General features: G+C 40.1%; 1 non-coding gene across 1 annotated transcript; it reads right to left on the minus strand.

Annotated features, from left to right (window-relative positions):
• Positions 1-16,782: 16,782 nt before the first annotated feature.
• On the minus strand, positions 16,783-16,926 carry LOC147822161 (U4 spliceosomal RNA). Its single transcript, XR_015446136.1, has one exon. It is a non-coding gene; the product is annotated as a U4 spliceosomal RNA (small nuclear RNA).
• Positions 16,927-72,089: the final 55,163 nt, after the last annotated feature.

Raw genomic sequence — 72,089 nt, forward strand, 5'->3', positions numbered from 1 at the left:
CAAAAATGGGTATCTGAAATGAAAAGATATTTCTCAGATGAAGAAGTAGAAACAGCAAATAAATATATGAAAACATGTTCAATATCACTGGTCACATGAGATTCCATCTCACTCCAGAAAAAGCAGCTGTTGTAAGAATCAGATAATAACAAGTGCTGACGGGGCTGTGGGGAAAAAGGAACCCTCTCTATTGCTGGTGGGAGTGCAGACTGGTGCAACCACTGTGGACGTCAGCATGTAGATTCCTCAGAAAACTAAATCTAGAGGTTCCATTTGACCCAGTTGTTTCCTTCCTGGGTATCTTCCTGAAAGAGTTAAAGGCATTATAACACAATGATGTGTGCATACCCATGTTTACAGCAACACAATTTATAAGAGCTAAATATTGGAAGCAGCCCATATGCCCATCAAAAGATCATTGGATACTTCCAAAACTGCTATATAGATTTAATGCAATTCCCATTGAGATCCCAGCAGCATACTTCATGGACCTTGAGAAAGCAATCCAAAAATTCATTTGGAACAAGAAGAGGCCCAGAATAGCAAAAGCAATTCTAGGTAACAGAGACATGGCAGTGGGTATCACAATCCCCAACCTGCAACTATACTATAAAGCCACTGTGATAAAAACAGCATGGTACTGGCAAAGAAACAGACCTGAGGACCAGTGGAACAGATTAGAAGATGCAGAAACAACGCCAGAAACACTCAGCCATCTCATCTTCGACAAAGGAGCCAAACACCCTCACTGGAGGAAAGATAGCCTCTTTAATAAATGGTGCTGGAAAAATTGGGTTTCAACTTGCCAAAGATTAAAACTAGACCTATATCTCTCACCATGCACTAAACTAAAATCAAAATGGATTAAAGATCTAAGTATTAAAATAGAAACTCTGAACCAGCTGGAAGAGAGGTTAGGTAGAACCCTTGAAGACATCGGTGTAGGAAAAGATTTTATGAACAAAACCTCAGTTGCCCATGAACTAGCACAAACAATCAACAAGTGGGAACTCTTCTTATTAAAAAGCTTCTGCACAGCAAGAGAAACCACCAGCAGTGTGAAGAGACAATCCACAATGTGGGAAAAAATCTTCACCTGCTTTTCCTCAGACGAAGGTCTACTATCTCAAATCTATAAAGAACTTAAAAAGATCAGAATTCCCAAATTTAAAGACCCAATCTGAAAATGGGCATCTGAAATGAACAGACATTTCTCAGACAAAGAAGTAGAAATAGCAAATAAATACATGAAAAAATGTTCAACATCACTGGTCATTCGAGAGATGCAAATGAAAACAATGCTGAGATTCCACATCACTCCAGAAAGAATGACTGCTATCATGAAATCAACCAATAACAAATGCTGCCGGGGCTGTGGGGAAAGAGAAACCCTGCTCCACTGCTGGTGGAAGTGTAGACTGGTGCAACCACTGTGGAAATCAGTATGGAGATACCTCAGAGAACTAGGACTGGAAGTCCCATTTGACCCCGCTATTCCACGGCTGGGGATCTTCCCCAAAGAATTAAAAGAATCCAACCACAGTGATATATGTGCACCCATGTTCATAGCAGCACAGTTTGTGATAGCTAAAACTTGGAAACAGCCCAAATGCCCATCAACTGGAGACTGGATAAAGAAAATGTGGGGTTTTTTATAAAATGGAGTACTACTCGGCCATAAAAAATGAGAAATTAGAGTCATTTATAGCTAAGTGGATGCACATTGAGGCTATACTCTTAAGTGAAATAAATAGGACACACATGTATAAATACCAAATAGCTTCTCTGGTATGAGAAACTGAAAGTGTAAATAAGGACTAAAGTGTATAATAGGTAATGGGAAATAGGAAGAAAAGGGGCAAAGGGGAAGGAAGTGGGAGGGCTAGGGGAAAAGATAGAAGGGAATGGGATTAATATGAGAAAATGGAAAAATAGGAACAAAATCTTTGTAAATAGGGAGGAATGGAGGGGTTGAAGGGAGGGCTGGGCAAGGGTGAAAAATAAGAACCAAGAGAGATTAAGTAAAGGTGCAAATTTCTAATGATGAATGTCATTATATTGTATACCTAAAATGTACCAATGATTAGAATGAATAATCGATAATGCAAAATAGGAAGAAAAGGTCCAAAGGAGTAGGAGTAATAGGAGGGGCAGGGGAAAGGAAAGAAGGGAAAGGAAAAATGATGAGAAATGGAAAAAATGGAAATAAAGTCTTTGTAAATAGGGAAGGGTGGAGAGGGTGAAGGGAGGGCTAGGAATGGGGAAAAAATAAGAACCAAGATGCATTATGTAAAGGTACAGTTCCCAATGAGAAATGTAAATATGTTGTATACCTACAATGTACCAATAAAAGAATTTAACAAAAAAAAAAGATGAATGGATAAAGAAAATGTGGTATTTGTATACAGCAGAGTACTACTCTGCCATAAACAAGGATGAACTTGAGGCATTTGTAGGAAAATGGATGCACCTCCAGACCATAATCTTAAGTGAAATAATTGGACACACAGGTTTAAATACTGCATTGTTTCTCCTGTGTCCTTTACTTCTTATGAAGCCTTATTGGCCTTCTCTGAGATGTTACTATAACAGGAATATCCTGGTAAATAGCTGAATACTGTTGCTCTGGAGTAGGAGAAGCAAATCCTGCATGCATGCATGTGTATGCACATGTGTGCATATATGTGTGTACATGTTTGTGTGTTTAGTGTTTGAGTATGTGTGTGTGTGTGTACTTGTGTGTGCATGTGGTGGAGGCAGGAGGGACCTGACCCAGTGAGTCCATTGGAGCATGAGGAAGAGTATGCTTCCAAAGCAAACACCCAGAGAGAAGCACAAATCAGGGCTCTGTGGCCCAGCATTGAAGCTCTTTGTTGTCACCAAGACTGTCCACATCCTCAACTGGTGGCTGCCCTGTGAGATCTGAGGAGGAACCGGGCAGTGATACAGGAGACAGAGACAGGGGTACTTGTTTGCTAAGGCTGATGAGTACCACACCCTGGGTGGCTTGAACAATAGGAATTTATTGTCTTGTGGCTCTTGAGGCTGGTTGTTAGAAATTCAGGTGTTGGCAGGACTGGTTCCTTCCAAGGTTTTGACAGATAACCTGCTCCAGGCCTCTCTCGTGTTCACACACATTCTCCCTCTACAGCTGTCTGTGTCCAAATTTCTCCCTTTTGTAAGGACACCAGCCATATGGAAGAGGGCCCTTCTTGTTCTATATGGCTGCAGCTTAACTGAGGACATCTGCAACGACCTAGTTTCCAAAGAAGGTGGCACTCTAAGGTATTCTGGTTAGGACTGCAATACAGGCTGTGCAGAACTCGATTCGGCTAACTTCTCTTGGAGAAGGAGCTGGCCTTTAGCATTCACCAGGCTCTGCCCATGTGCCAGAAGCTGAACCATGCCAAGCTCCCACCATCCCTTGTTTCTTGCAGAAAACCCACTGAGCCTAAGTAATTTTCCAAACATAGGTAATAAGCAGCATTTGAAATTCCCAACTTGCAGTCCTGGAAAGTCACCAGAGAGTTCCAAACCACACTGAATACAGAATACATTCTGGCATGAAACAAAGACTAGAATGTCCCTGGACGTCAACAGAGAGACTGTTTCTGGGGAGGGGAGGCAGAAAAGACTTCCCCAAGGGGCTGAGATCTGAACCAGCCTTGGAGCAAGGCAAACCAAACATCTTTATATGCCAGAATCAAATCAAGGAAATATGAAAACGAGCCATGCAGTGTTTTAAGTATAAAAATACTATTTTACCATTTTAAATTTTGCTTATAGAAATGGTCAAGGCCACACTAAGGTTGAGAAGACATTATAATAAACCCTCACATATCCACCAGCCAGCTTCAGTGATTTTCAATATTTTGCCCACCTGTTTTATCTACCTGCCTTTTGTTTCTGGACTATTTCAAAGCAAATCCCAGATCGTGTATTATTTTCTCCCTCAGTACTGCTAGATTATGTCTCTGTCATTGAAGATACTTATTATATAACCACAAGCTGCTTTTACCTAATGAAATTACCGAGAATATCATCTGACATCCAGCGAGGGGCATTTCCCTGATGGTCTCAAAAGCTTATTACTGTCCATATCCTTGAGCTGGGTTATGAGTAGTCCATATATCGCATTTAATTGATATGTCTCTGACATTTCTTTAAATCACGGAAAGTCCTCTTTGCCACCTTTTGCTTTTCTTCACTATCTATTAAACACGGCCATTTGAGAATGGTCTGTATTTTAGATTCAGCAAGCTGCTTCCTTCTGGTGCCATTTCCCTTGTTCCCCACCCCTCATACCCCTGAAGACTGGCCATAGAGGATGGCTTGGATTCATTTTTTTTCTAGCAAGAATACAGGTGGTGCTGCCATTTAGGCCTGCATCACACCAGGAGGTGCATGACACTGCCCCTTTCCATGATGCTCATGTCCAGTGGGTCACAGCTCTGTCGGCCTGGCTCTCCCCATGTGGAGCCCCGTTGTGCCGGGCCTTCACACTGAACCCCTTCCACAGGCTTGCAATCTTCCTGTCTCAGTCTCTCAGAGTGCTGGGGTTACAGACCTGTGCTGTCACTTGGGTCAGCTAATGCTTTTAACAGCACCAAAGACTGTTCCCAAAATGTATTATCCCACAGAGGGTGGCAAAATACCGATGCTTTAGTTCTACTATTTCTTCTTCTCTTATGAACTAAAGTTCTCCTGCAAATAACTTTCCTTCCTCAACCTTTTACTGCGCAATGCAGTGGGTATAAGAAATGCAGTATGAAGGTTCATTTCTTTTCCTTTGTTTATCTATCTTCAGAATAAGTTGGTGCCCTCTTAACTTCCGAGAGTCATCAGTGAGTTTTTCTTTTGTTGTTATCACTTTGACAGTCATCGATTTACGCCATCGGTCGCAGTTATTGTTCTGTTTTCCCAGTTGGCCTATCGTCAGCTGGAGGAAGCCCATTTGTGTTGGCTCCTGCCTCCTTTGATATGATCTTACTCATCTTTGTTTTCTTTCTGATTTGAGGACTGAACCCAGAGTCTTAGGCATGGTAGGTAAGCTCTCTACATCCCCAATCCTTTTATAATTTTTTTTTTCTTGAGATAGGGTCTCGCTAAGTTGTGAACCTCAACTTCCTGCTGTCTCCTTTATAACTTTCTTGCTTTCGGGGAGAACAAAAACTCTTGTATTCGATTTGTATATTTCTTGCCCTAGATCTGGGGACCTTGAGTTTATTCTGGTAGGAAATGTATTTAGAGACACAATCTAGATATACTTGCTCTGTGCTACTAGATTAGTTATTATTCCCGGCACTTTGCCATGGACAGTTAAGAAATATGACTTTTTTTTTATAAGGAAAAACAACTCATGAGTTCATATCACTATTTTTTATTCCAATTTTAAGATTATAGAGTTTTATTTAACTTTTTGGGTTTATATGTAGTAAATATATATAAAGTAAAGATATATAGACACATATATTTCATAAAATGAATATACATGTATATACACATATCTTTACTTTTATACTGAAAATTTTGGATCTTAAAGATGTTAATATAGTTTCCATTCCTTTTAGCCTACATTATCATATAATAGTTTCAAAAAGACAATATCATACTGAAAGACATTTGAATACAAGGTAAGATTTCTTTACATCTCCTTTGTCCTTAGAATATTTTTCCACTAGGGACAGAGCATCCAAATACTGCATTTGTAAATCATTTGAAACAATTCTGTGTGTGTATGCATGCAAGTATGTATGTGTACACACGTGTGTGTGTGTGTGTGTGTGTGTGTGTGTGTAGGTGTGGTTGGGCACCAATCTGACATTGTTTTAGATGTACTCTGGTATTACAGTGTTCAGGGGTTATCCTTTTATTTTTATTTTGAATTAATAAAATATGTGCAGTGTTCCAAAATCAAGTCTACAGAATAAGGCCTCTATTCCACTTCCACCCTATCCTCTCCCTCTTATCTAGTTGTCCATAATAAGTAGGGCTTCTCCTTAATCTTTCCATGTTTTTCTTTTTTTTACATGCACTTCCCTTTCTTACACTAAAAAGAATACTGTTACTCTGCTCCTTGTGTTTTTCTCCACTCAACGATATACATTGGACATCACTCTACATCAATATTTGAAGATATTCATCACTTTCTTCTACAACTGCATAGCATCTCCTATTTGAATTTAATCATAACTTATCAGCTTGTCCACTATGGAGAAATATTTTATCATTTCCTAGCCATCTTTCTCTTACAAATAATACATCAAAATTATTGTGTTGTCTACTGAAACAAATGCACTTTTTTATTTTTTTGATAGTACTGGGGACTGAACCCAGGGCCCTTGCCCTGAGCTACGTCCTCAGAATTTTTTATTTTTTATTTTGAGACAGGGTCTCCCTAAATTGCCAAGGCTAGGCTTGAATTTACAATTCTCCTGTCTCAACCCACCAGAGAGCTGAGATTATAGACATGTGCCACCACTCCTGGCTTAAAAATGCACATTTTTATAAAACTGGAGGATGTCAATGGCAACAACTATTAGAGTTTTTACCATAAGAATGTTACTATTGGGACAAATAAGAAAAGTAACAAAAGAGTACCAGCTGGGTTTTGAGAGGAAAGTGCTCAAATGTGTTATCAGCAAGACCTCAGTTTAGATCTTGACTCTGCCATGTCCCCGCTGCAGTGGCACCTGAGCAGGTGACCCATCCTCACAGCCCCAGGTACAGCACCTGTAAAACAGAGAGTGATAGGACCACCTGCCTCATTGTTATGTCGTATTTTCCACTGAGACTAAATGAGATATCCCACACATACCCCTTCCTGTATAGTCAGTTTTTGGTAAATTTATTTATTATTATCAGCATCATCTGTTTCTAACTTTCTGATCCTTTATCACTAAACAAGGAGAGTCCATATGAACTTTGTGGAAAGCTTCTCTATGTAAGGAAGGGCAAGCACCCCAGGGTGCAATCAGGACCCCCACCTCACTCCTCTGGCTGGCTGCAAAGATCCAAGTAGGGAAATTATAGGAGACTAACGGCAAGTGTTCCCTAAACATTGGTTTCTTCAGGTTCTTCATTCAGGTTTCTTCATTCCGTTCTGCTTTTGGAGGCAGAAACATTAACACTTTCTTTATTCCTGCAGCAATTGATCCAAATAAAGATTGTCTTTGCCCTGCGGTTTCTTGGCTTGCAAAAGTCACCCGTCACCTCCAGTCCTCCACACCTCCTTTTACTGACCAGTCAGAGCCCAAATCCTGGCTTAATGAGGGCAGCTGTCTGTCTCCTGAATTGCTTCCAGGCCAAACCAAATTCACTGAGACCTCAGAGGAGCCTGTTCACCCAGAGCCCTGACCTCAGACCAGCTGGCCAGCTCCTGCTCAGGAACATGTAACTTTCCAAGAAAGAAGGTGGGCTCCTGCCAAGAAAGGACATCAAGTCGTCCCCTGAGCTGACCTCCATGAGTGCTGGCATGGAGGAACGGTCATGAGGAGAGGCTGGCCCAAGCCAGAGGAAATGTGTTTCTCCTGGTTCTCGTGATCCTGCAGGATGCCTCGGGGGCTTTGAGCTGGGCTCGTGGAGCTTTCAAGGCCACACACAACACAGAGGCTGCTGTGGGCAAAGCAGCAAGACTGTACTCATTTATACAGAAAGGCTCTTGTTTCTTGAGTCTCCAACATCGCACAGCCCTTAAATGATTAGTCCAAGCCAGGCCTTGCCCAGATTGGCTGACAGAAAGCTCTGTGAGCCATCCTGACCCAGCAGGGGGAGCTTGGCAAGTCTGTCCTCTGGGAAACGCTTATCTGGAACAGAGGCGGCCCATCTTGCTCCTCACCCCAGACTGAAGCCAACACGGAGAGAAGTGTGTGAGCCACAGCACAGCCCTGACTTCCTGAGCACACACCACGTCTACCCACCTCTGCTCTTATTCCTATTGGCCAAGAAAATAAATTCCTTAACACTTTAGACAAGTTCAGAGTCCAGCTTCACTGTTACTTAAAAATGAGACGAAAGCAACATTCACTGAGCTTACCGTCAGAGGTTAGGGATGAGGAAGAGGACCAAAACAGAGTTGCCCCTCTGACCTGTTAGGAACCCAGAGGAGTAAATGAACTATTACAGTACTGAGGCTCTGCTGGGATGGTCAGGATGCTTTGAGGATTCAAAGAGGGACAGGAGTGTGGGTTTGAGGTCAGAGAAAGGCGGTTCAGCTGAAACCTGGGGGAGAGATAGCAAATTCTCTGACCAAAAGCCTTGGTCCCCCTATGTGGTTGGGTATCGTCACTCCAAAATTCCTGTGCTTCGGAGGACCTCAGAATGTGAACTTGCTTGGAACCAGAGTCACTGGAAGATGCAATTAGTTAAGACAAGATTGTATAGAAGTAGCGCAGGTCCCAGATTCCATACAATTGATCTTCTTATGAAAGAGACACACCAGGGAGAAGGATGTGACAAGGGGCACAGAGCTGGAAGGAGGCTCTCATAAACTGAGGGTCACCAAGGACGGTGGTAACCTGAGGCACTAGGAGACAGGCCTGGGACAGACCCTTCCCATAGCTTTCCAAGGGAAAGGGGCCCTGCCAACGCCTTGATTTCAGAGCTCAGAGAGAATACATTTCTATTGGCTTAAACCATCTAGTTTGTGGTAATCTGTCATGGCTGCCCTCAGAAACAAATGCAATTCATTCTTATTTAACAGAACCATATTGTCTGGCTTTTAAAAAACAACTATTTCCCACTTTCTCTGCTGAAAGAAGTAGCCACACATCACCGGGAGGTGTGAGTAGCACAGGCTGGATAATCTTGCAGGAAAACTCCTGAAGAGATGCAGCCAGTACCTGTACACAACACATCTTAATTCTCTTTACATCCCTTCCCCTCTCCTCCTTCCTCCTTCCTCCATCTCTTGGCCCCTTTCCCATTTGCAAAAGTTGGGTTATGCCCATGTACCAACCACCCTTACTGAATGCAATCATTATGTACTACAAACATGTACTAATAAAAATTTAAAAATTTTTTTTCAAAGATGCAGCTGGCCCTTCATATCAGGGGCTTTTGCATCTGTGGATTCAACCAACAGTGCAGGGAAAATACTTTTTTTGTAAAATATTGTGTCTGTACTAAACATGCACATTCTTTTCTTGTCATGATCCCTTAAACAAGCCAGCACAGCTATTTATATAGCACTTTAATTGTATTAGGTATTTTCAGTAATCTAGTGATGATTTAAAGTATATGGGAGGGGTGCATAGGGAATATACAAAAACGATGCCATTTTATACAGGGAACCTGGCACTCATGGATTTCAGGATTCACAGGAGTTGTGGGAAAACTCTCCCCACAGGTGACTGAGGGACGCTCACTCACGTGACCCCTGTGCCCTTGCCCTGCACCTTTCCCCTGCTTACTGCCTGAATCAATAACTCAACGACTGGGGCTGCAACAGGCATCTTGCAGCACAGTAGGAGGGAGAGGTCAGAAACGCTGTGAAGACCTCGGACTTGATGCCCTTGATGCCTTGGACTTGATGCCACTCTATCCTGAACTGTCTTCCCTCGGGCTTCGTGGTGCAGGGGGCGAAAGTCAACTCCCATCTTGTTGAAGCTGCTCCTATTTGGAGTTTCTGGTCCCTTTAGGCATCTCAATTCCTAACTGATGCACCTAGACAGGTAAGTGTGTATTGGGTCCGTGGCTGGAGATGGGAATGTATCTTGAGCAGAGTCCCAAACTAGAGAAGAGCTTGGTCTACTTGACCATGAGGTTGAAACGGTGAAATGGGGTGGAAAGGAGAGAAGGAGAGATGAGGGCAGAGAGGGCTGCAAAGTTCGGACTGCGGAAGACGGCACCTGTCCCCAGTAGGGCCCGCCTCTTCACTTAGAGGGCTTTCTTCACCCCCAGCGGGGGGGGGGGGTCCAGAACCGAGACTCCCTTCTTGTCCATCGTGGCTTTGACCTTTAACGGTAAGCATGGGAACCGTCAGAGCAGAGTTGGGTCCTTGTTTTGTGAGTTAAACTGGAATCTGGGGATGGTCAAGTGAGGGCCTAGGATATGGGTTGAGGAGTGTGTCCTCCTCTTCAGAGTCTGGGACGGGCATGGAATCTTATCTCCTCAGAAGGTAAATGAATTCAGCAGGACCTCCCTGGCCTCTAGATTAAAAATAGGCTGCACTTAGGGAAGTAGAGTCAGCAGCTGGTACACAGGAGAGCAGTGACCTACTGAGGTCACAACAAACATGCCCCGCCTTGAGATTCCAAAGCCACCGCTTAACTCCCAACCCTCTCTAAGCTTCAATAATATCATTAGCCAAAAGTGAAGGAAAAAGCAAGTGCAAACTGTAAAGAAGGTTTGTGATAAAACCCAGAGAGAAGCTGAGGCCAGGATAAAGCCAAATGACCCCTGACACGTCCTAAAACACCCCCTTGTCATGACCGTCGCAGAGCCCATGACCTTCCGCCAGGTCAGAGCCCTCAGCTCCACAGACCTAGTCTCTGCGTCAGACTTGGCCTGAAAGCCCTGAGTTGGGGTCAAAGGACATCTGCCCTCACCCAACTGGGATCACGAGGCTCTGTCAAGGAGGCCGGCCAAAGAGCTGGGCCTGGGGACAAGGCACAGGGCAGCCTGTGCCCTGGTGCTCTGGGGAGCATCATGGGGAAGAACTCACTTTCGACACATGCATGCCACCCACTGGGAGTGGTGGCCGGAGCAGGCACACAGTGAACCTCTCCTCCTCTGAGCATTTTCCAATGCACAGGCTCCCCAGCCTGCTGTTTTCCCAGTAAGCTTCACTGCCTTTTTATTTTATTATAATAGGCTGGGAAGAAAACACACACAAGCATAATGTTCTCCTTAAGGACTGAGTTAGACATTATCCTGCAGAACATTATAATAAAGGCAGGGATTATTATATATGAGAGAAAACTTCAAAAGGTTACATTCACAGCCCCTGGTACTTTCAGTAGGACATGATTGGCGGGCTGGTTTTCACTTTTAATCAAGACAGAATGGAAGCTACAGCAAAGAGGTGGCTGGTGCTGACTAACAGAGAGGCACAAGACTCCAGCAGGAAGGACTCTAGGGCTGTGTCTCCATCTTGACAACTTTGACATGGGTTACCAGTCATCTGGGCAATGCAGAGGGCTGAGGAGCATTCCTGGCCTCCATCACTAGATGCCCACGGTGCCCTTCCCAGGGCTGTGACAGCCCCAAATGCTCCTCAACATTCCCAGATGTCCCCAGAGGGTAGAGTCACCTAGTGATGAACTAGTGACTTAGAATCCAACACAGTTGCCTGCCAACAACCTGCGCTCTAGCGAACTGGTTTGCCCCACAGAATCTCACTCTCCTCCCTTGGAAAAGAGCCACATAGCTGCCCACTGCTCTAGACTTTTGAGGTCAAACAAGGTCACAATGGAACACCCCTTTTCAACTTCTGCAGGTCCACGTCCAGAGAGGCTATGGGAGATCTGTCACCTGCCGCTTGGAAAGTTAATATCTATAACTGTTCATTTTTGTCCTGCAAGCAGATGTGAGTTGCAAAGCAGAAATCAGAGTTATTGCTGTAATAACTGGGCCAAGCCCCTGTTCGCAGTGCCCACAGGGACGTCACCCTCCATGTAGTTTATACAGAGAGGCTACACTCTGATGGCCACACCCCAGCCTGAGAAAGAGGGACCCTTTTCCTCTGAAGAGGAAGAGGGAAGGCCCTGCCCAGAATGCAGGTGTCTGGCTCATCTGTTGAGCCACTAGCTTCTGAAGACTGTCCATCACCCAGGAGCGATTGCTCAGGCCTTCCTAACCATGCAGAAATGTGGACATGCTCATGTTCTTACAGTGCCCGTGCCAAACATCTGGATACCCTCCTTGGCTTCTCTTCCTCCCTAACCCTTCTCTCTAACGGATCCCACACCTTTCCATTCCACCCTAAACAAGTTTCATATCTGTCTGTCTCACTTTGTCCCCAGATACTTCCTTGTGTCCTTGGTATCATGCTGCTGTCCCTCCTCCCTTAAAAATATTGGCCACCAAAGATCATGTCACTCCCCTATTCAGCATTCTGTGACTCCCCATTGCCTTCAGCGATGTTGACCAAGCACAGGGGGAATGCACCAGCGGGATTACTCAGGATGGCCTTAGGTGGCCCACAGATGGACAATTTTTTTTTTTTAATTTTAACAGTCATCATTTATTTTTCAGTTGCGACTTTCATGGCAGGTAAATAGTCTCATTTGCAATTGTACCCTACCACTTCCTCCTGAAAATAAGTCCACTTGTTTTTAAATGCTAAAATGTATGTTTAAAAGTATTAAAATGTGCTATGTGCATGCACCAACTTCCCCACAAGGAATGTAATCCTTATGTACCAAAAACATGTAGTAATAAAAAAGTTAAGGGTATGTTTATTTAAATAGAAATTTTGAACAGGTAACTGCATGAGAGGTTTATAATCCCTGAAAATACTGCAAAACGTATGAAAGACTGAAGTTGGAGGATCACTGACCTAGAAAAAGTCTTTACCTGTGGAGGACCCTTCATGACATAGTGCCTTCCTCCCTCTCGAACTGTACACCTATCATTTTCCCCTCACACACTGCCACCTGTCACGCATACCTTCCACTCAGACAAGGAAACAGGAATTCATTTGGCCCTCCACTTCCTATTCTATTATAATGGGCTTCTGAAAGGAGCTTATGCAAACACTATGCATCACTAGCTAAAATTTTAAGGACCTGTATTTGTTTGTTTATATGCCCAGAACCACAAAGGTATTAAGTAATACAACCAGGATTTAACTTTAGAATCAGGTTCTAGTATCTACAAAGGTAATCAGTTTTCAATACTCCTGGTAATAGCCTATATTATTAGGCGTAAACCCTGGTTTACTTCTCTGGGTTCCCTTTATGAGAGTTAACCACCCTCTCCCAAGAGTTAAATAGCCTCCCATCACTCCATTCTGTAGCCTTACTGTCCAAGATAGGACCTGATACAGAGAAGGAGCTCAACTAATGTTTGTGAAATAATTGATCTTTATGTTGCTGACATCTCTTTGGGAGTTTTCATTATTATTTCTAAAAAAAAATCAATATTGAACCTCTTCTGCAATGTCAGGGCAGTCTGAAAAAAAGATACTGGTGTCTGTGCTGATGGGCCTCCCAACACTGAAGGCGGCAGTTTACCCTTTGGCCTCACTTTTTATGGATCTAAGTAGAACTGTCAGGTTTTTGTTTGTTCAGCTTTTCACTTGTTGTGAGGATGGAATAGCAACTTTCAAGTTCTTTGTATGCTGGATCAGAAACTCAAAATTCAATATTCATTTTTTGAAATGAAGAAAGAAGCCCCAAGGAGACATCAGCAATGTAAAAATCAATCATGCTACGAACATTATTGTGCACCTCCTGTGTACAAGGTCCTATCTTGGGCAATAAAGTTACAGAACGGAGAGGTATGAGGCTATGTATCTAACACTCCTGGAAAGAGTTTACTACCACATAGGGAACCCAAAAAAGTAAACCAGTGATTATGGCCAGAGGTATGGAAAACTGGTAACCTCTGTGAGTACCAGACACTGATCCTAATAAATTCAAATCCTGTTTGTATCACTTATTATTTATGTTTCTGGGCACATAATCTCACTTCTCTGAGCCTTAATTTCATCATTTGTAAAATAGTGATATTCATAGTTCCAATTACACTATGAGAATTGTAAATTGTGACCTGCTTAGACCAGTGCTAAGGCACAGAAAGATCACAACTTCTCAGAGCAAACACCCATGAGCAGAAGTCTCTACAGGAACCAGTGACAGTGTGGGAAATTTTGAATTATAATTTATGAATTGCTGGAGACTCGGTGTGAGCAAGTCTGAGAAAAACACTTCAGGGAGACCCAACCTTGGGGTCTCCCACTTGCAAGTTTTACCTCCAGTAGCTGGGTCATTTCTCATAATGGGAGAAAAATTCCATATACTTCCAGCAGGGGAAGTAACCATTTAAAGTGCTCTAGAACATTCTCTTCTTCTTCACAGTCTGCTCTTAAAAGAAAGTAGTTAACCAGGGTCTAAAATGCTGGTATTTTAACAGTGTAAGTGGCCTAAAGCAAGAGAAACACCCAATTTCAGTTGCCTCTAGTCATCCCTTTCCACATTAGAGAGGATAAGTTAGTTCCAAAGCTCCTGTGACATTCACAGTCCAGAATCACAGGATCAAGAAAAAACTAAGACCTAATCCAAGAACTATAGAAAGCCTACCCTCCCCATCCCTCTGTATTACCATAGGCCTGTTTACAACATTTCCTTTTACTCAGCTGTCAAGAAAGACAATTACTAGATATACTAAAAGGCAAAGCACACAGTCTGAAGAGGCAGAACAAACATCAGAACCAGTCTCAGATATGGCAGAGATGATGGAGTCATCAGACTGGGAACGTAAAACAATTATGAGTAACATACTAAGACTTTAAAAACTAAAGTATACAATATGTAAGATGGGCAATGTAAGTAGAGAAAAAGAAATTCTAAGAAGGATCAGAAGAAATGCTAAAGATCTGACTTTCAGGGTTTATTAGTAGACAGGACAAAGCTGAGGAAAGAATCTCTGAGCTTGAAAATATTGTTTCAAACTTGGAAAACTAAAAAAAAGCATCAGATTAAGTCCAAAATAAGCAAATGACAATAAATTTAAAAATTGGTTCCAAAATCAGTAAAAAGAGGTCTGGCGATTTAGCTCAGTGGTACCGCACCTCCCTTGCAAGCACAAGGTCCTGAGTTCAATTTCTGGTACAGGGGGAAAAAAATCAATGGAAAGAGGAAATCAGTAAAGAAAATCAACAAACCCAAAAACTAATTCTTGAACTAATTGATAAAATTAATAAGCCTCTAGCAAGGTTGTGCAAAAAGGGGGACACAAATTACTAATATCAGAAATGAAAGAGGGACACTACATTTCCATGGACATTAAAAGGATAATAAAGGAATCCTAGAAAAACTCTAAACCTACAATTTTGCTAGCATAGGTTAAAATGGACCAATTTCTTAAAAGATACACTCTGCCAACACTTCACACTAGAAGATATTATCTTTAGAGGCCTATATCTATTAGAGAAATTGAATCATTAATTAGTAACCTTCTAAAAACAGAAATCACCAAGACCAGAGGGTTCACTGCAAATCAAATTCAACAATGCATAAAAAGAATTTTACACCACTACCAAATGAGATTTATCCCAGGTATGCAAGGCTGGTTCAACATTCAAAAACCAGGTAATGCAATCCATTGCAATAAGTTAAAGAAGACTACATGTTCATATTAATAGAGTCAAGGAACGCATTTAACAAAATCCAACACCTATTCATAATTTTTTTAAAAGTTCTCAGTAAACTCAAAATGGAGGGGACATCCCTTACCATGGTAAGGAATCCCTATAAAAACCTACAATTAACACAGTATTTAATGGTGAGAAACAAGAAACTTTCCACTAAAATTAGGAACAAGGCAGACATGTTTCTTCTCATGACTGTTTCTCAACATCAAACCTGAAGCCTCAGCTAACACAAGACAATAAAAGAGAAGAACAACTGAAAAGAAAAGAAAATTTTCCTTTTTCTCACACATGATGTGACTGTCCGCATAGAAAATCAAAAAGTATTGAAAAATCTCCTAGAATTAATACATGATTATAGCAAGGTTGCAAGATACAAAATAAATATGTGAAAGTTATTTCCCTAAATACCAGCTATAAACAAAAAGAATTTGCAATTAAAAACACCATTTTTGGGTTGGTTTGTTTTTGAGACAGGGTCTTACAATGTAGTTCAGTCTGGCCTTGAAGTCATGGTGATCCTCCTGCCTCAGCCACCTGAATGCTGGGATTACAGGCATGCACCACCACACCATTTTTTTAGTGCTGGGTATGTAGCTCAGCTAGTAGAGCTCTTACCTATTATGCATGAGTCCCTGGATTCAATCCCCAACAACACAGGAAAAAAAACTTCAACTTATTAAGCAATTGGAAATTTGAACTCTGAGTAGATATTTGATTGTCTTAAGGCATTATTGTTAATTATCAATTATCATTAATTGTTAAAGATATCATGGAATTTGGGGAATTTTTTTTAAAAGATAGGATAAGATTGGATATAGAGTTACATAGTAAAATATGTATGGATGAAATTATATGACTGGGATTAGCTTCAAAATAATGCAGGTGGGCCAGGGATTTAGCTCAGTGGTTTCACCGCCTGCTGCACAAGTGCAAGGACCCGAGTTCGATCCCTGGTACTAAAAATAAAAATAAAAATAATAAAAAATAAAAAATAATTCAGGAAATTGATGTAGATGAATCTAGATGAAGCAGAATTGATCAGTGGGTGATGAATACATAAAGCTTATTTATTCTCTTTTGCTAAAAAAAATACACACACAATATCATTTACATTAGCACCCTCAAAAATGAAGTGATTGGATGTAAATGTAACCTAATACCTACAAGATATATGTGTGTGTGTATATATATATATACACACACACATATATGTCTGTAAAAGGAAAACTACAAAAGTTTGTTGAAAAACAGCAAAGAAGAACAAAGAATAAAATGAGAGATATTCTATGTTCAATATTAGCAGGATAAATGTAGCCAAGGAAGTGAAAGATATGTACAAAGAAAACTATAAAATGTTGATGAAAAAATTATAGTTGTACACAAATAAATGGAAGGATATCCTGTGTTCATGTTTTGAAAGAATTAATATTATTTTAAATGCTCATACTACCCAAAGCTATCTACAGATTCAAATGAAAGCTATCAAAATTCATCTGACTTCTAAAATAGAAAAAAGTTCTAAAATTCATATGGAACCACAAAGTTTCAATTAGCAATAATCATTCTGCGGATAAACCTCATTGGTTATGATACTGCCACTGTGCCAAGCTTGGAACTGCAAAGATTGTGAATGGCCACAGAAATCTAGAGCAAAAAGAACAAAGAGGCATCACAATACTTGATTTTGAAATCTACAAAGCTATCATAATCAAAACAGCATCATACTTGCACAAAAACATACATATAAACTAACAGGATAGAATAGTGTCCCCAGAAATAAATATGCATATTCATCATCAATTGATCTTTAATGCAAGTCCCAAGAATACACAGTGGAGAAAGGACAGGCTCTGCAATAAATGGTGTTGGGAAAATTGAATATCTACTACTGCAGGATGGAACTGTAGCCTATCTGACATCACACACAAACATCAACTCTAAATGGATTAAATACTTAAACATAAAACCCAAAGCAGTAAAACTATTAGAGGAAAACAATTCTTGGCATTGGCCTTTGCAAAGGCTTTTTTTAAATCTGAACCCCAAACTACAGATAACAAAAACAAAAATAGACAAACTAAAAAGTTTCTGTACCACAAAAAGCAATCAACAAAGCAAAAAGACAATGTATGGAACAGGAAAATATATTACAAACCATATATCTAATAATAGATTAATATCCAAAATATATAAGGTACACAACTCAATTAAAACCCGAGCAATGGACCTAAATATACATTTCCTAAACAAAGATAAACAAAGGGCCTATATGTATATGAAAAAATACCCAACATTACTAATCATCAGGGAAAAGCAAATTAAAAGCACAATAAGATATAACCTCATATCTTTTAGAACTACTATTATCAAAAAGATAAAAGATAGCAAGTGTTGGCAAGGATGCAGAGAAGAAGAAACCCTTACACACTGTAGGTGAGAATGTGAATTAATACAACCATTATGAAAAACAGTGCAGAGGTTCCTCGTGTCCCATCAATCCATCTTCTGGGTATATAACTAAAAGAAAAGAAATCAGTACATCAAAGAGACATCTGCACTTCTCCATTCATTGCAGTATTATTCACAATATCCATTAATGAATGAATGGATAAAGAAAGTACGTTATATATGTATACACGCACTCTACAAACACATGTGCATGGAATAGTATCCAGCTATAAGAAAGAATAAAATCCTGTGCTATGGTTTGTATATGGTTTAAGTGTGTCCGGTGAGGCCTTATGTTCTAGAAACATGTTTCTTGCCATGTTGGTTTTGGAAAGTGGTAGAACATTTATGAAGGGAGTCTCGTGGAAAGTGATCAGATTACTGGAGGTGTTGCCTTCAGAAGGGATTAGTGACGCACCCACGGAGTTGGTTGTTATAAAGTGAGGCTCCTACTGCATGAAACCAGTTCTTTCTCATTTTTCTACCATGTTGTGACCCAGCCGTGAGAGCCCTCACCATAGACTGAACAGACAGGGCAGCATAATCCTGGGTTGTCAGCCTCCAAAACCGTGAACTAAATGAACCTTTTTTCTCTATAAAGGATTCATCCTCAGGCATTTTGTTAAAACAAATAGAAAATGGACTAATACACCCTATTTTTCCCACAATGTAGATAAATCTGGAGGGTATTATATTTAAGGAAATAAGCTAGGCATAGAGGGGCAAATCCAACATGATCTTACTCACCTGTGAAATTTGAAAAAAGCTGAAATCATAGAAGTAGAGAGAAGAATGATGGCTATCAGAGTCTGAGGAATAAGGAAGGACTGAGGAGAAATTGTTCACATAATAGAAAACAACAATTAGGTGGAATAAGTTCAATAAGGTCTATTATATAATGCAGTGACAATAGTAAATAATAATACAATGTATAATTGAAAATTGCTGAGAACTTTAATGTTCTCACCATAAAATTGACAAGTATTGGGGTGATACTATGTAAATGATGTTGGTTTAATTACTGTGCAATGTATACATCCAGAAAATGTTACATTGTATATTATAACTACATACAATTTTTTTACTTGACAAGTAAACTTTATTAAACAACAAAAAATACAAAGAAGGACTTGAACTCAATAATATGGAAACAATCTGATTAAAAATGGGACAATGCCCTTACCAGATACCTCACTAAAGAAGACATACAGATAGTGAATAAGCACATGAAAAGATGCTCACACTAGAAGTCACCGGGAAAGTACAACAGTGAGATGTACACTGCACACCGACTGGAACAGCCAAAACCCAGAACACTGACAACTCCACAGGCTGGCGAGGGTGCAGTGTGCATCAGGACCTCTCGTTCACTGCTGGTGGGAAAACAGAATGGTCCAGCCACTTTGGAAGACAGTTTGGCAACTCCTTACAAAGCTAAACACACTACATGATCCAGCAATCACACTCCTTGGTGTTTATCCACTAGTTGAAAACTTATGTCTGCACAAAACCCTATGCATGAGTGTTTACAGTAGTACAATTATTCATAATTGCCAAAACTTAGAAGCAATCAAGACGTCCTTCTGTAAGTGAATCAATAAATAAACTGTGGTACATCCAGACACTGGCATGTTACTTAGTGCTAAAAAGAAATAAGCTATCAAGCCATGAAAAGACATGAAAGAAGCCAACGTGAAAAGGCTACATATTATATGATTCTAAATATAGGACATCTGGAAAAAGAAAAATAGGGGAGCAACAAAAAAACAACACTTTCCAGGTGTTAGGGAGGGGTAAATAGATGGTGCCTACGAATTATAGGGCACTGAAACAATCCCGTATGGTATTACAATGATGGATGTGTTTCATTAGAAGTATGTCGGAACCCATGGGTGTGCACAAAGAAGGGACCCTAATGTGAATGTTGGAATTGGGATGATAATGATGTGCCTGTTTTCCTCAACAGCAACAAAAGTATCACTCTGGTGGGGTACATCACTAATGGGGAGGCTGTGTGGCTGCAGGAACAAGAGGCAACGGAGAAGTCTCAACCTTCTGCTCAATTTTGCTGGAACCTAAAACTGCTCTAAAAAGTAAAGTTTATTTTAATTAAAACCAATATCATTTTATAAATGAACCAAAACCAAAAACATCCAACCGGCAACCATCTGTAACCCTATGAGCACAAAGTTCTCAAAAGTTGTTTGGCGTTTCTGATGTCATCCAAGTACGTCAAACACTGGGAATCTATAAGTCGGAGAGGACAGTTCACTGGACTGAGAATGACAAGCACGCGACAACAGCAAAGGTATAATCTGTCCCCAAGCGCAGCAGCCAGACAGGAAAGGATTAAGCTTCACAGTTGACTTACCTGCCCAAGCACCCAGCCCAGAGCTGAACAGGAAGAAGAAACTGGCCCATTTACTCCTAAATAGTTTTAAAGGCCAGATTTTCATCCTATGAAGTATGGCAAGAAAAGATAACAAGTTGATTTTCCACTGGGGTAACTGACTTTGGAAGGAAAGAAAAACTTGTTTTTATTGGTCTCTTACTTGCTCATTGTGGTGCTTTGGAAGCTGACGGTAGGAGCTTATAGATGCGCAGTCGTGAGACACAGGCGTCCCTAGCTGCCATCCAACACGAAGTGAACATTACAACTCTTCCATTCTGCAGAACTGATATCACATCTTGGGGTGGGGAGCTCTAGGCAGTATTCAAATTACATTTAAACACCAAATTAAAATTTTAACTATAAAAAATAAGGAGATAAACAAGAGAGAATTATAATATTATATTAGTAAAAATATGGCTGGGAGAAGGAAGTGGATTTTCCATATTGCCATTATGCTAAATACAGTATTATTTCCATTAGAGCTGCAGGAAGCACATGGCCCATTTAGCATCCAAATCCGTCAGTGCCTTGTCGCTCGCTAACATTTATTGAGGACCCGTGGATACCAGCCACTCTCCAAGTAGAGTCGCTGGAGAGTAAATTCCTGTACAAGTTTTCCTAACAGTGACTAATGCAGACCTATAATTTCTTACTTTCCAAAAGCCATTTTAAATGAGAATAGAAAAAGGCATCTGGCCAAGTTGAGAATAGGCCCACCATTGACTTCGCTCCTTGCTTTTCATCCAGATGTTCTGGCTCATGAGGCAAAAACCTTGTTGGACAGTTATGCTGGCCAAGGGTTTCCTTTTCCCTCCCAAGACCTCTCTCCCACGCCAAAGGCAGAGGCCATAGAACTGTTTCAAGCTACGGAGGATTTTAAAACAGTGCTGGAAAAGACTGAAGGGCACATTTAAAGGAGAATTTGGTCTCCGGACTGATTTATGTAAAATAATAAATGGTGACACTTGGCTGTTTATAGAGTTAGAGATAAAATTAGATTCTAGACAGTCCTTCCTTGTGCACATGGGGTAACTCTGATGGATTACTGCCTTCGTATGACTTAGGATAACAGCAGCTCATGGAAATTTACAAGGGGCTCCTTGAGAACACATTTTACAACCACATGCAATAATTTAGAAGGATATTTTTGGGTTCCCAAAATGACTCAAATTTAATTTGGGAATAATACTTGAAAAGAGTAAGCTGGTGAAAAGTAGCTAACAATTTTGAAAAGTTACTTCAGTCTCTATTTCAGCTAAACAGCAATTATTTTTACCCAATTTCTACCCATTCTCACCTTCATTGACACACTTCTTAGATCAGCGATGGCAAACCTTTTAAGAGAACGAGTGCCCAAACTGCAACACAAATCCTTATTTTTCGCAAAGTGCCAATACTTGACTGCTATCCGATGCTCTACTGCAGGGCAATGCTGGGAAGACTTCAGAAAGCTATTGCCCTTGACATCAGGGGTTTCATTCTTTTGTAAGAGATTGGAAATCAGATCTCAATGTCAACGTCTACCAAGATTTTAATGTCTTCTTGATTCGATAGAAGCTGCCCTCTGGCAACAGTAAGCTATGCTGAAGCCATAATTTACGTAACAAATACTTCGTGGATAAATACTGTGCATGTGGCCCTTTGCTAGTACAATGCAGCAGGAGCAATCTGTGTTCAAAATGAGTCTATAACACTGGGTGCCAAGCATTCTAACATGGAAAAGCAGAGGAAAAGGAAGCCCCTCCCAGGGTGACAGGGGGTAAACTGGGAACTAGAGGAAGAGGAAGCTGTCTTAGCAGAACCTTGGGGTGGGGAGAGCTGAGGGCTGGAGGTGGCATTAGGGGAAGGCTGCACTGTTGAATTTCAGGAGGAAAAAGGAAAAGACCCCGACGGCTAAAGTAGACAAGGGAGCGAGAGGTGAGAAATGAGACTGGAGAACTGAGGAAGAGCCATTTGATAAAAGGCCTGTGCCACTGCACTGTAAGAGTTGGGCTTTATGGCACTGCTGCCGTGTGCCAGCATGAGAGGTCCCTGGTGAGCACATCCACTAGAGAGCAGTTTGGGTGTGGGTGCAGGTCAGCCTGGAAACGTGAAGACCACTGGAGGAGCTCTTCTAGCTGCCCGAGTGAGAAATAACGGTTTGGCCTTGGGTAATGGAGAACTTCTGAGGCACAGAAGCGAAGAGGGTTCAGGAAACTTCCATGGAATCTGTTTCACAGTGATGGGTTCTGAGGTGTTTACAGGAAAGAGCCTGGTGTGGACCCATCACTACCCACCACCCTTCCTCTACGCTCGGCCCTGACAGAAGAGAAAACTGGTAGTCTGAAGCTATCAGACAAGCAGGCGACTTCCGAGGAGCTTAAAGCAACCCTGTTACCAGAAGCCTTTGCGAAGAACCACCAGAAACATCTCCACAGAGCAGTGGCTGTGGGTGCACGCGGGAGAGGGGAGGGAGGGCCCACTCTGCGCAGCGGGGCTCTCTGTGAGGTTGGATGAAGTCCCCCGGAAGAGAAGAGGAGCAGCATGGCGCCCCAGGCAGTACTGCACCTGTTCGTCGCTAATGACAGATGGTCCATGACCCCCGTCTGCTCACCTAGAGTGTGAAGCCATCATATTGGAAATGAAATAGGCCTGTACAACCTCCTAAGTCTGTGGCCCTCGCTGTCTGGCTGAGGAAGGCAGTGTGCGGTTGTGTTGTCTTTGTGCAGATGTTATCCGAAGCAGTTCCCACTTCTCTCATCCCCAAGCTGACAGTCCCTTGGGCCTACTGTGGCTTGCCAGTGGAAGTTCCAGGCAGCGTGATTTTTTCCAGTGTCCAGGCCAACATTTAACAATAGAAATTCAATGCAAACCATATTTGTGATTTTAAATGTTTTAGTAAATACAGTTGTAAAGATAAAAATTTAAATACAAAATTAACTTTAATGGCATGTTTTATTTAACCCACTATACCCCAGATATTTTAATTATCAAAATATTTTACAATTATATGCTAAATCTTCAAAAGTCAGTGGGTATTTTACACATAAAACATATCTCAATTTGAATTTATGACCTGTCAAGTGATCAAGAGCCATATAGGGCCAGAGGCTGCTGTGTCAGAGAGCACAGCTATAGGCCATTAGGCCCAGGTCCTTACCCCAATCCAGATAGCCAATACTAAGAGCCAACATGTATTGAGCACTGACTGTATACCAACAACCATGATGAGACACTGTGCAATATACCCAATAGTGTCATAAGTACACAGTGTCCCAGCGCTAGTGCTTACTAAAGTAGGCCAGTTACTCAACCACTTTGTGCCTCAACTTCTTGCTATTAAAGGGGAATGATAATATCCGCTATGGAGATTGTTGAGAGAATTAAATGAGTAAGTGTATGTAAAGTGCCAGGAACAGCGCCTGCCCTGGCAAGTTCTAGGTAAAATTTTGCTGTTAACTCTTACCTCAGATCTCACTGCTTCTTAAGGGGTCCATGAGTCAAAGGCTGAAAACTGTCTATCGGATTTCCAGTCAGGAGTTCTTGAGGGTCCTACAAGGACAGTTGGATGTGAGAGGTGGTCAAAGTCAAAAGCAGTCTGCCATGGGGAGGGAGTAGGGGGCACTGAGGGGGATAAGCAGATGCGGGCCCGGGGAAGATCTCTAGTTCACTCAGAGTACACAATGTCTTCAAAGCCTGGATCAGAAGAGCCCTCTGTGTGTTGCCTTATCTACAGGACTGTGGTCAAACACCCTGCAGAACACCCTGGAGCCTATGCCAGCATCCTGAACACAATAGTATTCGATGACAATTGGGTGAATGTGACCACCGAAGCCATAAGCAGAACCAAGAACACCAGGAAAGTGTAGCAGAAAGGTCAGGAAACAAAGGTGCTAAAGGTCATGGCAGGGGGCAAGTAAAAAGAAGAAAGAAACAGAGGACTAGATAAATAATGAAATACTGCCCCGACTGGTATGTCTTGGCTATTCATTACCTACACCCTTTATTCACAATGCATTGACGAAAAGCCTTAATGATCTTAGACATGACAACCTTTCATTAACTTATTAGGAAATAATTTTAAACTTACATAAAAGTTGCAAGAATAGTACAAAGAGTTCCCAATAACCTTTGTCCTAATTCACCAACTGCTAGCATTTTGCTGCACTTGCTACATCATAAATTCTCTCTGCCTGAAGCATTTGATATTAAATTGCAGACATCATGTTCCTTTATCCCGAAATGCCTCAGTGTGTAGTTCCTCAGACAAAGGATAGTCTCTAATATAATGACAATACCATTATCAAATTCAGGAAATGTTACATTGATATAAACCTCTTATCTACAGTGAGAACTGGGGAAAGAATGAAAGAATAAAAGGAATGAGAAGGTGGATGAATAATGTATGCAGATTCCTTAGTACACCACCTTCACCAACTGAGTAACAGTGTCCTTTTGAACAATCTTTTCAGGCTCAGTATCCAATCCAATACCATGCTTTCCATTTAGTTGTCTAGAAATAACTCACTTTTCCTTTATGTGCCTGAACATTTTGGACTTCAGCACTAAATACTCACTTGCCACATTCAAAGATACTGAGAATATAAATTAAGGTAGCTTCCAAGGTAGCCCAGATATTAAACAGAATTGAAAAGATAAAAAGAAGTCACAAAAGGTATAACTGAGGACCTACGTTTGCCAACCACTTTGAGCACAGGAACTGATGCAGCCTGAGTCCTTGGAAGCACTTGCTGAGTGACCCTTCTGTTTAGGCATCACAGAGACATTATGGAAATGAGGCCAAAGAAAAACTGGCCCAGCCCCTGAGGAGATGGCTATAAACATGCAAACCGATCACTTCCACACAGAGTAGTAAATGACATAAACACGGAGACCCACATGCCTGTGGGATTAGAGCTTGCTGCCAACTTCTTTTATTCTGGACACTCAGACTTAAAAGCCCTCGGCTTGAACCTCAAGATATCGTTTCTATTACCTGTTTTTCCAAAGCAGATTACTAACCTCACACCATAAGACTTAGGGGACGTTCTCCCTGGCCCTTCCTGTGCCCTTGTAACCTTGTAAGAAGCACACATTTCTTTAGGCCTCACTATGGTTTGAATGTGTTCCCTACGTTTCATGTGCTGGACACTTAATCTCCAAAATCATGTGTTAATGGCACCTGAGAGGTAGTATCTTTGGGAAATGACCAGCTCAGTAAACCACTCCTGGATGAATGGGTTATCATAGATATGGCTTTGTTATAAAAGTAAAGTTTCTTGGCAAATATTCTCTGCTTTGCATATTTCACTCTCCTTCATGCTATGATACAGCAAGATCCTCACCAGTACCCTAGCAGATGCCAAGGCCATGCCCTTAGGCTTCACCACCCTTAAAATGGTGAGTCATAAACTTTTGTTTATAAGTTACCTGGTCTCCAGTATTTTCTTATATGACAGAAAACAGACTGAGACAGGTCTGTGCTATGAAATCTTCCTCTATGTAAAATCCTATAGTTCAATTCAATCTAGCTCCAATAACAAGTCCAAAGAATGCATGGAGCACACTCGGTCCAAAACATCGCTAGGACAACAAGAAGTTGAGTGACTCTAAGTAAGAACATACAGCGTCAGAGTTGAGGGCAGATGTCCATCGGCAAACAGGCGATCAAAGGAAGGGTAAACTACTGTGCAAATTCTAGAGGAGTTTTTTCCTCTTCTCTTCTTCTCTTTTTAAAAATAATTCCCTTTGGAAAAGACAATAAAAGGAAAAATGGAAACAAAGCTTTTATAAATAATGAGGGAAGCAAGGGGAGAAGATTGGGGAAAAAAGAATCAGGATATATATGTACAGATACAAATTCCCCATGATGAATATGATCATTATGTATATCTAAAGTTTATCGATAAAATTAATTTTCTTTAAAAACTTTCCTCTGTCTTTTCAGAAAGCGGAAAATCATTAGTCCTGCTTCATTTTTAGAAAAGAACATTGCTGAAGAAATATCTTGACCCATATCCTGTATCTTTTTAAATTGCATGTGGTGCCTAGAGAATTAGCTCAGTGGTTCCACTGCCTGCCTCACAAGCTCAAGGACCTGAGTTCAATCCCCGGTACCAATAAATAAATAAAAAATAAATAAGTTGCATGTGGAATAACATGGATGTAATGAATATATTTTAAAGTGAAATTTACCTCCATGTTCCTGCCAGTGGAAGTCTTCTTAGGGAATCATCAAAGGGGAGTTATGCCCTGCCCCTTCCTGTGAGCATTGCAGATTATACTCCAGAGACAAGTAGGTCCCTTGCAGCTGGTCCCAGAAAAGCAGAAATTCAAAACATAAAATATTGATATTCTTCAAAGTGAACAACACATGTGAATAACACAATCATGCTTCACTTACTGAGGATTCTGTGTCAAGTGTTCCACAACAATTACTTTTACAAAACACTAAGGTTTGGGCCCGGGGATTTAGCTCAGTGGTACCGATGCCTGCCTCGAAAGCCCAAGGTTCTGAGTTCAATCCCCAGTACCAAACAAAAAAAGACAAAAAGCTAAAGTTTGTAAATTTAGGAAGTAATTGGCATTGAGACTAACCTGAACAGGGCACAGGAGGAACCTTCTGTGCCTATGGAAATGGTGCATATTGCTGGTGACAGTGGTGGCATAAGTGCATACATTTGCCAAAAGTCATAACACTAGTATTTTTAAATTAAGTTTATTGGTACATTTTAGGTACAGAATATAATGACATTCATCATTGGCAATTTGCACCTTTATATAATCTCTCTTGGTTCTTATTTTTCCCCCTTCCCCTGGTCTCCCTTAAACCCACCATCCCTCCCTATTTACAAAGACTTTGTTTCCATTTTTCCATTTACTCATATTAATTCCATTCCCTTCTTTCCTTTCCCCTACCCCTCCCACTTCCCCTTCCCCTTTGCCCCTTTGCTTCCTATTTCACATTATCTATTATACCTTTTAGTCCTTATTTACGTTTTCAGTTTCTCACACCAGAGAAACTATTCGGTATTTACACGTGTGTCCTATTTATTTCACTTAAGAGTGTGCCCTCAATGTGCATCTACTTAGCTATAAATGTCTCTAATTTCTCATTTTTTATGGCTGAGTAGTACTCCATTTTATTAAAAAACCACATTTTCTTTATCCAGTCTCCAGTTGATGGGCATTTGGGCTGTTTCCAAGTTTTAGCTATTACAAACTGTGCTGCTATGAACATGAGTGCACATATATCACTCTGGTATGATTCATTTAATTTTGGGGGGGAAGATATCCAGCAGAGGAATGGCTCAGTCAAATGGGACTTCTAATCCTAGTTCTTTGAGGTATCTCCATACTGATTTCCACAGTGGTTGCACCAGTTTGCACTCCTACCAACAATGAAGAAGGGTTCCTTTCTCCCCACAACCCTGCCAGCATTTGTTATTGGTTGATTTCTTGATAGCAGCCAGTCTTTCTGGAGTGAGGTGGAATTGCAGCATTGTTTTCATTTGCATCTCTCAAATGACCAGTGATGTTGAACATTTTTTCATGTGTTTACTTGTTATTTCTACTTCTTTGTCTGAGAAATGTCTGTTCATTTCAGATGCCATTTTTGGATTGGGTCTTTAAATTTGGGAGGTCTGATTTTTTAAAGTTCTTTATAGATTCGAGATAGTAGACCTTTGTCTGAGGAAAAGCAGGTGAAAATTTTTTCCCACACTGTGGGTTGTCTCATCACACTGTTGGTGGTTTCTCTTGCTGTGCAGAAGCTTTTTAATAAGAAGAGATCCCACTTGTTGATTGTTTGTGCTACTTCATGGGCAACTGAGGTTTTGTTCATAAAATCTTTCCCTGCACAACTGTCTTCAAGAGTTCTGGGGCCAGGGATTTAGCTCAGTGGTTCTGCCACCTGACTGGCAGGTGCAAGGTCTCCAGTTCGATCCCCAGTACCAAAAAAAAAAAGAAAAAGAAAAGAAAAAAAAAAGAGTTCTACCTAACCACTCTTCCAGCGGTTCAGCGTTACTGTTTTAATATTTAGATCTTTAATCCATTTTGATTTCAGTTTAGTGCATGCTGAGAGATACAGGTCTAGTTTTAATCTTTGGCCAGTTGAAACCCAGTTTTTCCAGCACAATTTATTAAATAGGCTATCTTTCCTCCAGTGAGGGTGTTTGGCTCCTTTGTTGAAGACGAGGTGGCTGAGTGTGTCTGGAGTTGTTTCTGCATCTTCTAATCTGTTCCACTGATCCTCAGGTCTGTTTCTTTGCCAGTACCATGCTGTTTTTATCACAGTAGCTTTGTAGTATGGTTTCAAGCTAGGGGTTGTGATACCCCCTGCCATGTCTCTGTTGCCTAGAATTGCTTTTGCTATTCTAGGTCTCTTCTTGTACCAAATGAATTTTTCGTTTGTTTTCTCAAGGTCCATGAAGTGCACTGCTGGAATTTCAATTGGGATTGCATTGAATCTATATAGCAGTTTTGGAAATATGGCCATTTTACTATGTGGATTATTCTTACCCAGGAGCAAGGGATGTCTTTCCATTTTCTTTTTTTTTTTTTTTTTTTGGTACCGGGGATTGAACTCAGGTCCTTGCGCTTGCAAGGCAGGCTGTGGAACCACTGAGCTAAATCCCCAGCCCTTTCCATTTTCTGATACCATCTTCAAACTCTCTTTTCAAAGTGCTACAGGTTTCAGAAAAAAAAGGTCTTTGATTTCTCATTAGGTTGATTCCTAGGTATTTCAGTTTTTTGGATGCTATTGTAAAAGGAATTGTTTGCCCTATTTCTCTCACAGTGAGTCTGTTGTTCGTGTAGAGGAAAGCTATTGATTTTTGTGTGTTGGCCTTGTATCCAACTACTTTACTGAATTTGGTTATTAAGTCTAGAAGACTTTTGGTGGTGTACTTGGGGTCTTCTATATAGAGTATCATGTCATCTGCAAATAATGACAATTTGACTTCTTCATTTCCTATCTTTATTCCTTTTATTTCTTTCTGTTGTATAATTGCTGTGGCTAAAGTTTCCAAAACTACATTGAACAGGAGTGGTGATAGTGGACATGCTTGTCTTGTTCCTGATTTTAGTGTGAAGGATTTCAGTTTTTAACCATTTAGTATATATTGGCTATTGGTTTTTATCAGATTGAGGTAGAGACCATCTATTCCAATTTTTTGTAGGCTTTTTATCATAAATGTGTGTTGGATTTTGTCAAAAGACTTTTCTGAATCTATTGAGCTGATCATATGGTTTTTGTCCTTAGCTCTATGATATAGTGTACTATATTGATTGATTTGCATATGTTGGACCACCCCTGCATCCCTGGGATGAATCCCACTTGGTCAGGGTATATGATCTTCTTGATGATCTTCTGCATTCTCTTTGCCAGTATCTTAATAAGGATTTTTGCCTCTATGTTCATTAGTGAGATAGGCTTATAGTTCTCTTTTTCAGTTGGGTCTTTCTCTGATTTGGGGATCAAGGTGATGCTTGCTTCCAGGAATGAATTCAGGAGTACTGCTTCCCTGTCAATTTCATTGAAGAGTTTAAACAGTAGTGGCAGTAGTTCCTCTCTAAATGTCTTAGAGAATTCAGCAGTGAAGTCCTCAGGACCTGGGCTTTTCTTAGCTGGTAAGTTTTCAATTTCATTGGTTGACACAGAGTTGTTTAGAATTTTTAGGTCTTCTTCGTTCAACTTTGGTAATTCATACCTATCTAGGAATCTGTCCATTTCTTCTGTGTTTTACATCTTATTGGCGTATAGGTACTGGAAGTAGGTATTGATGATCCTCTGGATGTCTCTTGGGTCTATTGTAATTTCACCCTTTTCATTCCTAATTGCATGGATTTGGGCCTTTTCTTTCCTTTTTCTGAGAAGGTTGGCTAAGGGTTTATCAATTTTGTTTATTCTTTCAAAGAACCAAATCTTGGCTTCATTGAATTTTGTATCATTCTCTTAGTCTCCATTGCATTGATTTCTGCTCTGATCTTTATAATTTCCTCCCTCGTATGAGCTTTGGGTTTGTCCTGCTCTTCTTTTTCTAGAAGCTTGAGGTCCAGAATCAGGTTGTTTAATTGGGCTTGCTCTGTTTTCCTATTATGAGTATTTGCTGCTATGAATTTCCTTCACAAGACTGCTTTCATTGTCTCTCATAGATTCCAATATGTTGTACTGCCATTGTCATTTAATTGTAGGAACTGATTTCTTCTTTAATTTCCTCTGTGACCCATTGCTTATTCAGAAGTGTGCTGTTCCATTTCCATGTGTTTATGAAATTCTTGAGGTTTCTTTTGCTATTGATCTCCAATTTCATCACATTATGGTCTGATAATATACAGAGGATAACTTCAATTCCTTTGCACTTACATAAACATGTTCTATGAGTGAGTATGTGGTCTATTTTGGAAAACGACCTTTGTGCATCTGAAAAGAATGTGTATTCTGATTTTGTGGGGTGGAACACTCTGTAAACATCTGTTAAGTTCATTTGTTCAAGAGTTTGATTGAGTTCTAGTATTTTGTTGCTTATTTTTTGTCTAGTTGATCTATCTATTTGTGACAGTGGGGCATTGAGATCCCCTACTGCTATTGTATTAGTGCTTATTTGATTTTTCATGTCCATTAGTATTTGTTTTATATAGTTGGGTTCACTAGTGTTTGGTGCATATATGTTTATGATTGTCATCTCTTCCTCTTGGATTGTTCCCTTTACAAGGATGTAGTGTCCTTCTTTGTCTCTCTTAATCAGTGTTGGTTTGAAATCCACTTGATGTGCAAAGAGGATAGCTACTCCTGCTTTTTTTCAGGTTCCTGTCTCATGGAGTATTATTTTCCACCCTTGAACTTTCAGTCTGAGTTTCTTTTTGAATTAATTGTGTTTCTTGTATGAAGCATATTGTTGGATCTTGTTTCTTGCCCCATCCTGCCAGTCTATTTCTTTTGATTGGTGAATTGACACCATTAACATTGATGATTATAACTGAAACGTATTGACTTATCATTGCCACGAGCTTTTCTTTTTGTTGGATTCTCCCTCTTTGCATTTAATTTCTTATCATGTCTGATGAATTCATTCTGCCGTGCTTCCTGGGGTTGTGATCCACATTGTCTTTTCCTAGGATGCTGTCTAAAATTTTTTGGAGTGCTGGTTTGGTATTCATGAAGCTCCTTAGGTGCTCTTTGTCATGAAAGTATCTTATTTCTCCATGAAGTTTGAAAGCTAGTTTTGCATGGTACATCAATCTGCTTTGGAGGCTGTTTTCCTTTAGGGCTAGGAATACATCACTCCAAGCTCTTCTTGCCTTGAGGGTTTGTGTTGAGAAGTCTGCTTTGATTGTGATGGGCTTTCCTTTGTATGTGATTTATTTCTTTTCTCTAACTGCTTGTAGAATTTTGTTCTCCTGTTGGGCTTCTGGAATCTTAACTATTATATTTCTATGTGTAGATTTTTTTGATCACAACTAGTTGGAGTCCCATATGCCTCATTTATCTGTATGTCAAGTTCTTTTCCCCTGCTTGGGAAGTGTTCTGCCATCACTTCTGTGAACAGATTTTTTATGTCATCTGCACTCTCTCCTGTTTCTTCACTGACACCGATCAGTCCTATGTTATTCTTCTTTGCATTGTCTAGCAGCTGCTGGATTGATTTCTCATGGACCCTCACTATTTTAAAGAAATTTTTCTTTTCCTGTTCACTAATTGCAATCATATCTTCTATATCTGAAATTCTGTCCTCACATTGTCTCATTCTGCTGCATAAACTTTCAATGGGGTTTTTAATCTCCTGGAAATCTGTTTTCATCCATTTTATGGATTCCCTTTGTTTCCTATGTTGAGATTCCATCATGTTCCTCAGTTCCTCCCTATATTTATTAATCATGTCTTGCACTATGGGCACAATCTCTGCTGCTATCTGAGAAATTATTTCTGATTTCATTTTTTCTGTATTCTCTTTTGTTGCCAGTTCAGGGAGTCCAGGTGGTTGAGTATCAGATTGTTCCATCTCATTTCCCTTTGGGATTGCTGTAGGTGATCTGGAAGTCTGGTTTTGAGACTTGTCTATGTGTCTTCTCATTCCAACTGGGCAGGAGGGGTGTGCTGCTGGCACCCACATGGCTCAGCTCCTTGGTGCTTGGTTTGGCTCTGCTTCTCAGCATTGGAAAGCAGTGGTATAGTGGCCCAGAAGGTTCACCTCTTTGGCACTGGGGGGGGGGGCTCTGCTCCTCAGTGCTGGGGCTAGTTATAAGGCCCATAACACTAGTATTTTGAGAGGATAAATTTTAGCAAATTACATCTCCATAAGCCTGCCTTTTAACAAATTAAAAAGTTAGAATATTATTAAGAAAGTACAAAGACAACCCATAGGATGGGAGATGGGCTCTAAATTATTAATCAGATAAGGATATAGACTCCAGAAGATATGAAGAACTCACAATTCAAGAACAAGAAAATACCATTTAAAATTGGGCAATAAACATCAACACAATTATAATGGGGAACCTTGGTACCTCACTATCGCAAATAGACAGATCAACTAAATGAAAGAGTTGAACCAAACCCTTGAGCAAATGAACTTATTAGATATCTACAGAGTACTTCACCCAACAATAGAATACACATTCTTCTCAGCAGCATATGGGACTTTCTCCAAATACACCACATATTACCCCATAAAATACATTTAAGTAAATGGAAGAGTCCAAATTAGCTCATGCAGATCATAGTCCAAGGAATCTATAAATCAATAGCAAATGAAACCACAGACATTATGGAAATTAATCAATACCCTCTTAAATAATCAATGAGTCACAGAAGAAATTAAGGAAGAAATTAGTTTTTAGAAGAAATAATGTCAGTACAACATGCCTATGAGACACAGTGAAAGCCTCCTAAGATGAAAGTTTACATCTGTGAATGCCCACATCAAAAAAAAAAATAAAGAGAGCCCAAATAAATAACATAATGATGCACCTCAAGGTCCTAAGAAAATAAGAACAATCCAAACCAAAGCTAATGTAAAGAATAAAATTATAAAGATCAGAGCAGAAATTAATGAAATTGAGTCAAAAATATTCAAAAATCAATGAACCAAAGAATGGGTTCTTCAAAAGAATAAACAAAATAGATACTCAGCCAATATTGCTTAAATACAGGAAAGAAAAAACCCAAATCAACAGAATTAGAAATGAAAAGGTGAAATCACAATAGACACCACAAAATCCAGGAGATACTAGTAACTTCTTTGAAAATCTATTCTCCAATAAGTTGAAGAATTCAGAAGAAATAGATAGATTTCTGATATATATGAATTCTCAAAAATGAACTAAGAAAATATAAAAATCCTGAATAATCCAATAATAGGAAATAAAACTGAAGCAGTAATAAAATTCTTTAAAACACCAAGAAAAGCCCAGGACCTGATGGATTCACCATTGAATTTTGCAAAAACTTCAGAGAAGATGTAACACCAATATTCCTCAAACTCGTTGAATGAAATTGAAAGGAAAGGTGTTATGGCTTGTGTCTAGGGGTCTCCCCAAAGTTTCATGCAATCATAAGTGGGGGTTTCAGAGATGGCTGGATCTAGACTGTGTGATGGGATTAAGATGTATGTGATTACTAAATTAGTCCAGTGATTGGTTTGGCATAGTTTTGAGCGTGGGTAATGGGAAGACCCATCCTGGGAGTGAGTGCTATTTGCCTTAAGGGTAGGTAGCCTGGATAGAATATAAGGGACAGAAAGGGGGCTGCTGCTGTCACTTGCTGCTTGCTGCTACTCTATTTCACCACTTGCTGCTTGCTGCTTTTGCTGCCTTCTGCCTGCCATGAACTGTTTCTCCTGTGATGCCTTCAGCCATGCCATTCTGCCTTGCAGCCAGCCAATTATGAAGTGAAAATTCTACAAATTGTGAACTGAAATAAAATTTTCCTCCTTTAACTTTGGGTGTTGGGTATTTTGTCTCAGTAATGAAAAAAAGTACCTAAGACAAAAGGAGTACCCTCAAAGTCATTCCTGGAAGCTAGCATTAACCTGACTTCAAAACCAGAAAAGAAACCAACCAAAAAAGAGAACTCAGGCCAGTCTCTTTAATGAACATAGGTGCAAAAATCCTCAACAAGATGCTAGCAAACAGAATGCAACAAATTATCAAAAAGATCATACATCATGACAAAACAGGACTCATCCCAGGGATGCAAAGATGCTTCAACATATGCAAATCAATAGATGTAATATATCACATATACAAAAGCAAGAACAAAAATCACATGATCATCTTGATTAACACAAAAAAAGCCTTTCACAAAATCCAACATCCATTCATGATAAAAACATGGAAGAAAATAGGTATAGAAGGACCTCACCTAAATCTGATAAAAGCCATTTATGACAAACAAATGGCCAATATTAAATGGTCAAAAGCTGAAAGCTTTCCCTCTAAAATCAGGAACATAACAAAGAAGGTCCACTATCACCAGCCCTATTCAATATAATTCTCAAAACATTAACCAGAGGTATCATAGAAAAGAAAGAAATGAAAGTGATATGCATTGGAAAGAAAGAGATCAAATTATCATTATTTGCAGTTGACATGACCCTCTATATAGAAGACCTGAAAAACTCCACCAAAAGACTCCTAGAATTAATAACCAAATTCAGTAGTCCAGCAGCTTTAAAAAATCAATGGCATTCTTGTACAAAAATAATGAAAAAAAGAATAATGGAAAGAAATTAGGAAAATAATACCATTGACAATAGCATCAAGAAAAATTAAATACGTAGGAATTAACCTAACCAAGAGAGTGCAAAACTCTACAGTGAAAACTACAGTACTCTGAAAAAGAAGATTGAAGAGAACTTCAGGAAATGGACAGATATCTGGATAGGCAGAACCAATATAATCAAAATGGCCAAAAAAAAAAAAAAAAGACCATACTTCCAAAACTGTTATACAGATTTAACACAATCCCAATCAAAATGCCAACAGCATTCCTCACAGAGCTAGAGAAACCAATCCTATGAGACCAGAAGAGACACAGAATGGCAAAAGCAATACTGGGCAACAAAAGCAAGGCAAGGGGCATCAGAATCTCAGACTTCAAGTTATATTACAAAACCACAATAATAAAAACAGTATGGTACTGCCACAAAGACAGACATAAGGCTCAGTGGAACAGAATAGGGGATGCAGAAAAAAACCCCAGGCACATTCTGCCATCTAATCTTTAACAAAGGAGCCAAAAACATGCACTAGAGGAAAGAAAGCCTCTTTAATAAGTGGTGCTGGGAAAACTGGCTATCCACAGCAGAAGATTGAATCTAGACCCATATTTTTTACCATACATTAAAGTAAAATAAAAATGGACTGAAGTTCTAAATGCTAAAACAGAAACATTTAATCTGCTGTAAGATACACTAGGTAAAATTCTTGAAGATATAAATATATGCAAGTACTTTCTGAACAGAACCTCAATTATACAAGAAACAGTATCAACAATCAATAAATTGAATGGTATCAAATTAAAAAGCTTCTACATAGCAAAAAAACACAACAGAGTAAAAAGACAACTTACAGAACGGGAAAAATTCTGCCAGCTATTATTGGACAGACAGAAGTTTAATGTCTAGAATATATAAAGAACTCAAAAACATTAGAGCCTCCCAAAATAAAATAGACTTGAAGAAAAAATGGGCAACTGCAATGAATAAACACTTCTCAAAGAAGATACAAAGATGATCAATAAATATATGAAAAATGTTCATCATCTCTGGCCATTACAGAAATGCAAATTAAAACAACACTGAGATTCCATCTTACTCCAAAAAGAATGGTCATCATCAAGAAATCAAATAATAACAAAGGCTGGCAAGACTGTGGAGGAAAAGGAATCCTTCTACATTGTTCATGGGAGTGTAGCACAACTACTATGGAGATCCCAAAAAAGCTAAAACTAGAAACTCCACTTAACCCAGCTATTCCCCTTCTATGTACTGTTTCTTCCAAAAAAGGGTTAAAGACATCATATTACAGTGATACATGCATACTTATCTTTAAAGCAGCACAACTCATAATAGCTAAATCTTGCAAGTGACCTACATCTCCATCAACAGATGAATGGATAAATTTTAGAAAAATGTAGTATTTATACACAATGGAGCACTGCTCTGCTATTAAAAAAAAAAGATAAACTTGAGTTATTTTTAGGAAAATGAATGCACCTTGAGACCATAATGTTAAGTAAAATAAATCAGACACACAAACTTAAATATAACATGATTTCTCTTGTATGAGAAACCCAAATACAAATAAAGAGCAAAATAAAAGATAGATAGTAGGGAGTAAGGAGATAGATCTTTTTTGCAAAAGGGAAAGGGACGAGGAGATGGGGGATGGGGTGGGGAGGGAAGGTAAGGGAAGGAGAAAAAGTACAATGTGTCATGTGCGCGGACCGTCTCCCCCAAGGAATGTTATCCCTGTGTACTGTGAACATGTGCTAATTAAAAATTATTTTAAATGGGCAGAAGTTGTTGATTCCTAATTAAGTTAAACATAGAATTACTATATGAAGCAGTAACTGCATTCAAGGTATATATTAAAAAATGAATCCTCAAAGAAAAGCCAAAAGGTGGAAACAGCCCAAATAAATGTCCATAAACTAAAAAAGTAAACAAATAAAGTCTGGTATATACTACATACAGAGGAATATTATTCCATCATAGAAAGGAACAAAGTTTTGACACAGGCTTAGTGTGGATGAATTACAAAAACATTATGCCAAGTAAAAGAAGCCAGAGATAAAATGTCACATAAGAGGACTTTATTTGAAATATCCTTTATGTGAAATAATATTCCCTTCTATGAAATCTCCAGAACAGATAAATCCATAGGGACAAAATGAAAATTGTTACTGCCCTGGAGAAGAGAGCAATAGGAAGTGATTATGTAATGGGTACAGAGATTCCTTTGTCAGTAATGCAAATGTGGGACCAGATAGAGGTGATAGATGTGCAGCACTGATTGTAACTGTGACTAAATGTCACTGAATTGTACACTTTAAAATGTCACTGAATTGTTCACTTTAAATTGTTCATCTTATTTTATGTTACGTGGATTTTACTTCAAAAATAAAACTATTTTAAGGAAGAAAATTAGTATTATTGATTAAAGTCTTTCTAAGAAGTATTGTGTCAAGCAGTTGACAAAGCTCTGTAAGCATTTACAAAACCCGACAGTCCAAGGTGAACTGGGAGAAAGAAACACAATGCCGAGCCCTGGAGATGGCATGTCAAGAGAAGTTAGAAGAACAAAAGCAGATAAGAGCATCCTGGAGCCAAGCCATAAAGGCCTAACAAAAGTGGGAAGACATCAGTGGCCACCTCAGGACAGTGATCCTACTGGCGTCCAGATCACCACTGCCATCTTTGCCCTTGACCTTGGCTAACCCAAGTTTCTTGGGATCTGGGGAAATCAGGATCACTAAAGGGAGGCTTTCCCCCAAGAAGTGTCCGTCAGACAGATTTCTGTCAACCTGGAAGGACAGTGTCCAGGCTCCACTTGACTCTGTACATCCAACTGGGATAAAGACTCCAAAGAATGATTACCCAGGACTGGCAGGAAGTGCTCATCCTTTGTGATCAGAACAATTCAAGATAAAGAGGTTTTCACAGGTAGAAGCCAAACTGGAATTAGGAAGAAAAGCAATAGGATTGAACAGAGATTTTTGTTTCTTTGTTTTCTTGTTTTCTTTCTCCCTTCCTTCCTTCCCTCCCTATAAAATTAAAGGACAAAAGCTTGCTAAATGATAGGATGTGACCAAGTGCCAGACATTTGACAGGCACAATTTCAACTCATCTTCACAGTGATCGTGCTCCCCACCCACCCCTGAAAAAAAGCAACCAGGAAATCTGAAGCCCAAGAAGATGAAGTAATTTGTTTAAGGTCATTTGCAGTGACTGAGTATGGAACAAAGCTACTCCAGGTCCCTGGAACTCCAAAATACATTCTTGAGTTTTCCACAGATAGCTGTTTCCAGAATAAATCTTAACCTAAACGCAATGCTTGTGGAAAAGACCTGGGGTCGCACTTGACTATAGATTGTCAAAGATCGTGTAGGTTGAAGGCTACATTAATTAAAATACAAGTTCCCAAATTTGGGGACATAAAACTCCACTGTGCTTCAAGGAGCTAGCTATTGGATCATTTGAGGTTCAGGCTTGGAAAAGATCTGAGAGTCTTGGAGCTAATTAGTCCATTTTAGGTCTCTGGAAAGATTTTGAGGAATCCTTATCAATCCAGGAATCTTAACCTACAAGAACAATTCCTAAGGAAATTTTAGAAGCCAGGCGCCCCCTGGTGGTCCTCTTGACCTGGGCCGATGTCCCATTCCAGAGCATTCTACCCACCTAATGAGATGGTCCATGCAATTCATTTTTTCTCTATTTCAAAGTTATGTTTTAGTCAGTTATTTTCATTTTAACCCTTTTGGGTTTTAGAGCAAATTTACTAACAGTTGTATCCCAAGTTTAGAAAATGGTAGTATTCACCTGTGGAATAAGTGTTAGCTCTCTACCGTGTGTGCCTTTTTATGGGGAAATAAATAAATGCATACGCACCTCCTACTCTGTATAGAACTTTTCTAACCTTAACACTGCCATGATGCCTTTGATGGGGGACCCAGAGAAAAGAGGATAAATACATTCCAAGTGAGATTAATCATTTCCTGTAAGTAATTGAAATTGTCTTAGCAGCCTGAGGGTAGGTTTCAACTTTGAATTACTATCTTATTATTTATATTATCCATTCCATGTCCTATTTATTCTCTGCCTCATTTATTTTTATGAAAATAACTTGCAGAGTATTTAGTTCTGTTGAATGATTTTGCTTATTTGCTTTTAAGCATTGATCAACCACTAATTCTAAAATAAACACAATTTACTTTGAGTGTAGAGAAGCAGAGAAGTAAAATTAATTAATTTGCCAATTCACTATTATCAGTGAATGTTAAAATATGTATAAATCATTGCTATTCTGAATAATTCTATAAGCCAAGGGTAGACAAATTTGGGGGTAAAGGGCCAGAAAGGAAACATTTTAGAATTTGCAGCCCAGAAGGGATCTGCCATAGATATGCTAATCTACTGTTGAAGCACAAAAGATGATATGTAAACCACACAGATGATATGTAGATGGTGGGCATGGCTGGATTCAAGTAAAACTTTTATTTATAAAATATATCTGCAGACCACAGTTTGTTAATGGCCTACTACATTGAACAGTTTTTCTCCATTAGTCCTTTCCATTTTGGAAAGTTCTGATATATACATACTTAAATACTAAAATAGTCTAGCAGCAATGTTGACTTCACAATTTTATTTTGAAGGGAACTTTTATGAAGTAGTGGAGACACTGGTGTCACTAGCCTGGAGTAGAAAGCTGTTTCATGTCCCACTGACAAAGGTGGCTGTCTGGTGTCTAGCCCTACCACATTCCCTACTACTTTATTCAAACCCTTTCCAACTCTGCATCTCTCATCCTTGCCACATCCAGTTGCCTAATGTTCTACACAAATGGCTTCTTCATCCACCCCACCCCAGGGAAGGGCTCTTTCCCCCACCGCCTCACTGAGACCAGCTGTCCCCTGCCATCACCTCAGTTCCATGATGGCCGGTGCCCTTCCTCCATGCCCCCTGCTCTCAGATGTCTTCATCCCCTCTGCTGATCTTGTCCTGGCCTGAAGTACTCTCCCCTGGGTTCCCATCCCACCTCAGAACATCCTTCCCAGCTCGTTCAAGCCATTCCCCGACATCCGTGGGAAGAGGACTCAGACACATTCCTCCACAGCCCAGCCTGTCCTCTGGGATAGCTGAAGACACCTCTGGAAGCCCCAGCACCTAAACACCAAGTGCTTCCTGCCCTTCCTCCTTGTGTGCCCAAACCTCTCCTTAGCATTAACCCCTCTCAGAGCACCTTCCTACTCCACTGAACATCCAGAAAGTCCCTTCTAAGTTCCTTCCGCTCACCTTCCTTCCTGGATGTAGGAAGTCCCCAAGAACACACCTTGGTTCAATGCTTTCCTCTCCTTGCTTGCCCTTGTCACAATGATGCAGTCTCCAAGTTTCAGTAACTATGGCCTCGGGTGCTTTATTTAATTCCCTGGGGCCTTAGTGTTCTCTTCTGTAAAGTGAGGGAAATAGTAACGCTTAAAGCAATGGGATGTGAATTGCCTAGAGCATGGAAAGCACTCAGTGTTCTATCCAGAGCTTCATAGATGCCTGAATCCACCTGCCATGATGTCATACTCAAGTCCACATGACCAGCCCTTGGCCCTGGGAGATGCTCAAATGTGCACTTCCAGCTTTTCTCCGACTCCTCCCCCTTGAGTCAATATTCAGTACATGTTTATGAAATGCCTTACGACATCGCTACTGCAGGCACAGACGGCCACACCCATGGCCTGCGTTTAGGGCCGGTGTCGACTGGTCCAGCGCACACTAAAGCATGTTGCCTGGAATGCGGTAGACACTCCTCAAATACTTGCCAGGTAAGTGACTAAAAGTCTGTGTCCACAAACAGGAAGATGAAATTTGAGTGGAGGACAACTTCTTAATAACAATTGCTAGCATGGAGAAAAACAATTGCAATACGGACAGGACCTAAAAAGTTGAAGTAGCTGTGTAAGTTGGAAAAATGAAATTTTCTGAGCATTCTATACAGGTAGAAAAACTGAAAATTTTTAACTTCATTGAAAGAGCTCATTCTTTTGTAGAACAGTTCATTCTCTCTTTTAGTAATACAATTGGTAGTCATATGACTTTCCTGTTTTATAAGTTTTCATTTCTATCAAGTTTTCTTAAAGCATGAAAATAGAGATATTTTCACCTGGGTAGCTTTAACAGCAATCTAAAGTAGTAGTAGAAAAATGGTAAACAAAATGCCCTATTTTATTTCATCCTGGCAAAATGATCACATTCTGACCTAATGCATAAAAGATATAAGCTTTCATTAATGATTTTAAGCAAATTATATTCTATTAAAGGAGTATTCAAGTGCACTATGTGCACTTTCTGGACATGATATTTCTTGTAAGTATATTTCTTCTGAGTGTTTTCAAAAGTCATGTGACTTAATTGTATTACCATAATTACCTCAATATTATCTCAACTAAGAGGTTGAAGTCTTTGAACAGAAGCACAGTGGAGCTACTTTGGAGAGCTGAATTATTTGTTCCGGCTTTTCACTGTTATTATGTTTCATGGAACATAACTGCCTGATAATACAGATGAGCTCATGTAAAAGCTAGCCATGTTATTACTGTATTCTATAGAGGCGTTTTATGAGTCAAGAGATATCCTGATTTTTCATGCCTATTTTTATATTACTTATATAATTTTTTCTTAATACAAAGCATTACATATTCATTATGAGATATTTGGAAATACACATAAGAAAAGGATTAAGCCAACCATAAGCCTACCACTCAATCCCCCTACCTAGGTATTATTGCTATGGACTTTTTATTTTAAAAACAGAAGAAAGGAAAAAGCTTTTGTAAAATTTTCCAGTATCTATTGATTTTGGTGCATGCATGTATATGATACACACATAATTATTTTAGCAAGTGCAACAATAAATTCCTACATCCATTCCTTTCCTCCCTATTTTCTCACTTTTTCCCACTAAATATGCGGTGAATGTTTTCCCTTATCATGAAATATTCTTCTCTATCACTGTTTTTTATAATTGAGAAAAAAAATCCACATAAAACTAACCATTTTCAAGTGAACAGTACAGTGTTACTTAGCTCATTGTTGTGTAACCATCCCATCTCTCTAGCTCTGAAATATTTTCATCACCCCAAAAAGAAAATTCATACCAATTAAGCAGCCACTTCTGACTCTCCACTTCTCCCAGCAAATATTAGTTGGCTTTCTACGTCTCTGAATTTACCTGTTCTGGATGTTTTTATCACCAAATATGTGGCATTTGTGTCTGGCCTCTCTCACGTAGCATAATGTTTTCAAGACTCATTCACATTGCAGCATGTATCAGAGCCCCCAAGTACTGCACAGATGAGTGATAATTCCACTGTATGTGTAACCTTAATCTATTTCTCCGCTCCCTTGCTGATGGACATTTGAGTTCTTTCTATCTTTTTGGCTGTAAAAGTAAATCATATTGCCATGACTATTCTTGAACCCAGTACTCATTTAAGTTCCTATTTTCAATCCTCTGGAGTAGAATTGTTAGGTTGTAGAGTAATGCTATGTTTAACTTTTGAAGAACTGCCTGTTTTCTACAGCTGGTTAACCATTTTACGTTCCCACCAACAATGGAGGAGGGTTCCAATTTCCCTGGCAAAATCTATTTTCAATGAAACTTATTTATCAACAAAACTTATTTTCTGACTTTTTTATTATGACCAACCACCTAGTGAATATTAAATGGCCTCTCTCTGTGTAATATCCAGGCCCCCTGCAGCCTCCTTTATAAGCCTGCATAGCATACCACTTTGTGGGCATAGGATTTATTTACCTAGTACTCTGATGATGGACACTTAAATTAACAATTTTTTTTTGTTTTTACATGCAATACCACAGTGAACATCCTTAGTGTAATCTTTATACAAATTCTTGATCTTGTTTCTAATATATAGTCAGCCTTCTGTACCCATGGATTTCATATCCACAGATTCAATCAACCTCGGATCAAAAATATTTGAAAAAGAAATTGTATCTGTCCTGAACAAGTACAGACTCTGTTCTTGTCATTATTTCTTAAATAATACAGTATAACAACTATTTATGTAACATTTGCATTGCATTAAGTATTATAAGTAATTTAGTGATGATTTAAAGTATACAGAACTGCATAGGTCATATGCAAATACTAAACTATTTTATATAAATGATTTGGGCATCACAGATTTTAATATTTGCTGGAGTCCTGGTTCCAACCCTCCATGAGTACCAAGGGATGATTGTATATCCCTGAAAGTGGATTTGTTGAAGCAAAAATTAAATTAAGGCTTAGGACATGTATCACCAAATTTCCTTCAAAAAATATTAATCTGATTTCCATTTCCTGTTATATTTGACCTCCTTTTTGTAAGTTACTCATTCCTTGCAAAATATGTAACAGGCTCTAAAGATAAATTGCTTTGTACCTAAGCTTATGCAGGTATTTGTCATCTATTTCTGCATCTGCATTTCCCCTATACTGTAGCAAATAACCAATACTGTGCTTTTAAATTATCTGAGGGATATATTTATTTATATTATATGAAAAGCCCTTGCAACCATTCAATTTATATAGTCAAATATACCCATTGGGTTGTTCAGTTTTAATAATTTGAGGCTTGAGTTACTACTTACTGGTTTGATTAAATCTCCAACTAGGTAGTCAGTTTGCACCATCAGGTGCACCCTTGGCAATCTGCCATCGCTTCTCCAGAGACAGTGTCTACTCTTCCCTTTGTTGTGTGACCATCACAGTGTTGTACTCTGTAACTTTTTGTTAAGGAGATGACAGTTTATGTAGGTAAAATTATTAAGGCAGTAAAAATCACCTCTTCAGTGATGACCTAGGTTTCCCTTCATGGACTCCCAAGTAAAATTGTTTATGAAGTTGATGACTTGTGTCACTGCTTACCAAAGACATGTCATTTCATACACCTTGTAGGTCCAGCATATAAATAATAATTGAAGAAAAATATCCTATGGGCAAGACAAATACCAGTTTTAATTTCTAAGTGGTTTTGTTATTACTTCTAGACTATTACACAGAAACAATTTGGATGTAACTACTTCCATAAAAACATAATATAAAATTTATAATAACAGGTTTTTATTTTTTCAGAGTATGACATAAGTTGATATAACATAGGCCCTATTTTGTAAGGCGAGGCTTTATAATTATTTTTCCTTTTTTCACCTTATTTAGTTAGTCACATAAATCATAAGGACTCTTTTGTCTGCATAGTCGATGGGCTCTTCAATTTAGGAAATATTTTTTATATGATAATTTGAGTATTTTACGGTTCTAATTTGCCCTTGACTTCAAGTCCCTTTTATTATTTGCTGATAGAGTTCCAAACCTAACTCTGTCTTAACATTTGCACTAACCTATTTTGCTAGTGCATGCTTGCCATACAAAATAAAGGCATTCGTTGTAGGGAGTTGGTACGTATATATGTCTCATCTTAATCTTACCCTTCCTGTGGCCTCCTTCTCCTCTCCCTCCATTACTAGGCCCCCTTCCCTCTGCATAAGGTCTTCCTCCCTCTTTCCTATCAACTGTCTTTTATTTTGCTCATTAAATTATTTATTCTTTGAGTTTCTCATATAAAAGAAACCATGTAATGTTTAGCCTTCTGTGTCTAATTTATTTCACTTACCATTATGGTCTCAAGGTACATGCATTTTTCTACAACTGACTCAGAATTATCCTTCTTTATGACAATGTCTTATTTTTCAAAAGAAAGCATTATTGTAGCCCACAGAGTATGCAAAGTAGTCACCTGGACTGCTTAGGGACATTCAAATAACTAACTTGTGAAAAGTAGAACAAAGTGGAAGTTTATTTGCAGGGGAATCTTCAGCTAAATGGATAGAACAGACAATCATGACCATAATGAACAAAGAATTTCCTCCCCAGAAAGATTCTTTATTTAGTGTAAGGAAACAAAATGATTAATAATTCATATTCTCCATATACTAACATGCTTTGGGAGCATACCTACTTCCTAGAGACATAACTTGTCATATCTGCAAATCAGAACCAGATAGAGACACTACACAAAACTAAAATTTCATGTTTCAACTACTGAGACATGACTGATGACTATAGTTAATAATGAGTTTTCTGGTTTCTGTTCTAAAACAGCATCCTCATTACTTTGAAATAAAGAACAAATTTTATCCTTTATACTTTGGGGGGTTTTTTGTTTGTTTGTTTACTGGGGATCGAACTCAGGACCTTGCACTTGCGAATCAGGTGGCGGATATCCTTTATATTTTGAACTTGCTCTTATTATTGCTGTTCATTTTCTCTTCCTGTGGGGGTTCATTCTTTTATGTTTTGCTTGTTTGCTTTTGTGGTCCTAGCGATTAAACCCAGGGCCTTGACCCTGACCTACGTCCCCAGTCCCTACCCGCATTTTTAAATTTTGAGACAGAGTTTTGCCAAGTCACCAAGTGTTCCAGGCTGGGCTCAAACTTACGATCCTCCTGCTTCAGCCTTCCAGAGTGCTGGAACATTTTGGTTTTTCTTTTTTTAGGTATGAAAATGTTCCAGTAGTTTATGATGCTGACATGGAGTCTGTCGCTTAGATTACTTTCCCCGTTTCTACTCGCACAAACTATGTAGTTTTTTTGGATATATTTATTCATAAAAGTTTGCTTTTGAAAGTAGTTTGCTCAACTTGACTTAAAAAAAACATAATTAACAAAATCAAAATGTCTTTTCCAACCTAGTGGACATTGTTGTTCTTTTCCTTCCTCCTGTTTCTCCTTTGCCTTTCCTTCTTTCTTCTCCTCATTTTCCTTTCCTTTTCTTTCTTGTCTTTCATCCTCCTTGTCCTCTCCCTCCCTTATCTTCTTCTTCTCCTTCCTGCCTCTCTCTCTCTGTCTCTCCTTCCTGTCCCTCTCTCCCTCCCTCCTTCCCCCGCCCTTTCCTAATAATACCCTGTACCTTGAGGAAATTCTCCATTATGCAGTTCCTACTTCACAGTTGTTACTTTACACATTTACTAATAGCCAGGATCTGTGCATCGACCTACACTCGACCGATTGATTACGTGTTCCTGTCTGCAGCTTTTAAATGTCAGGGACAAATTTTAAGAAGAACATGCGCCTAGAGCTTATGCACCCTGGTGGCAGTAGAGTCGGGCACTCAGGGTGGCAATGCCAGGTACCCACAGGCAAGTGTCAGTGGGGAACCCAGCCAGACATCTGATCCTCTTAATTCCTACTTCTGCAGTACTGGTCCCCCTCCCAATTCATCAAGCCTTTTCATTAATTCTGTGACCTGCTGATATATTTCCAATAAATCCCTACCCACTTAAGTTAATCAAGAGTCAATTTCTGTTGTTGGTAATCAGAACCCTTGATTGATAAAGTACATATCTTGGTTTAAACTTGAAATACAAATTTTTAGTTTGTCACTGAGTGTATCTATTATTTAATAAAGGATAAATCTGAAATTCAAATTCAATAAATATCTGTTGGGGGACTGACTAGAGCTGTCAAGAATTTTCCCCAGGGCCTCAAAATCTGGGGAAGACACATACACATATGGTCACAGCACAAAGCCAATGATGCAGGATCTTACAGCTGAGCAGGCCAAGGTGGCCAGGCTAGGAGAAGGAGGGAGGGTCCCTGCCACTGACCCCAAGGAACTCCAGAGACATGAGGAGACCAGAGACAGCCAAGCACCCCAGCTTGGTCAGAAAATATCCCCTGTTCTTGTTTAGGCCTGTGAATGCGAAGAGCTCTCAGAGAGTGTTCCGAAGAAATACTTTCTTGCAATTGTAGCCGGGAGAGGGGCTGGCCCCTCCTTTCTCACTTGGAATGCCCTAGAAACAAGCCAATGACTGCCATGCAGCGGACCCATCGCCCACCCCACTCTCTTCCCAGCCAGGAGTCACTGTGTGCAACCTTTATTCTTCCACAGGAAGACAGAACAACGTGATGAAACGTCTCACTGTAACATATTTAGCTAAAGGGCTGGGCCATAGCTTAGTGATAAGAGCATGGGCTTAGGATGTGCAAGGCCCTGCATTTGCTCCCTAGCACCCAAAACATTTTAATTAAAAAACTAAAAATATTTAGCTGATTTATGTAAAAGATCTTGGGCAGGATGGGTTTCAGGTTAGGTGGGCAATTTATGTGCCATTAAGTCCTTTTTGCCAGCAGCACTGACATTATTTCCAAAGTTCCCAGAATGCCCCAAAGCATGGCTCCTCTTTGGTCATGTCTTATTGGTTGCCTCAGATTTTACAGATGTAAATGGAAGACTCCAGAAGCCAGTGCAGGAGCAGCTGTGGTGTCGCTGTGGCTGCCCTGTACCCCCGAGCCAGGGACATTGCATTCCACCTGACCACTTGGACTCATGGATTCCTCACTGCTGGTTTCCTATAGAAAAATGGAGAAATATTTCTGGAATAATTTGCCAATTGTTACCATATGCTACATGGACCAAACGATGGTATTCGATATTATCTGTTCAAAATTTTGATATTCAATCTCGAGAATTTATTTGCTCAGAAAACCTTAGATTTCTTTGGAACGAATTTTCAAAAACTAAAATTGTAATGCTTGCATTACAGAAATGCCCTTGATTTAAGAAGAGATCAAAAGGTGCAGCAATAGACAGCTGCCTCCTCGGAGTCTCAGACACCTGCGTCCCCACCCAAGGGGCTCCCCTCTGCGTGATCCCCCTCATGCAGAGGTCGAGGCAGAGGCGGAGAAGGGTAAGGGGCCTACCAGTAGGCAGACGGAGGGGCCCAGAAGCAACCAATGCAGTCCAATCCCAGACCCTGCGGGCATCCCTCCTCTCCTACCCACCGTGGTCCTAGGGTCTGCATTCATCCTGTGGTCCCACTCTGCGACTGAAGGTTAAAGGGACGCTGTGCATCGCCCCTGTGACATTTTACACGCGTAACCGGGAAAAGACAGCCACATAATTAGTGAGAAGGAGGGGCAGCACTTGTCCTCTTTCCCGTCCAACTTGGTCCACCGCTTCTTCCTCGCTCAGCAGTGGCACTGCCAGGAGCTTAAGTCAGCACCCTTCAGCACTAGCACTGCTACATTCACTCTCAGAGCAGCTTTGCATTGTTGTTCAGGCTGTGCACTGCAGCACATCTAAAGGGATGCCAGTCACACTGTGGGATCTTACAAGAGAACACACAAGTGGCACAGATTCTGGGCCTCCTAGACAAGTTCTGCTAGCAAAGGAGAGGTCTTCTCTGGGTAGCCCACACCTGCCCAGAACGGTCATACACACACTGAGGAGGGGACATATGCCCATTCTCTCACCCCACTGCACTTGAGGCTCCCTCCTCACACTCAGTGGATTCTGAACCTGACTTGGCTCCCACCTTGGGGTAAAGGAAGAAGAGGGATCAGGCTCAGAAGGGTGAGTGCTGCTCTTCCCACCTCTGTCCCACCCCAGTCCGTCACTGAAACTGCAGCCAACTCACCGCCTCCCCTGAAATCAGTTTCTCCTGCTCACAACAGATAGGACCCTTCCCGTTCCTGCCTTCCTCAGGCGTCCCCTCCTTGAGCAGCTGCACAGTCGGAGTGGAGATGCACCTCTCCCTCCACTGTCCCACCGACCCATGTCTCCACACGTTCGTCCCTCTCACGCCCTAACACCCTGCAAGTCATCGACCATCTGCTTGTAAACGATCTCTCTCCTTGTGGAGGGTAAACTCGGGAGGTCAGCCATCCCACTCTCGAGCTGGCACACAGGAAGTACTGGGTAGAAAAATAGCTGACTAATAGGGCATCAGAAAACTCTGGAAGAGTCAACTCTTTGGAGACTCTTGCTACTTCCTCAGAACTTTCTGATCCCTCCAGTGGTGTTTTCTTCTTGGATAAAAATAATTACCAGGTGCCTTCTTCTCACAGAAAAGGTGTTTGTGATGACCACAGAGCCGAGTAATACAGTTGTAGGGCTGGAATAAAAGCTAACCCACTCGCCTCCCTCACAGAAATCCATTAGTTCTTCACTCCTTTATAAAAGAGACAGAGCACAGAGAGCACTCAGCCTGTTCCTGAAGGTTCCCCTTTGAAGTTCTAGTGCTAACGTAAAATGTCCACTTTCCACATCAAAACAGGAAACGGAAATGTGGAGAAGCTGACTTTTCACAGAGGGGTTATAAATTAGTAAGGAGAATACTGTTGCAAATTGGTAAATGTGAATCAGTCTTAATTATTTTAGCACTCTGTTTTTCTGTTCTAATACCCTCTGATTGAAAAAAACCACCAAAATGAAAAATCCATTGTATGATCTCTTCAGGCTCAGTAGGTACCAAGGGAGATGAAACAAATAAAACCACCGAGGCTTCATTCCCAGACATTCACATTTCTCATGCCGAGTTTTTAAGAAATACAGTGTTCTTAAACCATCCAAAATGTCTTGCATGTACTTAGAGAAGAAATGAAGCCATTTTCAAAATTACAGATGAATAAAGAGTCCTACTTTTTCATTACAGCTTGACAATGGAGGCTCCATTTAAAAAGATTTTAAAATGTGTCCCAGAGCATTCTGTTAAAATTATGAAAGTTGTCCCTCTGGAATTTGCAGGTGGGGTTAGGTCGTCAAGTGCATTTTCATGTGATGGTTTTGCTTGTTTAAGTGAAGGATGGCCTGGTCATTTGTGATGTGTTATGGTCAGGATAGCTCTGTGCGATGCATAGTTGGGTCACATTTTGTTATTGTAGGAAGTCTACTTTGAAACTTCAATGTCGGTGTTCTTATGAGTCAGCCAGGTTGGATACTTTATTTCAACAAGTGCTGTGAGTCATTTGAAATTATGTATCATTCATAAGCAGAAAACTTTTTAAATTCTGTTGTATCCCACCTACCTGTGACATTTTGATTCTCTATAGAGTGGGAAAAAACAGTATACATTGTAATTTGGTGTCTATTTTTCAGGTAATTGACTTAATAAGTTGAAATGAAATAGTGTGCCACCCAGTTTGCATAAGAGACCTAGAATTAAGCAGAAACTTTCTGAGAGCAGCAGCAAAAGTTCAGCATGGTAATTCTGAAAATTGTTTCTCTCCTGGCTAGGAGAAGATTGTTAAGATACCTGGCAAGTTTTTCCATCTCAGAAGCTTCACTGAGTTGTCCAGAATAAAACACAGATAATACATTTATACTGAATTTTAAGCATAAAAGCACAGATTGGGGGATTCGCATTTGCTAAGATGTATGCAGTATGGGGTGTGACTGTGTCAAAAGATACAATGAGCATCTTGTAGAACCCTTCCTCTTAAGTCACTGCAAGTTGCCTATGCCAATATGCTGGGGTGCTGCTTCACTGGTGTATAGTTTCACTGGAAACCAGGTTGCTTTCATTGTTTTATTTTATACATCAGATCAAATAATGATGTCAGAATAAATACTAATAGATGCAAATAATTTCTCGGCAATGCACTTGAAAAGAATTCCATTTTTTCAGTAGAATAGTTTTGAACTGATCTTTAGTCACCCTCCATTTGATTTTGAGAAGTAGAAGATACATACATTACTTTTATTTAATTGGTAATTACCTACAGTCTTATTTGTATTCAGTGCCTGTCTTTCATCATTGTTATTACCAATTGGTAAGATTCCTCACGTTCTTCCCACTGTAACTTATTAATTAGAGGGCACTGCCCCTGGTCCCTTTTTCAACCTATGCTTAGTTCCTGTTCTGAGAATTCTACTCCACAAGCTCATCTTGCTCTGCCCTTACCATTTCCACCCTTCCCCCCAAAAAGAGGTTTCTAAACCTCTCGTGGCAATTCCATGTGCTCAACAGATTGCTGTGAGATTCAAGTCGGGCCTTGTTTTTCTGAAAGGTAGCAGTTTAAAGCAGTGTAGAAGATCAAGTCCTACGTGACCAAATAAGAAGAAAGGTCTGGAAGTCTAACAGCACCCTTTTTGGAAGAAGCTGCCGAGTGACACCAGAGAAAGAGTATTCCTCACACAGTCGCTGTATAGTTGTGAAGCTTCGCTCCGCCAACACTGTGTAAGAATGACCCCATGCTGAGGAATGGGGAGGCCTCGTGTTCTCAGGGAAGGCGGAACACGCGTGCATCCAGGAGGCCTCCTGGTTCTTAGCTGTGTGACCTTGACTGCAATTCGCTGGAAGTGCCTAACTTGTACCAGGACCAGAGCAAAGTGAGAGCTTGAGAACCGAGTGGGCAAATGTTAGGGTGAGGGTGGGGAGGGACAGTCACAGGAGCTGAGGTTTCTGTCTGGGTAACTGGTGGCAAGATAGAGGAATGACAGGACGGACCCCCTGGGTAAGAATCCAGGGTAGAGTAAAAGGTGAGCTTGAGATTGCACATCCCGTTAACTAATGCTCTGCATTCAACCAGCCCACGTGGCCACCAACACCACAACTCTGTCCTCTGGGGTTCCCTGCATGTCACAGCCTGTTAATACCCTCAGTTTATTCTGAGACCCCCCCACACCAGGCACTTTCTCTTGGCTGGGGGCCCCTTTAGCTGTCAGTACATGGGGCAAGTTGGAGATTTTCTTTTTCTTTTTTTTGGTACCGGGGATTGAACTCAGGTCAGGCAATGGAACCACTGAGCTAAATCCCCAGCTCCTTGGAGATTTTCTTGAATAGTAGAGAGGAGATGGTCTAGAAAACCCCACAAAAGACTTCACAGGGGAACAGAGGATGCACCTGCATGCAGTTCTAGAGTCTGGGTCCCAGAAGTAAAGCCACAGAGAGGAGCTTGGGGCATGGGGACTGCTTTGGTTTCTTAGGGCTATTAGGACAAAGTGGCACCAATCAGGTGGCTGAAAACAATAGAGATTTGTTCTCTCTGAGGTCTGGAGCCAGAAGTCTGAAATCAGAGTGTTGGCAAGTTCATGTTCCCTCCGAAACCTTAGGGCAGAAACTTCTTTGACTCTTCCAGCATCTGATGTTTGTCAGGAGTCCCTGATGTTCGCTGGCTGGCTGATGCGTCACTGCATGCTCTGCCCTCATTGTCACATAGACGTCTCTCTCCATGTGTCTCAGTCTTCATGTGGCATTTTCCTCTTCTTACAAAGGTACCAGTCATTGGATAACAGCCCATCCTAATGCCTTTATCTTAACTTGATTTCATTTCCAAAGATCCTATTTCCAAATAAAGTCACATTCTTAAGTACAAGGATTAGGGCTTCAACACGTCTTTTGCGGGGAGAAGGCCCATGGATTCAGGGCACAAATCAGTCATAATAGGTACCTTGAGGGAAATGTGTGGTTTAGGATCTGGAGACTCAGATAAGGGTATACCCAAGATTGGCTGGGAAGAGTGGGGCATTCGTCTGAGCATAAATTTGCTTTTTATTGTTGTTTTATTTTGTATATTTGCTTGCTTGCTTGCTTGTTTTTGTAGTGCTAAGGATGAAACCCCAGGCCTTACACATGTTAGGCAAGTTCTCTACCCTCCAGCCCTGGACATAAAATTGAAAGGAATGCCAAAACACTTTAGTAATCAAGGTTGATAATATTATAATGCAATATATACATTTTAAATAAAGATTAATGCTAGAAATGATGAACAAAATATCACCATTATACTAAGGACAAGCAGTATTAACTCTTCTTGCCACTAGGTTAAATATGACACTGCCCTGTCGCACATGCCCTGGGCTGAGGACCTGGTAAGATACAGGCCAGAATCACTTTGGCCATGAAGTGGAGAGCTCAGACGTAGAATGAAACTGCAGTGGCGACAGCAGCTCTCTGCACCCTGCCACGTCTGAGGAGGATGCCTGGTCTTGCTGTGATAGGACCACGTCCTGCTCTTCTGCTTAAGCCGGTTTCAATAAGAATTCGTTCCTTAATTCAGACTTCTGAGTAAGAAAGCTGCTCCCCCAGGACCTGATATTGCTATGCCAAGAACTCAGGCAGCCTGGTGAGTGGCTTTGGACCTTCCCAAGCTCTCCTCAGTTTGGTGGGGTTTTCTATTTCATTCTCTTTTCCCAAAGGATGGAATTGGTTCCCTACCCACAGGGCCTTTGGATTCTTAGAATGGCCTCCACAATTCCCTCAGCATCATGACATCATCAAACGTGGTTCATTTGTAAGAACAATGTTTCTAGTGCTTCCTGCACAATCATAAATATATAACCCCTTTCATTAAACAATTAAGTGCATTCTATGGGTTGGCTCGTGTAGGAAGCTGACCAACTGTTGATAAAAATTTGTGTAAGAAATTCATTCTATAATATCCAAATCCTTGATAAACACCTCTGGGGAGAATCCTCATACCTTCCAGCTGTGTCATGGACTTATCTTTTGCCAGGCTTCTCACAATGGTGAATTCAATCAGCAATCAGTAATGAGCCCCATTCTGTGGAAAGTGGTGCCAGACACCAGTAACAACATTGAACAAAAGACAGCCCCTGGGCTCCAGAAGCTGCTTGCCTGACAGCTCGTGTGCCCAACACCTGTGGCTTCATGACAGTTGGAAGGACTTCTGTCTACTCAGAATACCACCTACACTTACAAGTCTTTCTGTCCATTTAGCTTTTGACTATATGATTTTCTAACCTTCACAAGCAGGCTAAAAATGAATTCCATAAATTCACTAAGGTCAAAGTTTACATCTCAGTATATTTTTGTTCCCATAGCACCAGAATTAGAACTGGGCATCTTGAAGTTTCTCAGTAAATCTTTTGTTTGATTAGGAATCAGAGCTTTGTTGGTTTTTTATTTTTTATTTTTGCAATAGAGTTTTGTTTTTTTATAGTCTAGAACAATATGTGACCATTAAACATTTATAAACCAAATCATTTATGAAAGAATCACAAAGCTTTGTTATCAAAGTGAATAGCCACTCCCTCCTCTATCTAGTCTGCACATCTAGGTTTCCATATTGTGTTAACAACTTGATAACAGAATGACTTCTCCAAGTGATGTATTCATTTTTAAATACTTTAAATAACTAGTTGTAAACTATAGGTCAGGACAATTTGTTTATTCCTATGGTAATTTGCTTCCATCAAACATTTTAACTGAGTTCTCCTTTCAAAGCATCTTTGACTCCTTCAAAGTTCTTAAAAAGAGCCAAAACTTTTAATTGCTTCATTTTACTATTAGGAATAGTAAAATGAAATCTAAAAGTTTCCCTGAGTTAGGGAGAAAGTCCCACTTCCTCTGATGGCATGTTTTTGAAAATATTGGTGGAAAGAAAAATCACATGTAACCATCCTTGTTTTACCTTTCAGAAGAAAGCCTCTCCTTAAAAATTATAATTTTTGGACATGCCGAATCAGCCCACTGCAGACAGGCAGGTCTGCCCACACCCTACCGAGGTCCCCAGTCCCGCGGAACACTCCGAAACAGCCCGCTTCAGACAGGCAGGTCTGTGCATGACCTACCGAGGTCCTGAGTCACGCGGAAGACACCGAATCACCCTGCTACAGACAGGCAGGTCTGCCCACACCCTGCCGAGGTCCCCAGTCGCGCGGAACACACGCTGAATCAGCCCACTGCAGACAGGCAGGTCTGTGCACGCCCTACCGAGGTCCTGAGTCACGCGGAAGACACCGAATCACCCCACTGCAGACAGGCAGCCACCTGATTCCACATTACAAAGGCGCAGAGGACACCAGACCACCAGACCAAGGTACTGAGTCCCACTGTTCCTGGCCCAGAGGTAGGGGTTTCTGAGCCGTCATCCCACTGCTCCTGGTCCAGAGGAAGGGGCTTCCCGGTCACCATCCCTCCTGCTGCTCCCAGCCCAGAGGAAAGGGCTTTTGAGCCACCTTCTGTCCCGCTGCTCCTGGCCCAGAGGAAGGGGCTTCCGGGCCACCATCCCTCCCACCGCTCCCGGCCCAGAGGGAGGGGCTTCTGAGCAACCATCCTACTGCTCCTGGTCCAGAGGAAGGGGTTTCCCGGCCACCATCCCCCTGGCTGCTCCCAGCCCACAGGAAAGGGCTTTTGGGTCACCATCCCTACCGCTGCTCCTGGCCCCTGTCCTACCTCACCCACCTCAGAGGAGGTAATCCGTGCAGGCGCTAATAGCCCCTCGCCCCAGTCGAAATGAGAAAACACGTAAATAAGTCTCAAAACCAGACTTCCAGATCACCTACAGCAACCCCAAAGGGAAATGAGATGGAACACTCTGACACTCAACCACCTGGACCCACTGAACTGGCAACAAAAGGGGATCTGGAAAAAATGAAATCAGAAATAATTTCTCAGATAACAGGAGAAATTGTGCCCTTAGTGCAAGACATGATTAATAAATCTAGAGAGGAGCTGAGGAACATGATGGAATCCCAACAGAAGAAACAAATGGAATCCATAAAACAGATGCAAATAGATTTCCAGGACATGAAAAACTCCATTGAAAGTCTACACAGCAGAATGAGCCAATGTGAGGACAGAATTTCAGATATAGTAGATAAGATTGCAATTAGTGACCAGGAAAAGAAAAATTGCTTCAAAATTATAAGGGAACATGAGAAAGCAATCCAGCAGCTGCTAGATGATGCAAAAAAGAATAACATAAGACTGATTGGGCTCAATGAAGAAACAGGAGAGAGTGCAGATGACATAAAAAAATCTCTTCACAGAAATAATGGCAGAAAACTTCCCAAGCAGGGGAAAAGAGCTTGACATACAGATAAGTGAGGCATATAGGACTCCAAATAGCCTTGATCAAAAAAATCTACACATAGGCATATAATTGTTAAGATTCCAGAAACACAACAGAAGAACAAAGTTCACCAAGCAGTCAGAGAAAAGAAACAAATCATATACAAAGGAAAGCCCATCAGAATCACAGCAGACTTCTCAACACAAACCATCAAGGCAAGAAGAGCTTGGAGTGACATATTCCAAGCCCTAAAAGAAAACAACCTCCAACCCAGATTGATGTACCCTGCAAAACTATCTTTCAAAATTGATGGAGAAATAAGATACTTTCATGACAAAGAGCACCTTAGGAACTTCGTGAATACCAAACCAGCACTCCAAAGAATTTTACACAATATCCTAGGAACAGACATTGAGAATCACAACCCCAGGAAGCAAAGCAGAATGAACCCATCTGGCATGACAAGAAATTAAATGTAAAGGGGGAGAACCCAACAAAAAGAAAAAGTCATGGCAATGACAAGTCAACATGTTTCAGTTATAACCATCAACGTTAATGGTCTGAATTCACCAATCAAAAGAAATAGACTGGCAGAATGGGTCAAGAAGCAAAATCCAACAATATGCTGCATACAAGAAACACACTTAATTCAAAAGGAAACTCATAGACTGAAAGCTAAAGGGTGGAAAACAATACTGCATGCTACAGGAACCCAAAAAAAAGCAGGAGTAGCTATCCTCTTGGCAGATCAAGTAGATTTCAAACCAACACTCATTAAGAGAGATGAAGAAGGACACTACATCCTTGAAAAGGGAAGAATCCAAGAGGAAGAGATGACAATCATAAATATCTATGCACCAAACACTAGTGCACCCAACTATATAAAACAAATACTAACAGACATGAAAAGTCATATATGCACTAATACAATTGTAGTGGGGGACCTCAACACCCCACTGTCACAAATAGATAGATCAACTAGACTAAAAATAAGTAATGAAATACTAGAACTCAGTCGAACTCTTGAACAAATGAACTTAACAGATGTTTACAGAGTGTTCCACCCCACAAAATCAGAATACACATTCTTCTCAGCTGCACATGGGTCATTCTCCAAAATAGACCACCTACTCACACATAGAACATGTTCAAGTAAGTGCAAAGGAATTGAAGTTATCCCCTGTATGTTATCAGACCATAGTGCGATGAAACTGGAGATCAATAGCAAAAGAAACTCAAAAAATTTCATAAACACGTGGAAATGGAACAACACATTTCTGAATAACCAAAGGGTCACAGAGGAAATTAAAGAAGAAATCAGACAGTTCCTTCAATTAAATGACAATGACAAAACAACATATTGGAATCTATGGGACACAATGAAAGCAGTCTTATGAGGGAAATACATAGCAGTGAATACGCATATTAGGAAAACAGAATGGGCCCAATTAAACAATGTGATGCTGCACCTCAAGCTTCTAGAGAAAGAAGAGCAGGACAACCCCAAAGCTCATACAAGGGAGGAAATTATAAAGATCAGAGGAGAAATCAATGCAATGGAGACTAAGAGAATGATACAAAACATCAATAAAGCCAAGATTTGGTTCTTCGAAAGAATCAACAAAATTGACAAACCTTTAGCCAACCTTGTCAGAAAAAGGAAAGAAAAGGCCCAAATCCATGCAATTAGGAATGAAAAGGGTGAAATTACAACAGACCCAGCAGAAATCCAGATGATCATCAATACCTACTTCCAGAACCTATACGCCAATAAGATGGACAACACAGAAGAAATGGACAGATTCCTAGACACATATGAATTACCAAAGTTGAACGAAGAAGACCTAAAAATTCTGAACAACCCAATATCAACCAATGAAATGGAAAATATAATTAAAAACTTATCAACTAAGAAAAGCCCAGGCCCTGATGGCTTCACTGCTGAATTCTACAAGACATTTAGAGAGGAACTGCTGCCACTACTGTTTAAACTCTTCAATGAAATTGAAAGGGAAGCAATACTCCCAAATTCATTCCTGGAAGCAAGCATCGTCTTGATCCCCAAAGCAGAGAAAGACCCAAGTGAAAAAGAGAACTATAGGCCTATCTCACTAATGAACATAGATGCAAAAATCCTTAATAAGATAATGGCAAACAGAATGCAGAAGATCATCAAGAAGATCATACACCCTGATCAAGTGGGATTCATCCCAGGGATGCAGGGATGGTTCAATATATGAAAATCAATTAATGTAATACACTATATCAATAGAGCCAAGGACAAAAACCATATGATTATCTCCATAGATGCAGAAAAAGCATTTGACAAAATCCAACATGCATTTATGATAAAAACCCTACAAAAAATTGGAATAGATGCTCTCTACCCCAAACTGATAGAAGCCATCTATGAAAAACCAACAGCCAATATCATACTAAATGGTCAAAAACTGAAATCCTTCACACTAAAATCAGGAAGAAAACAAGGATGTCCACTATCACCACTCTTGTTCAGTATAGTTCTGGAAACATTAGCCACAGCAATTAGACAAGAGAAAGAAATAAAAGGAATAAAGATAGGAAATGAAGAAGTCAAATTGTCATTATTTGCAGATGACATGATACTCTATATAGAAGACCCCAAGAACTCCACCAAAAGGCTTCTAGACTTAAAAACCAAATTCAGTCAAGTAGCTGGTTACAAGGTCAACACACAAAAATCAATAGCTTTCCTCTACACAAATGACAGACTCACTGAGAGAGAAATAGGGCAAATAATTCCTTTCACAATAGCATCCAAAAAACTGAAATACCTAGGAATCATCCTAACGAAAGAAATCAAAGACCTCTTCTCTGAAAACTATGGCACTCTGAAAAGAGAGATTGAAGATGATATCAGAAAATGGACAGACATCCCCTGCTCCTGGGTAGGAAGGATTAATAGAGTGAAAATGGCCATACTTCCAAAACTGCTATATAGATTTAATGCAATTTGAGATCCCAGCAGCATACTTCATAGACCTCGAGAAAACAATCCAAAAATTCATTTGGAACAAGAAGAGACCCAGAATAGCAAAAGCAATTCTAGGTAACAGAGACATGGCAGGGGATATCACAATCCTCAACTTGCAACTATACTACAAAGCTACTGTGATAAAAACAGCATGGTACTGGCAAAGAAATAGACTTGAGGACCAGTGGAACAGATTAGAAGATGCAGAAACAACGCCAGACACACTCAGCCATCTCATCTTTGACAAAGGAGCCAAACACCCTCACTGGAGGAAAGATAGCCTCTTTAATAAATGGTGCTGGAAAAATTGTGTTTCAACTTGCCAAAGATTAAAACTAGACTTGTATCTCTCACCATGCACTAAACTAAAATCAAAATGGATTAAAGATCTAAATATTAAAATAGAAACTCTGAACCAGTTGGAACAGAGGTTAGGTAGAACCCTTGAAGACATCAGTGTAGGAAAAGATTTTATGAACAAAACCTCAGTTGCCCATGAACAAACAATCAACAAATGGGATCTCTTCTTATTAAAAGGCTTCTGCACAGCAAGAGAAACCACCAGCAGTGTGAAGAGACAACCCACAATGTGGGAAAAAATCTTCACCTGCTCTTCCTCAGACAAAGGTCTACTATCTCGAATCTATAAAGAACTTAAAAAGATCAGACCTCCCAAATTTAAAGACCCAATCCAAAAATGGGCATCTGAAATGAACAGACATTTCTCAGACAAAGAAGTAGAAATAGCAAATAAATACATGAAAAAATGTTCAACATCACTGGTCATTCGAGAGATGCAAATGAAAACAACGCTGAGATTCCACTTCACTCCAGAAAGAATGGCTGCTATCATGAAATCAACCAATAACAAATGCTGGCGGGGCTGTGGGGAAAGAGGAACCCTGCTCCACTCCTGGTGGGAGTGTAGACTGGTGCAACCACTGTGGAAATCAGTATGGAGATACCTCAAAGAACTAGGACTCGAAGTCCCATTTGACCCCGCTATTCCACTGCTGGGGATCTTCCCCAAAGAATTAAAAGAATCATACCACAGTGATATATGTGCACCCATGTTCATAGCAGCACAGGTTGTAATAGCTAAAACTTGGAAACAGCCCAAATGCCCATCAACTGGAGATTGGATAAAGAAAATGTGGTTTTTTTATAAAATGGAGTACTACTCAGCCATAAAAAATGAGAAATTAGAGACATTTATAGCTAAGTGGATGCACATTGAAGCAATACCCTTAAGTGAAATAAATAGGACACACATGTGTAAATACCGAATAGTTTCTCTGGTGTGAGAAACTGAAAGTGTAAATAAGGACAAAATGTATAATAGGTAATGTGAAATAGGAAGAAAAGGGGCAAAGGGGAAGGAAGTGGGAGGGCTAGGGGAAAGGATAGAAGGGAATGGGATTAATATGAGAAAATAGAAAAATAGGAACAAAATATTTGTAAATAGGGAAGACTGGAGGAGTTGAAGGGAGGGCCGGGCAAGGTTGAAAAATAAGAACCAAGAGAGACTATGTAAAGGCGCAAATTTCCAATGATGAATGTCATTATATTGTACACCTAAAATGTACCAATTATTAGAGTGAATAATCAATAATGTAAAATAGGAATAAAAGGTCCAAAGGGGTAGGGGTACTGGGAGGCACAGGGCAAAGGAAAGAAGGGAAAGGAAAAATGATGAGAAATGGAAAAAATGGAAATAAAGTCTTTGTAAATAGGGAAGGGTGGAGGGCATGAAGGGAGGGCTAGGAATGGGGAAAAAACAAGAACCAAGATGCATTATATAAAGGTACAATTCTCAATGAGAAGTGTAATTGTGTTGTATACCTACAATGTACCAATAAAAGAATTTAATACAAAAAAAATTTATAATTTTTGAATAGGAGGCTATGAGAAGTTGACAGTTCTTGATTCATTTGTTATTGAGAAAAATAAGGTATGTGTCACATGTGAGGCATTTTGGAGTGCGCAGAATTCAGCCTCCCTGAGAATCCTGGTCTCAGGACAAATACAGGTCACATTCCCAGCAGCCTCTCCACAGGTGGCAGAGGGAAGAAATGTGGACGTGTCCGTGGCATTTGCGGTTGTCTCAAAAACCCTGTAAACTGAAAAGGACATGAGCACTTTCAGTGGAGAGAGAGAGAGAGAGAGCGAGAGAGAGAGAGAGTGTGTGTGTGTGTGTGTGTGTGTGTGTGTGTGTGTGTGTATGTGTTGCATTAGACCTGGAGAGAGTAGATCAGCTTGAAAGGGCTTCTATAACAAAAGGCCACTAACCAAGGGCTTCCACTACAGTTTAGTCAGAAGTCCAAGATCAGTGTGTCAGCAGGACAGCTTCCTTCCAAGAGCTACAAAGCAGGATCCATCCAAGGCCTCTCTCCTACCTGCTGGTGCTTTGATGGCAATATTTGGCATTCTTTGATTCATAGAAGCATCACCCTGATCTCTGCTTTCATCTTCACATGGATTTTACTCACATGTGTCTGCGATTGTGTGAGTCCAAATTTCTCATTTTCACAAGGACATATTGGATCAGGGTCCACTTAATGATGTCACCTTAACTTGACCATCTGCAAATACCTTATTTCCAAATAAGGTCATATTCACAGAAATGGGCATTAAGACTTCAACATCTCGGGGCCAGGGATTTAGCTCAGTGGTTCTGCCGCCTGCCTAGCAAGTGCAAGGACCCGAGTTCGATCTCCGGTACCAAAAAAAAAAAAAAAACTTCAACATCTTTGGGAAGACACAGTTATCTATAACAATAAGTTGTCTCCTGAAAAAGGCCAGATACTAAGTATGTTAGGCTTTGCAAGCCAAAGGGTCTCTGACAAATTCTCCTACAGTGGAACGAAACCACCAGAGACAGTATACTTTCCTGTGGCTCCATTCCAATTATTTATGAACAGTGAAATAGGGATTTCCTATAATTTCCATGTGCCACAAAGCAATATTCTCTTTTTGATCTTTTCCTACCATTTGAAGTTTCCACAACCATCCTTAGCTCATAGGCTATACAAAGACAGGCAACTGGCTGGATCTGATCCTTGGGCCATAACTGTCATGATTTGTCCACCCTGCTCAAGAGTCTCAGAGCATATTTCTCCATGGGTTTCTGCTTATTGATTCGAAAATACATCAGTTGGAAACAGAAGCAAGAATCTAATCTGTGTCCATTTTGTGACCACAAAGCAATTTGTAGGGAGTCGGCGTCCTGGGCCTGCAGCAGCCCTGACAACATTTATCCAGAAGAGAGTTCAGTTGGGAGAAACCTCTGACTGCTCAGAAAATTGAAACACTGGAGACAGTGTAGAAAACCAAGGTAATAAACACCCTGCTCCAGTTGGAAGAATGGACCATCATGTTTCACATCAGGTAGCTGAAAATGTTTGGAGAGAAACGCGTGATATCTTCCATTTGAAGACCGCACCCAGACAACAGCATCTGGAATGAACAGGAAATTGAAACAAGTGAAATGGACATCAGAAATCTTTGATGTGAAAAAAAAATTGTTTGCAAGTTTGATATACTGAGTTTGAGTGTCTACTGAGAACAATAAATGAAGAATTTCATTGCTTCTTTGTTTATAAGGGTGAGAGAAGAGGGCACCTTCCTGTCTGGATTGGAAGATGTTTTGCTACCTCTATGTCCCAGCTCAGGCTGAGAGGAAACGGGGTGTGTGGGGGCGGGGGGTGAAGTCAGGCAATGGCCTGCAGCTGACACCCCACTCCACCCCCACCCCGCCTAGGCCCTTTTCTACACTGCTGACCAGGACAATTACTGAGGAGTTGCTGACAGACGAAACAGTCTGGACACTTAATAGGGATTTTAACAAGCCTATGTCAGTTGTTCCATCTGGAAAGCTCTCAGAATATTTCACTTTGATCAATATTTGGTATCATGCTGAGACCAAAAATCAATTGGCAATTTTCCAAACAACAATCTTTCAGTAAAAATATCTCAACTCAAAGAGTTTTGATGTTCCCAATCATTTTCCTCTTGTACTTGTAGCGGATGTCAGTAATAATTCAGAGAATTCATCAGGATCCTGAACCTGCATCTCTCAGCAACTGAAAAGAAATTACATTGAGCATTTTAATATTTTTAAAGTAAAAGAATGAGGTTACACCTCTTTGGAACTGTTTAACGTGCAAATAAAAATGTCTCTTAAGATTATTTTCTTTTTATGGAAATGTAACTAACAGATAGTAGAGTGCCCAGATTTGAAGGGTGCTGCTACAAAAACCCATTAGTTCTGCCTCATTCCTGAATTAGGAGTGAGGTATGGCCGCTTTCACTACCTCCCATCATGACTGTTTTGGAGATTATAAGTAGTATGATAAGCTATTCGATATATTCTAATTCATTTAAAAATACTTCATGTTTTTAATTATTTCATTCAATATTAGTCACTATTTTCTTCTACATGTTAATCATAGGGATTATGTTCTGAAATTTTTGTTTGATAACTCCAATATCTAGGTGATCTTTTCTTCTATTGACTCTTTGGTCTTCTTGATTATAGGTCATGTTTTTCTTCCTATGATGGGTAGTATTTTTTTTTTAATTTTGTACCAGACATTGTGGGTACAGCATTGTAGAGTTTGTGGAGTACAATATCTTCTTCTAAAACATGTTTTTAAAAATATTTCTGATTTATATTTTATAATCATGAAATGTAACTCTGTTATACAGGCGGGGTGCTTCTTATTTATTCTGAGACAAACTGACATTTTAAGCAATGTTAAAGGCCGAAAATTTTTCATCTAATACATAGACTTAGTTGTTCAGAAAAACTCGGAAAGGCTGTGTGGTTGTGCTTAAGGCTATTTCATTTTTAGACCATTCTAAATCATTGCAACCCCAAATTGCTTCAACCCAATAGCTGCCTACTTATCATAAACATGTTCTTTGCTTCTGAATCAGTTTAGAAGGGGCAATGCCTGTCTTTTTTACAGTGTGACAAAGAATGTAGCTTATCCCCGTGAAATCATGAGCCTTCACTTGAAGATACAATTATCTTTTTCATCCTGTTATCCCATTATAAATTAATTTTGTGATAATTAGAGAATTAGAGTCAGAACTTCTAGTTATGCAGTCAGATTCTTTACCTTTTTTGATAGCCACATAATTTTCTTTAAAAATTTCTCATGCAACTTTAAGTAATTTATTTTTCCTCCTCCTATCCCTGAGGAATCCCAATTTAGGCTTGCTTTATGTATGGGTGCCAGTCTCCTCTAGGTGGAGCTGGATTTTCCATGCAACAATTTGTTACTATGTTGTATTGTTATAAATGCTCAGAACAGTAGCACATAGCACAAATTGATACTTGTAACTGCCCTTCATTTCCAACTCATTGATAGCATTAAGTGCAAGGAGGGAAATAAAATGTTTGCTTTCTGTATCCCTTTGTGGTATGGTATTTAATCATACCACTGATGCTTTGTCATATGAATAAAGTGTACATGAAATGAGCTGGGGAAAATCAAAGTGTGCTTCATTAAAACTATTTCCATGTTCACTTCACATTTTGTGGCCATGGCTTGATAATATATAAAAATTAACAACAGGAACTAAAATTAACTTGTTTTTATTATTAAACTGCTAGGTTACTTAAGAAAAATAGAATCTCTAATCTTTTTCTTTTCTATCATTTCAAAAAAATTAAAGATAATTGTTAAAAGTGGTTTTTAAAAGACTAAAACTTAAAACTGTACTTTAAAGAGCTATGTATTTACGTTTTGGCCTTGCATGGTTTTTATAAATAGAGCATGTTTAACCGGCAGGTAAGTTCTATTTTTACACTTATCACCACTTGCTCGTGAATCACTAAAATGAAGCAGAATTCCCTAATTCCCACAGGTGATTGTTTTTATGTTGCCAGATTGATTTTGCATTTTAAACTACAGATGTGCTCAGACTGGTTATTTGGTATTTACTAAATGTCAACCATGTGTCTAATTTTGGGACTGTTCAAATATTGTTTTTGTGATGAACTCGCTGTATAGAATCATTCACTAAAGAATTTAACCACTTCACAGACAGAATTCAACAAAAACGTTCTTGGGGGAGGGGAGGATATTTTGGAGTTGGTAACTAACATTTTTGTTTCCCATCAAGAGAAGAAAACCAATTGAGTTAATTAAAGCGGGTACCGATCAAGGCAGGGTAAAGCTGGAAGGAAGGCAGGGCTCATATGAATAAACAGCCTGGCTCCTCAAGCCAGGGCATGTTATGTAAACATAAGGCAAACTCAAATCCGTTCTACTTTGGGGTTGATACTGACAGGTTCCGCATACGTGAGCGGAGGTCCCTACCTTGAGGTACAAGCCCCGAGATTATTTCTAACAGGACCCAGAGCAGAGCAGCGCCGGTAACCTCCACAGGGCCTGCAGACCCTGCAGGTGGGAGAGGCGCCGAGGTCCCTGCTCAGCTTTTCTGTAGTTTTTTGTGTAGAACATGGTAAGTTCACTCCAACTACTCGGATGAGTTCCTGAATCCTTAAAGCACATCTGCGTCTATTTTGATTTGTAATTTTTGCTCTCCTTGAGGTCAAGTATAAATTACTTTTTCTTTTGATGAAGCCCTGTAACCTTCCGTCGTCGATTTGGTTTCCTCCTTGCAGAATCATTTTGATTCATAGAGGAGTTTCACTATTTTTAAAGGCCGGCTCCGGGCTGACGTCAGGATTCCTGACCGGCATCTGCCCCGGCGGCCCAGCCAGTCGTCCGCGCCTCCTCCACCTGCTCCCCCTGAACTTGGGGCGCGCAGTGCCAGCCCACGCGGGGCCTTGCTCGGTCCTGCGCAAAGCTTCGTGCCGTCTCCCGTCTCTGGAGAGGCGAGATCTGCTGAAGCAGTTTTAGAGGCCATGGAGAGGAAGCAAGATAAGACAGTCAGGCAACACTCCGGATAAATTAGCAGCCGAGGAGAAAACGCTGTGAAGTGATACAGAGCATCATGCTAGGTCTGGGGACTTGCGGAGGCTGTGCGGAGAATGCATAAATACGCGCTCGCGTTGGGAGGAAAGGAAGCGAGGGATAAGGGCAGAGCCAAGGGCAGTTGCTCGGAACCACGGCCTCCTGCTCGCCAGGGCTTCATGGATGGCTCCTTTCCTTCCGGTCCACAGTGGGGGCCGCAACTGAGAGACTTCCAGCCGGATTTGTCTGTGTTGCTTTATCTTGCTGGAAGGAAAGCTAAGGTCATGCACATTACCTCGACAGTGTCGGATTTGTAGTTATGCATATCATATGTCATCGTTCTAACGTGGTTTTCCTCCATTTGGGCCATTTGTATGGGGGGAGGTGCTGCTCACCTTGTGTGCCTTGAAAATTTGTCAGCTTGGAAGCCCCACCTAGAAACGGGCTTTGGCTCTGTCGCTGCGTTAGTGACACAGCAATGTCTTCTGAAAAATAATACTGTCTGTTAATGTAATGTCCATCCTCACGGTAACCACCGAAACTGATTTCCCCACTGCAAACCACACATTTTTAATGTTCTATGGATAGATTTGGGTGGAGGTTAAGCAGGTGTGAACATTCACTGAGTGCACATTTAAATGCACTTTCTCTTACACACAGGAAGGAGACAAGACATGGGGGGGAGGGGAAAGGGATGTAAAGAGAACTATGTGTTATGCGCATGCACCAACTCCACATGACGAATGTAATCATTTCATATTGCAAATATGTACTAATAAAAGTAATTTTTTAAAAAATTTCAACAGAATCACCTGTTTTTCTCACTGTACAGCAGCCATTTTCTTTCTGGCTGTTTTTTGTTTTGCTTTGTTTTGTTTTGTTGCTGCTAACACAATATGTTCAAATCATTAAAGGGATTTTAAAAATTCACCCAAGATTCCCCTTGCCATAATGAAAATGTTTGTTTTTCACTCTTCTCTCTGATTCTGGACAGATAATTGTAATTGTGAAATATGTGCTGTTTTGTATTCTGCTTTTGTTCCCCATACATTATATCAAATATTTTCTGTCTTTCATGATCCTCATAATTTTCCATTTTAATGGCTGCAAGCTCTTCCACGGAATGATTACAATACCATTTGCTTAGCGACTCCTCTTGTACTAGGCATTTAGGTGGCTTCAGATTGTTCATTAAAACAAATTACCTTCCTGTAAACATTATGCAAGCATTCATCCATCCATCCAAGAGAGGCAATATTAATTTGAGCCTGCTTTTCTATAGAAAGCACACAAAACCAGAATGCAAATGTGGACTCTCCTTTGAGGGACTCCAAGTGAGCTCTGAACTGCAGTTACAACAACAGCTAATCATGTTGCATTGTGTTTGTTGATGCCTGTGGAGTGGCTTCCATGTGACAATCCCATACCTGGCCTCCATGCTCCAGATAGAAAGGAAATGGCTGTCTGGACCCCAGAGGTGGAATGAATGGAAGAATGTACATGAATGCAATATCTCATTTAATTATCCCTGCAAGCTTGTGAGATAGGTATTATTATCCTGTGTTATAGATGCAAAAACGGAGACTCCTGGACGAAGGAACAATGTGCCATGGAAATGCAGCGCTCTCCAGTTTGCATCCACGCTATTACATTTAGCCCTCAGTGAGCTCTCTGAGGTGCTTGTGGTATTCCAGCCTTGCCAATGAGGAAACCATGGATTACAGAGAAATGAAACTATTATCCCCAAAGCATCCAGCTTCTCAGTATTCCAACCTAGAATTTATAACAAAATTCCATGTTCCCTTCCATGTGCTCTGCTTTTCCTCAAATAGGAGATTATGGGATTAAAAAGTAGAAATGTCATTATTATTCTGTTTTTATGTTGCCAACATATATTACTTTTATTTCTGTTCCAAAGAAAACTACCTTAGCCATACACATTTAATCATGTAACCACAGCCTACAACAAATAGGTATCTCTTTAAACATTTTTCTGATGTGAACAGTTTTAATGGCACCTCATGTTATGATACTTAACATTTCTTTAATTAATTTGGAAACCCAACACCTTTTCATACGTTTGTTTATTTTTGGTTTTGTATAAATTATGCCCTCATGAACTTTGGGTGTTTGTTTATAGTTTCACACATTTTTCCTAAATCATTTTTTTCAATAGTGTTCAATTTATAAAAATCATTGCTACCAAAACTGATTTTAGTTTTCACAACAGAATACTATTTAGCCTTAAAAACTGATGAAATCCTGTCATTGGCAACAACATGGATAGAACTGGAGATTATTATCTTAGGTGAAACAAATCAGCACAGAAAAACAAGTATTTCATGATCTCACTCATAAATGGAATGTAAGAAAAGTTGACCTCATAAAAACTGAGGGTAGGATGATGTTTACCCGGGGCTGGAGAGAATAGGTGGGAGGTAGGGATGGAGACAAGTTGATCAATAGATACTAAGTTACTGTAAGGTAGGATCAAGAAGTTCTGGTGTGCTATTATGTGGTAAGGGGGCTATAATTAACAATAATGTACTATATGTTTTGAAATACTAGAAGAAAAATTTTGAAAGTTTTCACCATAAAAAAATGATAATGTTTTCAGGCAACAGCTATGTTTAACCTGATTTAAACATTACACAATGGATACACATATGGAAACATCCCATGTTACTCCATGTATCAGTCTAAAGAAAGAGATTTAATATAAGATTCTACATATACAATGCAAAGATTTACAAGGTAGCCTTACAATAGCAGCCTGCAGAGTCCTGTGTGGAAGGTGCAGAAGGGCTGTCTGCACACTGTAGATCTGAAGGATGTGGTCAAAGGTCAAAGGTCTGGAGCTCACTGTATAGTCCCATGCAAGTCCATATTAGGAAACCAAAGAGTTCTGGAAGTCAGGAGATAGATGTCCAAGATATGGCAAGACTGGATCTCCTCTGAGGAAGCAGAAGTGAGCCTTCTTTTTCTTTCCTTTTTTATTCCATCCAAGCTACAAGACTATTGGTTGTTGCCGCTCACGCTCAGGGTGGGGCTTCCCTCTTCAGTAAATCCCTCTTGCAGACACACCCAGTACTACGCTAAGCCAGACAGCTAGGCATTTCTTACTCAAGTTGACACCTCAGTAAACTATCACACTGCATTAATATGTATAATTCTTCTGTTTTTATGTATCAGTTAAAATACATTTGATTTTAAAATTAAATTTTAAAGTATCTTTTTTACCTTTTGAGGGTCTTTTTTTGTTTGTTTCTTTTGGTTTGGTTTGATTTTTTGAGGCAAGGTCTCACTTTGTAGTACAGTCTGGCCTTGAACTCACTATATAGCCCAGGTTGGCCTGGAACTCATGGCAATCCTCTTGCCTCAGCATGCTGAGTGCTGGGATTACAAGCATGCTCTGCCATGCTCAGCTTTTTACTTTTTAATGGTTAAAAAGAATTGGTATCTTGTATTACTTCAGTCCTCAGAAGTTCTGGTTGTAATCAAACAACTCAGATTGAATGCACTAATTCATCTGATGTTCAAGATAGGCTAGCTCATGGATCTAAAGTATATTTCCCACTTTCCTCACCATGGCAGGGCTACTAATAACTGCTGCACACAGGGGCAACAGTACACATAGGGATGATCAGCATGGCGTGTTGGTGCCACATCTCCTGTTAATAGTTTGAACATCACCTGGATTGGACCCACTACCACATATTAAATCATCTGTCCTTTCATCACATATTTAGCTTTCTCTTAGCTTTAAATTTTATATAGCATTGATTTACTTCTGGTTTTTCTAGCCTACTGATTTTTGCTTCTACTGATCCACTTTTCTTCACCACTTGTGTCACCTTTTTTAATATATTTATAATGTAATTCTATATCTGGCATGGTAGGTTCAAGCATTGTGACACATGAAGATTATACCATTTGGCAGGGGCTCTCATAAAGAAGATGTATTTACTTATATAAAAGTTATGAAAACAAATGACCAAGAAAATATGCGACTGGGGTTCCTACCAGGCCCTGGGAGGAACTGCACCAGGACCTGAACAAGGAGGGTCAGGACCTCAAGGCTTATGCACTCTGGTTAAATCCACACTGTTGTCCTCAGATGGCTCCTTCTAAAAGTGTTTCCCCAAATAAACATTACCAGGGTCTGGGTTGCTCACCTCTCCATCTGGAGTTGGATTCCAGGTTCTTCTGGTCATGAACAAAGAACTGAACAAAACGAGCAAAAGGCAGTGGCAAACTTTACTTTAAAAAGTAAAAGTGGGGCTGGGGATTTAGCTCAGTGGTTCTGTCACCTGCTTCATAAGCACAAGGTCCCGAGTTCGATCCCAGGTACCAAAAAACACAAAACAAATCAAAAAGTAAAAGTGAAGAGTAAGAGAGAAGCTGGCTCTGCAGCGCAAGCTTAGGCAGAGTAAAAGACAGAAAAACAAGATAAAAGAACGCCCTGGAGAACAGCCCGAAGGGTGAGGAAAGTCATGATAGCAAGGTCTTCTTGGCATCTGTATCCTTTTATGACTGTCCAAATCTCAAGGAAACCCAGGAGAATTTCTACATACAGGTCCTGAGAAGCAGTACTGGGATCTCATGCCTCAGGCTAAGGTCAGGTCTAGGCCTCCTATTAAAAGCCTGTTTGAGGTGCAAATTCTCTATGATGAGTATTATCATTATGTATATCTAAAATGTACCAATAAATCCTTTGCTTAAAAAAAAGAGATAGAAGTTTAAAAAAAGAAGAAGGAGAAGGGGAAGCAGAAGCAGAAGCAGAAGAAGAGGAAGAGCAAGAGGAAGAAGAAGAGGAAGAGGAGGAAGAGGAAGAAGAAGAAGAGGCAAAGAAGAAGGAGGAGGAGGAGGAGGAGGAGGAGGAGGAGGAGGAGGAGAAGAAGAAGAAGAAGAAGAAGAAGAAGAAGAAGAAGAAGAAGAAGAAGAAGAAGAAGAAGAAGAAGAAGAAGAAGTTGTTGTTGTTGCACCAGTCTACACTCCTACCAACAGTGGAGAAAGGTTCTTTTTTCACACGTAGCCCTGCCAGCATTGTTATTGGTTACTTTCTTGATGATGGTCATTTCTTCTGGAGTGAGAGAGAATCTCCTTGTTGTTTTAATTTACTTCTCTCAAATGAATAGTGATGTTGAACATTTTTCATGTGTTTATTTGGCATTTTTACTTCTTCATCTGAGAAGTGTCTATCCATTTCAGATGCCATTTTTGGATGGAGTTTTTAAATTGGGGGGTGTTTTTTGAGTTCTTTATATATTCTAGATAGTAGTCCTTTGTTGGAGAAACAGTTGGCAAAAATGTTTTCACACACTGTGGGTTGTCTCTTCACTCTGTGAGTGGTTATTTTCCTAGGCAAAAGCTTTGTAATAAGTTGAAATCCTATTGTTGATTCTTTGTGATATTTCCTGTGGAGTCAGGGATTTGTTCATAAAGTTTTTTGTTCCATTAAGTTTGTTGGCACATTGTAGATAGAGAATACAGTTACATTCATCATTGGGATCTTACAACTCTACATGATGTATCTTGGTTCTTATTTTTTGCCTCTTCCCCTGTCCTCCCTTCACTCCCTCCACCCTTCCCTATTTACAGATTGTTTCCAATTTTTCCTTTTCTCATATGTTTTCTTTTCCCTTCTTTCCTTTCCCCTGCTTGTCCCACTTTCACTACTCTTTTAAATATTTTCTTCCTATTTCACATTATCAATTATACATCATGATCCTTATTTACACTTTTAGTTTTTCACACCAGAGAAACTATTTGGCATTAAAACATGTGTGTCCTATTTATTGAATTTAAGAGTATCACCTGAATGTGCATCCATTTAGCTATAAATGTCTCTAGTTTCTCATTCCTTGTGGCTCAGTAGCGCTCCAACTTACAAAAAACAAGGAGCCCCCACCACCACCAAACACGAGGAGCTGAGCCATTCAGGCCACCATACCACTGTGCCCAGCACCGAGGAGATGAGCTGTGGGGGCCCAGGACCACACACAGCCCACCCCTGTGTTGAAATGAGAACACACATAAACAAGCCTCAGAACCACACCTCAAAAAAAAAAAAACAGACCTCCAGATCACCTAAGGCAACCCCAAAGGGAAATGAGATAGAACACTCTGATACTCAACCACCTGGACTCTCTGAACTGGCCATGAAAGAGGATCCAGGAAAAAATGAAATCAGAAATAATTTCTCAGATAACAACAGAGATTGTGCCCATAGTGCAAGACATGATTAATAAATAGAGAGAGGAACTGAGAAACATGATGGAATCCCAACATAGGAAACAAATGGGATCCATAAAACAGATGCAAACAGATTTCCAGGAGATTAAAAACTCCATTGAAAGTCTATGCAGCAGAATGAGCCAATGTGAGGACAGAATTTCAGATATAGAAGATAAGATTGCAAATAGTGACCAGGAAAAGAAAATTTTCTTTAAAATAGTGAGGGACCATGAGAAATCAATCCAGCAGCTGCTAGACAATGCAGAGAAGAATAAGATAAGACTGATCAGAGTCAATGAAGAAACAGGAGAGTGCAGATGATGTAAAAAAAACTGTTCATAGAAGTGATGGAAGAAGACTTCCCAAGCAGGGGAAAAGAACTTGACATACAGATAAGGGAGGCATATAGGACTCCAACTACCCTTGATCAAAAAAATCTACACATAGCCATATAATTGTT

Source organism: Heterocephalus glaber, unplaced genomic scaffold (genome assembly GCF_053883595.1).
Source record: "Heterocephalus glaber isolate CG9 unplaced genomic scaffold, H.glaber_assembly_v1.0 deba00001673, whole genome shotgun sequence".
Lineage (NCBI taxonomy): Eukaryota > Metazoa > Chordata > Mammalia > Rodentia > Bathyergidae > Heterocephalus > Heterocephalus glaber.